The following is a 72089-nucleotide window of genomic DNA, read 5'->3' as shown; positions in this document are numbered from 1 at the left end:
TTTATCACTGTATTCAATATTGCTCAGTAAAACTAGTTCTCATGCAAAAGCAATGATAAATTATAGTCTTTATATCATAGTAGATCTATGGATGACAATGTTCTGCTAATTTTACAAGGGCTGCTTTTCTATCACTAGATAACAAGAGTACTTTAGATATTTTAGATGGTAGATTTCTTTGATCTGTCAAATGCCCCTTAACTAATAGATATTAGCCGTTATAATAATTATGTTTTTATTTCAGTAGTGTGGCTTTTCAGTAGTTTTGATCTCCATATTGAACTGTTTTAATTTTGCTAGTATGAAATGAATCACAATTTAGTTATTTTTTCTTCAGGTATTTCCGACATGCAGCTGGTTCACTTGTTATAATTTCAAAGAATTTGGCACAGTACATTAATATAAACAGGTTAGTTCTCAATATCGTGTGTATGCACTAGGAACCTTAGAAACTGAATTAGGAAGCTTTGATTCTGGTATGGGTTCCTTCATTCAGTATTTAGGCTGGCAATGCACGCTTCTGATACCCTTAAAGAGGAGGCTTTGGATGTTAAGTGATTGTAGTATAGAAGCATGCTCCTTGTCTGGTATTTTAGCTAAAGAAGCTACACTAGACACTAAAAAGTTCTATTGGCAAAGATGTACTATATATACTTATATTTTGAATTCCAATTTTTTGGCTGAATCCAAATACCAAATCTAGTTAATTATTTTTATCTTTGTTATGTTTAGCTGGTCTATTTTCAAAACTCTTGATAGATGTTCCTTCATTATGACCATTGAAAGTTAATCCAGATAATCCAGCTCCATACCTTTCCATCTATCAGCAAATATGAAGTTACTTCATATCTTCTGGTTACAGCAAAAATGAGGGCAGTTGAAACTTGACAGCTGAGTGCTAGTCTTTCCACCTTGCAAAGTTTGGCATAAAATTAATTTACAAGCTATTTTTTGTCCTATACCAAATAATACTGTAGATCTGTAACTTTTCCATCCCATTCCTTTTTCTGTTTTTCAGACTCACACAAGCACATCCTAAGACCTAGGTTGGGGGGTGAGACTCACCTACTGGGAAAAAAATGTCTCCATTTATATGTATGATGTTCTTTAGAAGGTCGATATGTTTGTGCAATTTTTGTAGCTTTCTTTCTGGGTTTTTCTTATACATGGTTTCTCCTCGAGGACGCTTACTATACATTTGTTTTTCTTTTTAATTTCAGCTATTATGTTTTCAGTAATAATTACACAAGGGCTACCTGGTTGTTACTTTTCACTTCATTTCCTGTTTTTTATGAATCTGTATCTGTATGTAATAATTACACAAGGGCCACCTGGTTGTTACTTTTCACTACATTTCCTATTTTTTATGAATTTGTATCTGTATATAATTGCAAAATCTTGTTTTTACCATTACCAGTACAAATACTTGAAAACTGAAGACAGTAAAAATAAGGTGTTTTTGTAATTATTCCAAAAGCAATATAAACCAATTTGGCCCATCTGATAAATATTCTTTGCTTTATCCAAAAAAAATGTAGTGCGTCTTTGAAGACCTATGCCTTTGATGATACATCTTTGGGATCATGGATGATGGGAATCCAAGCAACTTACATTGATGACAGTCGACTTTGCTGCAGTAGTATCAGACAAGGTGAAATCCCAGTTCTTGTGTTTTGTACTGGTTGTTTTCTTGCACTTAACTGTGGGAAAGGTTGGAGAAGTGGGTGTGTGTTTCCTTCAAGGTTTCTTAACTATGTTTTCTTTGAACTTGAATTTGTTGAAAACGAAAATATATTTGGACAAAATAAAATCTAGAAAAACGGGTGCTAGCAACACAGTTCTCTTAACACGATCTACTATTGACTAAAATTTGTTAAAAACAACAAAATCATGAGAGAATTATTAAATAATACCCGATATCCACAAATTTGTGATTTTCGAGAAATTTTAACCGATAAGATAAGGTGTGTTCCGTGTTGCTAGCATTCTCATTTAGAAAAAGAAAAATTGATGTATGTTTGATCAAACTAAAATCAAATTTATTTTTGTTTTTCACAATGTCAAATTAACGTGTCCATTTTCAGAGAAGGTATGCTCCTTGGCTTGATTGACCAATCACAAACACATCCCTTATGTGGGAACTCATACAATTTATCTGAAGAGGATCAGTGGCAGTTGAAGATTATGTTCATTCTTTTAGATGTTAGCGGCGAACTTGAAAGGATAACTTCAAATTAACAAAGTTCAGCCATTGGGTGCTGAATTGATAATTTCGGGAGTTCTTCTCTGTTATTGTTTATACAAAACAACTCTTGATGACCAAATATTGAAGAGAAAGACCTATATACGAAATATTGTTGTATTGAACTGCCCATGAACAAATTGTAGTCTCTGTTGCGTTGGAATTTTGCTGCAACTCTTGTTTTATTATACTTGTGCGTTTGATATTGTTTGCAAGGCTAGATTCTGTTCAGCAAACGGTTAAAATAAATAAAGAAATCTGGGCTAAGATTAATGATGCTCATGGAAGAATTACTGAGTTTTAAAGTGATAGTACTTATGTTATGGATTTGAGGTTGAAATAGTTTAAAAGCGTAGATTATTTGGCATTATCAAAGGAGCAATGTTAGAAAAATTACTACTTAAGAAAATTAATGAATGTTGACATAATATTTGTGAAATTCTATTTTTTTTTTTTCTGATCTCTTCGGTGGAGATACTAGAAACGTTTACGGAGTTTATAACTAACAATTAATCACTAGGGTTGCACTATGTATGGTTAAGTTGGAGACAACATCACATGTAGATCTATGTACTGCACGGCCATTATTTTTGCATCTGAACATATCCGCAAAGTTTTGGATACAATAAAGGTTAAAATAGAGACAAACGTTATCAAATCTCAACCTGCACCCGATCAAATATCTAAAGTATCAAAAATAATATTTATCAGTCTCAGCACAAGCAATTCCGTCGCCTAGCTTCACTACACCGCTCTCGTCGCCGGCGGTCTGCCACAAAGCTTCACCGCAATGCTCTCGTCGCCGCTTCACACTTTTGGGCATTGCACGTGCGATAGCCGCACCACCAATGTCCTGTTTTGGCAGGTGCTGTGGGTGGTAGGAAGGTGGGTCTTTGATTTCTTAATCTGGTAGTCGCCGCTGCTATAGACTACCGCTTGGCCCGGCTTCCTTCATTGGTTTTTGAAGGTCCTCTTCTCTTCTCGCACCAGGCAAAGTTTAGTATACATATAGCCTTCTAATTTTTATTTAATTTTAAAATATTTGTAGATTTATTGGTTGAAAGTTCTTTGTGAGGTCCAAGTGGTATTGTGGAGGGATATTTATTTTATCAAGAGGACACAGACCAAAAAATTAGGGTGGTGTTCGATGTTGGAGAAGTGACGTTAGGCGCTCAGTCCCTTAAACCCATTCAAAAGTGACGCTCGGTGATGACAAATCAATGGTCTAGTGCTCGATAACACTGTAATAACGTCTTAGTGACAGTGTATGAGAAACAATCATTTGAGAAAAATTGACCTTGTGAAATAGATTAATTATGCACCTTTCGTATACTACTTTTGATTTCAAATGGTTGGAGGAGTTCAAAACATATACTCAATCACTCAAAAATATATATTCAAATTTTCCTTATATTAAGACCGAATAAAAATTGAATATTAAACGGTTCAACATATAACTTATCAATTCAATACATTACATTACAATTAACTATTAAGATAAACAATTTACACTAAAATTCAACACTAAAATTCAACAGAAACCAAGTTTTTCTGTAAAAAACAGTCAAAATAACTCTTGGAATACCAAACTATTTAAAATCACACAAGATATTTTATTTATATATAAAAACATCATACAAACGATTAGGACTTACTGTAATGATCCAATTAGTTCGATTTGAATTATTCAGAGAATATCTTATCTATCTATATAGATAGATATAGATATTCTATCAAAAATAAAATGGACTAATTAAACCTATTTATCAATTCAATAGAAGCCCAAAGCGAATAAATCTCAATTCAAAGAAATCATATCTTCTACCAAGACATTCACCGAGGAAGCAGAAGTCCTTTCAAAGGACGCTATTAAAGAACAGATGGAACTCTTTTTATTCCAGGAACAAGTAGAACAAAATTGATGAATCATTAAATAATTTTGTAATTCAATTTTCCAATTTTTTTAATTAGTTGTATATATCTAGACTGACCATCACAAATTGCAAAAACTAATTTGTTAAGAATTAATCGAATTGAGGTTATAGCATCATTATTAGTTGGAATTGAAATATCAACGAGGTCCGGGTCACTATTTGTATCAATTAAACAAATTGTTGGAATTTTCAAAGTTATACATTCTCGAAGAGCCGTATATTCTTCTTGTTGATGGACGATTATTACAATATCTAGTAAGCCCTTCATATATTTAATGCCGCCAAGATATGTTTCCAATTAAGCTAATTGTCTCTTCAATACAGCGGCATCTTTTTTCGGAAAACTATGGAATCTCCCCATCTTTTGTTGCATTCTCAAGTCCCTGAACTTTTGAAGTCGTGTTTTCGTAGTATACCAATTTGTTAACATACCGCCGAGCCATTTTTTATTAACATAATGACACTGAGCTCTTATTGCAGCCCGCGCTACTGAATTAGCTGCTTTTTTTTGTACCAACAATTCGAGGTTTTTTTTTTCATTTTACTATGTATTTTTATAGTTTGAATAGGTTTTATGCATTTATGAAAAATAGGATTGATTCAATATTCACCATTCAATCGGTTCCTGGGCATCATTATATAGGAGAGATGGCCGAGTGGTTCATTGATCAACAAAGACTCATATAGAAAATTAAAAGAACATATGCAAGCAGAGAAGCCTCACATGTAAAAAAACTAGAAAAAGACCAAGAAAATATGGTTGGAACTGAACTTACACGAATTGAGGAACTGATCAGTTTAAATTGAAGAACTCATCGCAAAGATCACTCATAGAGTCTCAGATCTTCAATTAGGCAATCAAAAAACGAAAACTTCTAAAAAAAATCAGAAAACTCTATAAAAATTTCAATAATTTTAAAATAATAAAACTCATCTATAAAAAACTATTTATACCACAATCTTTTAATATTAAAATAATTAAGTTTTACTACTTTTAAAATTATCACTTCAAAAATATCATTTCTCATATAATTTTACATTTATGGATATAATTTTTTCTTACAACCGTGACTTTTATAAGTCTACTTACTATCTTCGACTTACGAGATCTTTTATTGTTTTTCCGAGTTTCTTATGATTCTAAAACTTGACAACACTCTTACTCATCAAATTGAATTTTTTAATAGTAATAAATATTATATTTAATCTAAAATAAAATAACATAATTAATTCATTAAATTGTATTAATGAATATTTGTATTACGAACATGATTTTAGAATTTTGAATTCAAACGTATGAGATTATAACTCATTAAACGTTATAACTACAATAAAAATGTTCTTTGTTGCGAAATCAACAATTTCTGACTTACCATGATGTGACGTGAATCTTCTGAACTTCTATACAGTTGACACGTATTCTTCAAAAAATTTATTGGCACGTCTTAGAGATAAAAGTTCATAAATTTGTATAAAATTTGTACAAGAGTTAAATATGTTTTTAATTTTCGTTTAAAAGTAAAATTTATTTTTATTCAAAATTTTAATATATTTTAATTTTTAAATTTTAAAAATAAATAGACACGGTCTTTTTAATTTAATTATGTTAATTTTTTATGAGATGTCAAATACATTTTTCAATAATATTGAATTGAGAATATGTCAAACGGTGTAAGCAATTCTAATACCGACATGAACACATTTAACAACACATAAAAAAAATTAAATATAATTGGGTTAAAAAGACTATATTAATTTATTTTTAAAGTTTATAAACAAAAATGAATCAAAATTTTAGACAGAGATGAATTCTAATTTTAAATCAAAATTCAGAAACTAAAAACGTACTTAACCTTATAATTAATGAATTGTACAACTATTTTATATCTTAAGTATAATATTCAGTTTATATATATATATATATATATATATATATATATATAAAATTTTATTTTAAATAATTGACTTTATAACTTTGGACGGTACAATTGTGATATTTTTTAGGAATTAAAAATGTAATAATATTTTTTAATTAGATTATGTAATTCAGTTATTTAGACTAAAAGAAATAAAAAAGAATCTAACTTAATTAATTTTTAGTATATTAAATTAAAAATTAGACTAAATTTTCTCTTCTTATCACATGTATCTTACACAAAATTCTTGCTACAGATATCTATGTTACCAACAAAAACTTTTATCATTGTTAATAAATTTTTAATAATATCATTTTTATTTCAACATTCTTTTTATCTAAATAATAATTGATGATAATCTATTTTTTTCTTCTTATAATAATAAAGTGTAATTATTTTTCTCTTCATAAAATAACTTACATTTGTATTTGCAATTGAGTATTGTATTAATATAATTAGGTGTACGCTCTTATTTAATTAGAGCCCGGTAGAAAAGTATGTTAATTTTGTTTACTTTTAAAAGTAAAGATATAATTAGTAAAATAGTAATTAATATAATCTTAAACTTTATAAACTATAGTTAGATACAGACAAGATTTGAATAATAGTCGAACAATTAAAAAGGAAATTAATATTAACTGTTAATTATAAGTTCAGTTCCATAAAAGTAATAATTATTATATATATATATATATATATATATATATATATATATATATATATATCACTACAAGAAAATATTTCATTAATAACCAATTTCAATGATCAAAAGTTGTTTGTCATTGACCAATTTAGATACCAATTTATAAAATAAAAAAATATTGATTACTAAAATAGTCATTACTATGAATAAAAGTTTATAATTAGTCGCTAAATTGATCACTAATTAATTAGAAAATAATTTAGAAACCAATTTCCTTAGTAGAAAAAACTTTAGTAATTAATGTTTAGTGACAAATTTTCTTTGATAGTTAAAGTTAGAAACCTATTTAAAGATCAACTATAATTTTCTATTAATAATAGTAACTATTTTAGTAACCATTAATTCTTTACTTTATAAATTGGTATCTCAATTGATCCAAACTAACAACTTTTATATATATATATATATATATATATATATATATATATATATATATATATATTAATGGAACCATTTAAAAGTTAGATATCTTCAAGCACAATAAATTTCCACCCTTGATTTTGGAGATTAAGAAAATGGTTTATACGTTTGAATAAATAGATTATGGATAATGGGTTGATGAAAAATTTGTATCAGTGGTATTCAAATATATTGGAACTAAGAGGCATTATTTTGGTTTATTTTCAATTGTATTTCTCAATTACTAATTGGGTGATAGGTATAATTAGTCTCTTTTGGAAGAAGTTCATCTATTATTTTAGTAATTCAAGAAACTATAAATGATCGTTTTATAACCTTTGTAGTTCCTACCCACATATAATTGTATAAGTATTTTAATTACCAATTAATGAAATACAAATAATTTCAATAGGAGAGAGAAAAGTTTAATATATATTATTAAATCATCATTTATCAGCATTTATTGTTTAACAATATTCTCACTAAATATCATATCAACTCTCCTACCTTTCCGACCTCTCTTTGTTGAAGATTACACGGTTAAGTATAATTTTAATTTGAAAAGGATCGTTTGTATAGTGTTATTATGATTCATGTGTTATCCCATTTCAATAAAAAAAAATCTATTACTTTCAGTAAAATCAATATTGAATTTTCCAAGTTAATCAATAATTTACTACATTAAATATACTTTAAACTTTATCTAAGATTTGATTTGTGATTATTTCTTTTTCTCCCTATAATTTTTCTCTCGTCTCCCCCATGTCACTCATGTCTATATACCTTTTTTTCATACGCCTAAAAAAGTCTTATACAAAGAATAATAATTTCATATTCTCTAATTTCATCCTTTATATAAATATTTCTACCATATTTTCTTACAAATTTTCTAAGTTAGTATACTTTGAATGATAAGTATTAAATGTTTTTTGTGGTTTCAAGATATATAAACTGTATTTATCTTCTATTTAATACTTTCTATATACTGGTAAAAATTTAATACTTTCTATATACACTGATAAAAAAAATTTAATAATTTTAATATAAAACATTAAAAAAATTGTTACAAAATTAATAGTATTGCATTAATTAAATTATAAATACCTTATCACTGATCATTACATCATACACACTTTGATATTGATGAGTGAAACACTTTGCGATATTGGAAAACATAGCAACATGTCTTTTGACCTCAACAGAGACCTTGCTCTATTGGTCTTAAAGTACTTTCATGACCAAAATTTTAAGGAAGCAGCACTCACGTATGTGTCTTTCTTTCTCTTACACCACACAAAATCAAGAATTTGTGTAGTTTTTAACGTTAAATTAATGTGTGTGTGATTGTTCTTTTGTCATGTTAATTTTCCTTGGATTTTTGTTTCATAGGCTTGGTTGTGAAAGTGGGTTGTTCTTTGACATGAAGTATTTTGAGGAGATGGTGCTTAAGGGCAAGTGGGATGAGGCTGAGAACTATCTTTTAGGGTTCACAAAAGTCAAAGACAACGACTACTCAATCAAAATATACTTTGAAATGAGGAAACAGAAATACTTTGAGGCATTGGACAAGTAAGCTTTTTAATTTTATGTTATTGAAAAATATGAAATTAATTTGTTGAAAATTCCACATCAACTAAATATAACGCATAATTATAGTGAAAATTCCACGTCGATTCGATTAAATATAACGCAAAATTATAGTATATAGATTAGATAGTTCTCATTTTAAAAATTTATTTTGTAAAGACAAGATAGACTTAAAGTCATTATCCTATTGACCCTCTTTGATGTTTTAGGTGAGGAAGTATGACGGTGATTTCACTGCAAAGTAGAAATAAAGAGTCGTAAATAATGGAGTAGGAAAATAATCTCTTTGAAACGTAAATTCATACACAATTAAGAGTAAAAATAACTATAAATTTTTATACAAAATTTTTCATACAAAATTTTTAACAAAAATTGTAAACTTATGATATCCAACTATAAATTCCTTATACATCCTACATCCAAGAGACTTATAAAGTTGTGATAATAAGTCTCAAGTCAACTCTTTATTTTTATAATATTGTTTTTACTTTATATTATTCAATATAGGATTTTGATGACCAATAATAAGTAGTGACAATTCTCATTTTACATGTCTCCACTAATTAACCTAATATTAAATCATAGATAAATTTTGAAAGGACATAACTTAGACGTAATACCCTTTGTTGTTTTCCAATCAAAAATCAATTATTTACTTCCACAATACATTTTTGTTTGATGTTTTTTGTCATATAGATTATCAAAATTTGATTGTGGAACTTCATACACGTTTGTTCACTTTTAAAGAGCTAAACTACTTAGTGATCCTCAAATTGGTGAGAGAAAAACAATTTTGGTGACCAAATTTGATGATTGGAGAATTGACAATGTTTCTTGAAGAACATGGCTGTGTGTATTTCATGTAAAAGTGTTAATTTCATTCTATTTTTGTAGTAACGATCGTTACAAGGCCTTAGACATCCTCTTGAAGGATCTCAAAATCTTTGCACATGGGAATGAAAAGTTGATCAAAGACCTTTGTCACCTTTTGGTAGTTGATAATATAAGGTCTGTGATTATTAAATCATACATTGTTTGATACGCTTAACCTTATTTTAAAACTAATTTGTTGGTCCTAATCAGGGAAATTAAACCAACATATCGAGATGCAATTTCTGCGAGGATGAATCTGATATATGAAATTAAGAAAATTATAATTCAGCATCCTCTTTTAGCTGGTAAGCTAAAACTTCCAGACATGGAAATTCACAGACTACGCCATCTTCTCAATCAAAGGTTTCACTCTACCATCCTACTTTGAAGTTTATATGCTTTCACATTTTCTTACTTCTTTGCAACATTGATTTCTGCATATGCATTTCACCAACACATCAAATTTATTTACTGTTCCATGTGTCTTAGCTTAAACTGGCAGAAGCATCAAAGGCCTGATCAAGAACCTGACCTTTTAAGGGATCATGACAGTAATTCCAAACCTTCTGCATCTGCTTTAACAAATTCAGGTAAGGGAACTAATTTCCTGCATGCCTATTTATTATAATGCACAGATAAGGAGATACGGATATGATAATTATATATGATATAACATGTATATGATACGTTGATATATGGGATATGATATTAATGTGATATGTTTATTTTAAATATAATAGAATATTATATATAATATATGCATATTAAAAAATATACTAAAATTCTTAAAAATATGATAAATATGATTGTTATGGTGTGAATTTAAATTAAAATTAAATTTATTAAACATTGTTTAAATAAAAATTTATAAATTATTGTTATCATGAAAGTAATACTTTTTCTGATTTCTATATTACATACTTTATTTATAATTCATTGATAAGTATTGATAAAATATACTACCGAATCTGATACATATATTTGTGACAGGTGCACCGTAGCTTATTTATTACATGTTGTCTCAATCCCAAGTTTTTGTTATAATTTTTTATTATTATAACTACTTGATTTCAGCTCCTTGTGATGTAGCCTTTTTTGTTCTTTAGGAGCAGCTATGGAGTGGAAACTTTTAACTGGTAGAAGACTAAGTATGGATTCTGAACAGGTTAATAGGAGAAACCTTTAGCCAATATTGTTTCGTTATAATTTTACTCTGCAACCAGAACCAACGTCTCATCATTTTCTTATTCAGGGAAACTGCAATGGAGTTTTGGGAGATGTGAAAAAGGTTTCAATTGAAGAATCCCTCAACAAATCAAAGAATTCATTAGATATTGGCACATCATCTCAGTGCCAGTTCTTGCAGCTCCCTAAGCATCCTGAAGTAAAAAGGGTATCTAACTTATATAGTTATTAAGATTATTTGTTTTCTAACAATGTTTGGACACAACACATGACATGATCCATTAATCCGTTAATCTGATGTTAAAAAAAAAAAAGGTTAAAAATGATATCAATTTCTTATATGAATCGAATTCAAGTCATGTGTATACAAAATCTCCCTGAACCTATCAGAAGAAAAACTCATAAGGTGAGTCTATCAGAATAGAATTGTGATTAACTAACTGTTGATGAAGCAGATTGTTAAACTGGCTTACAACAATACGGGGAATTCAATTCTGGCATTGGCATCGAATGGTATTCATCTGGTTTGGCTCTGGCCACGCACTGGCTTTAACTTGGATGGCAAGGTAATTCACTTTCTTGTATATCATTTTCTCTTTTCCTCTCTTGTGATTTGTTCTTGTTTTTTACCATAAAGTTTAACTTTTTAGCAATTGATTTTCTTCATAATGAGGCAATTATTTTGTAGGCTAGTGTTCAGGTTTGCCCTCAGTTGCAGCAACCAAAGGATGGGTTCCAAGTTATGATCAATGACCTTTCATCTGTCAAATGTGCAAACCCAGTTTCTTGTTTTGCATTATCAAAACAGGGTGGATATGTCATATCAACTTCAGGGGGCATGATCTCTTTGTTCAACATGGTCTCCTATAAGGTAATATAAAATTCTAGATTTAAACATTCATAAAACTAAACAGTAACATTACAGAAATCTCCTTTTACACATTTGTGACATGCAATGATGGTATTGGTATGATTTAACTTGATTTATGGCACACACTGCATAATTCAGACTCTGAGAACCATCATGTCTCCACCACCTATGGTAACATGTCTTGCTTTCTACCCTGAAGATAACAATATATTTGGTATTGGCTTTGATGACTCCACTTTAAGTATATACAATGTTCGTGATGATCAGGTATATATATCTCTTTCTCTCTTCTACAAAGATATGTTCCATTACATGTTTCAAAGAATATTGAAGCTGGTTTCTGTTTATATCAGGTTTTACAAAAGCTTGAGGGTCACTCTAAAAGAGTTACCACTCTTGCTTTCTCAAGCACTTCCAATATTCTTGTATCTGCTGATGCAAATGCTCAGGTTAGTATTTAATGTTCTTTCTATGAATCATGCCAAACCACAACACAACTACTTTTCAGAATTAGCTCCAACTATCGTTGAACATCCCACGTCGATCAAAGATAAAACAAATTTATAATATATAAGTGGGTGCAAACCTCACCTTACAAATCGGTTTTATGAGATTGAATTAAGTTTAAAGTCTACTTCTTGATTATTGTTATAGAATTGAGTATCATATAATATAAAAATTCATAAATTTCATTGTTTTAAAATTTTTGACCGAAGATAAGGTTAATAACTTATATGTGATGGACTCGTATCTTATTAATATATGATTTCTCTGACAGATCATTCTATGGGATACAAATGGGTGGAAAAAGCTGAAAGATGTAAAATTGCAAATACAAGAAAACCACATGCTAGAATCTGAAACACAAATTCAGTTTCATCCAGATCAAATAAAATTCCTTGTTGTATATTTTGGTCATGTTGCAATCTATGAAACAACAGAACTAAGATGTGTCAATGAGGTTCTTTCTTCTTCCCTTCACATATCATGAAAAGTCATTGTTTTCTTCTTGACTCAGTGAATTTGTTGTTTCATTCATGACAGTGGGTTCCAGAAATTCCACAGCTGATCTCTCAAGCAACCTTCTCATCAGATGGTCACATTTTGTATTCCATTTTGGTTGATGGGACAGTCACAATATTTGATGCAACAAATTTTGAAGTTCATTGTAGGATTTGTACCTCATCTTATCTTCCTCCAATTTCAAGGTATTTAATTTTAGACTTTAAATTTCTCACATTTTCATACTACAGATAAATTATTATTATTATTTGAAATAGACCATCAATTTCTCCATGGCATATGTGGCATTTCCATTGAATTTAAATTACATATTGTTGATTTGTTGCAGTTTGAGCATCTACCCAATTTCCATTGCTGCACATCCACATAAACCAAACCATTTTGTTGTGGGGCTCACAGATGGTAGTGTTTATGTGTTTGAGCCTCAGAAAGGAGGTGGTGATTGGATCAAGAAAAGTCATTGAGGCACCTTTGGGATTCAAATGCATTCAGTTAAATAGTTAAGACCAATGCATTGTTGATTGATGATGAAATGTTAGAGAACATTAACTTGTTATGTATGTTGTATCAGTAGAAATTGTTAGGAATGATTATCTTTGAAGATACTCTGTAGTATCTTCTAATTCTGATATAATCACCTCATATAGTTATGATTTCTTCTTCTTCTTCTAAGTCAAAAGTTCATTACTGATATAAATCTCTAATCAATGGATATTTCATTGGTAAAAATTTTACTTTTATGAACTTGTTTAATGGAAAATTTTCAATGTGATCAACACTTCAATTATAAAAGTGTAATTTGCAATAATAACTTATATAAAAAGTGAATGTTAGTCCATCCAACGATTAAATTATAATTTTACGTAATTATTTAGGTTAAATTTTGCTAAAATTAAACAATAATACTCATCAAATGATTTATACTTTTTCTATATTTTAAAAATAATATATTACATATATTTTGGTTCATATAAAAAATACATCAATTAATTTAATAAAGATGTATAAAATTTAGGCATAGTACATTTACTGCTCTATTAATGTAATTTCATCTGGATTTATACACACAATAATTATCTCCAATCAAATTAATAAATTAATAAATCATCAATTAATTGGTAGCAAAATATTTATCTAGAGAAACTGTGAATATTCACGCGACCATGTATTATTCTAAAATATTGCCCCATGCAAAGTGATTTTTAGCTATTAGAACTTTTTTAATTTTATTAAAAAAAATTTCCTACAAATTGTTTTAAAAAAATTTCTGGAAATTAACGAACACTTTAACACTGAACCAAAACGTGATATACTAAAACACTCACAATTTAGATTTAAAAATAAAATAATTGTTGAAATGTTTTGCATGAAAAACAGATTTTACCTTATAACAATTAAATCTTCTTGATTACATCTCAAATAAATGATTGTCGTGTCACTTTAATTATCTACACCAAGATATTCAGCAGACAGGTAACAATTCCCTTAACAAAACTGCTTATAAACTAACCAAAAATCACAAGACCTTTTGTATGAAAAACATTTTTTTCCCCTTCTTGTTTTGGTTGTTGGATGATCTCAAAATTTTCCTAAACTTCAACAATTTTGGGCCGAAAAAGGTTTTTTCTTTTTTCTTGTTAAGAAATTCATCAGCAGTGCAATTTAAGAATTTGACAGTTGCAACTAAAACATGATAAAGTGCATGTTCATAGTCACAACTGTCCAAGAATGTTAGCTAGGAGCACCAACTGAAAGTATAGAAGAATTTGATTATTTGACAAGTGAGAATGATCTATAAAAATGGAACATAATATCCAAATGTTGAAAGCTTAAATATAAATAGTCGATTTAAGGGAAATGACATTGCTGAGTGCCACATAAATGAAGACCTTCAACTGGAGCTTGATTCATCCATCAGTTTTTGCTGCTGCAGATGCATAACTAACACTACTATCCCTGTCACTTTTGCACTGGCTAGACTGCTCATAGCGAAGAAATTTTATTTTTATCTTTGTAGAGCTGTTCCTCAGCATCTGATCAAATTGCAAAACATTGAAGGTAAATAGAGGATCAGCAACGAACAGAAAAACTCATTCCATATTATAAGCTACCAAATATATGGATCAAGAGATACCATATAAAGACCAGATAGGCATCCTTCAATTTTATTACCAAGAAATGCTGGAAAACATAACACATAATTTTTTTAAACTAGGAGCAGAAGAAACTACTAAAATGCAAGTTAAGTGAAACTAGATTTTGCAATCTTATCTTTCAAGTTTCACAAAAAGATGATTCAAGCTAGTTCTCAAATTCACAAGTAGTACAATAGTGAAATCACAAGTAATGCTTCATGAAATCCCAAGATCAACAATAATAAAGACACTGACTTCAAACATTTACCTATTGATGGACTCAAAAATAATTCATTTAGGCTGGTGACATAAAAATAGGGAAAATTTAGAGAGCTAGATATATTATTTGGCCTCACAAATAAAACGAATGAAATTGAAAACCAACCTAGTTAGTAACCTCTATGAAAGCTATTTGGACAACAAGGAATAAGACCTTCTTTGTTAATCATACATTATATACTACGACAGAACTTAAAGCATCAAATATGTTGAGGTCAATTGGACCTAGAATTTTTGTACTGGTTGAATGATGCCCAACACCAAAGCTCATTATTCTTAAAAGTTTTGGAGTAGACATACATCCTATGAAGGTACATCCTATGTTCCTGTTTTTTTGGCTTCCTCAACCTTGACATAGTTTTAAATGTAAAACTGATGGGACAGCGGTTCTAACCTGGTGTATCTGGTGTGGGGATATTTCTAAAGATCATCATGCTTCCATTCAGATCTTGGTGTTCATAGTGCCTTTATATGTTGAGGTGATGCGTGTGAGTCTGGCTATGGAAGTTGTTACCTTCAAAAGTTGGACTAATCTTGACTGAGAGTGACTCAACTTGTTATTCAAGTTTAGTCCAACACTTCAATCATTCCTTGGGAACTTCAAAGTAGGTGGCTGAATTGTTTGGTATGAATTATTTGGTAATTAGTAATACTATTTATTCCTTTTGAGCATAATAGAGAGGTTAATCAATGTACTGATAAACTTGTTGAGTTTGGCACTAGATCTCAAGGCTATACTTGTGGGATAGTGTTTTGTAGGGATGAATGTGATTTGTCATTCTATAAGGTTAGGATTAGAGGATCAGGTTTGACATTGGTGTGATAAGAAAACAGGATTTATAATAACAACAACAATTATACAATATTATCATTGTGCTTACTTCAAGTTATATCAAGGTTCTCAAATTAGGCAAGAGATCCTTTCATAAGAGTATTGTTACAAGGAACTTACATGAAGAAAAACACTAATTGGATGTCTTCCACATATTGTATTTTCATACTCCAACAGATATTGTTTGAAGGAATCTGGATCTCCGGTTTCTATGATATCCATGCCCATCTTGTCTAGGGCCTCAATAGATTTGTATATAGGCCCGTGCTTCTTGTCATAGTGCATGTAATTGAATCTGAAACAAAATGTAATCAGAAGGTTATATCAACAAAAAAAGATCTTCAAATGCACAATATTCTACATCTGCTTCAAACTAATGAGACAAGAGATATCCATAACATACATAACCATGATCAATAAGCAGAAGCATAAAGCATTCAAAACACTGGAGTCTATTTGTTTGTTGGAAAGTCACCTTAATTGAAATCACCCATAACTTGCCTTAATTGTGGTCTCTCTGGAGAACCTTCATTGTGCAGAATGTGAGGGGTGTGTTGAGTGCTTTAGTTCTCACATCAACTAGGGATAAGGCCTAAGTAGTGCTTATAAAGTTTGGATAATTCTCACTAACAAACTAATTTTGTGAGATTGATTTAGGCTATAAAATCAAATGGTAAAAAGTCTATCCTAGACTCATTGGAGTTATATACCTTGCCTCCCTTAATTGCAACAACCTCATTTGACCACCTTCGCGCAAGGTGTGGTTAATCTCACACATCCACTAGAGATAAGGCTTAGGCAGTTCTCATAAAGCAAGAGTAACTTTACACTTTTAAGCTGGTTTTGTAGGATTGTACTAAGCTCCAAGCATATTATTTGAACAATGTAAATCATCTAACTAGTCAAACAAATGATTAAGGAAAACCATACTAGAGTGTTAATGTTTGTTTTTGGGTGCTCTTGTTAACACATCTCAAACTACTGTAGAGGAATATTTAATAGAAGGAAAGTCTTTAGTTCCTTAGGAATTAGAAGTAGGAATTTTGTTTCCCATAGTAAACATTTTGTTCCCTGATTTTTTTTTAGTTATGTTTCCCATAAAATTGTTCTCATGGAAAGCCCAAATTGTAAAAGGTTTTAATGCTGTAAAATCATTTAATGTGATAAATAATTAATATTACTGGGAAAATTCAACCAAAACCAATTGCGAAAATCTTTGATTCCAAAGAATATTAATGATTATCGAAATCTGTAATTCCTAAGCATAGAAATTTTCCCTTTGGGAGGGGATAGTGGAATGTGTAAAAACAGAGGTAGTTGAATGTGTACAAACAAATAGTACATACCGAGATCCCCAGTGACAAAAGTCTGATGAAATAGAGAAGAAGTTGCTGGGATTATCTACATATTTGGCAAGAATCTGTCCATACATAGCTTCATTTTCAGCACTAACAGCACCAACTAAAATGGGTACAATTTTCACCTGGTACCTGCATCAGTATTTGAATTTTAGTCCTTGTTGCATAGCTTCAAAACAGGAAGCTCTATATAACAAAACTTACCCTTCAAATACTTTAGCAAGATACGGCAGGTGCATTTCCATGCTATGTTCAGCTTCATCAACACGAATATCCATCAGTTCAAATTTCCCTGTAGCTTTAAGCTCCTCAATTACTGGCAAAACAAAAAGTTAGATGTGAGCAATGAGGAAGAAACCATTATCAAAGTCAAACAAAAATGGATCAGATCTTAGCAAATCAATTCAAATAATCTACCATCGTACAAACAAACCAGAACACATAAATTTGATTTTTTATATCAATATGATCTACTTATTTACTTTTTCTCAATTCATAGAATACCTCCTCATCAATATTACAAAAAGAACACTATATTCACACAAATAATCTCGCATTCAAATCCTTACTGAAAATATAAGCAAGAATGATCTCAATTTAATATCCTTAAATATTTCATACAGTTATAGAGGTACCTTCCAAATCTATAGGCAGGTCACCAATGGGAGTCTTGTAGACAGTTGCAGTTGAAAGTGCACACTTTGGAGTGTAATAGTGATGAGAAGGACCAAGAAGGAAGACACGTGTACTAGCACCACCATACAACATAAAGAAAAAAACAACAATAATCCATAAGTTAGCAGAAACTACTGAGGACACAAATGAACAAGCAAAAGAACAAGCAAGCTAATCCTGTTTCCACGAACAAGAAATAAGACAAAAATGTATGTGAGAACAATAAGAAAATCAAACAAGAAACAAACTCACATGTTTGATGGATCAATGTTTCCAAAGGCATAAGCAGCAGCTCTTCCTGAATAGGAATAACCTGCATGTCTAACATCATAACATTCCAGTTGCACCACAAGCACACATCAGAGTTCTTTCTTTATCTCAAAAACCAAAATCAACAAAAATAAAAAAGGCACTTCCACTTACGGTGCTATCACTCCCCGCACCTCAGGAGACTTAGCCAAACCACAGGATTGCAGCCACCCATCAAGTTCCTCTGAAAGCTGCTTAGCTGAAAATAACAATTAAAATTTTAAAATTAAAAAACAAGTAGAAGGGTGTAACTGATAACAGGTGAATGAACCAGAACAATGGAAAGTTGAAAACTTTAACTGTTCATGAAGTAGTTCAAAACAATCAAACGGGTTAATTCATGAACAAACTTCGACCCAATTGCATGTATAGAGAGAAACAGCGATTGAAAGAGTAAAAAAACGATATCTGAACCTGATCAGTGAAATTAAACTCAAAATTGATGAATCGTGAATGATAATTTGAGGGACTTACGGTTGTCGGTGTACCAAGAACCAGCATGGGAGGGTCTCCTGAGCTTGGTGCCCATGATTGAGGATTTGAGTGGAAAAGAAAAACAAAAAACCTAGAACTGAATGGAAGGGGCTGAAGGATTGAGTGAGAGTGGGTTTGACACGCTTCACGATTCGTTTCTTTTGTTCAAATAGTTTAACTTCGTAAGTGTCTCTGATTGCAATGTTCTAAGCTGTTTTATTCTTCTTTCTCTTTCCAACTACTGCTGCAAGTCTATAACTAGTTTTTTTGAGGAAAATTATGTATCCATGTTTTAAATCTGAGACCAACAGAAAGTTAGTAGCTTTTTTTTTTCTTCATAAAAAAGATTTGTTGGTTAGGATAAAGAAATATTAACATTATCTATTTTAACGAATTTTATTATATTAGTCAGTTAATACAAAATTTTAAAATTAACTTTATCATTTTTTTCTCCTATTGCTTTTAGTTATTATTATTATTATTATACTGTTGTTATATATCACTATTATACTGTTGTTATATATCACGTGATTATTTTCTCTCATTTTACTTTATTAGTGTTTCACTAATGTATTTGGTATTTTTTTTCTTATTGTTGTTTTGACTTAATTATTATTTTATTGACTTTTTTCTTATTTTCACTATATACTCACGATATTTATAACTTTTCAGGCTATAATTTTTTAATCCATATATTTATCATATACTATCATTGGATAAATGATTATGTGATAAACGAAATATCAAATAAAATATGCTTAATAATGGAAATCGAAAAAATAAAATATCATATTACAAAAACTAAAAAAAAAAAGAAGAAAATATGAGAATTAAAATAACGAAATATGTATATTATAACAATTATTTTTATATGATTAAGTTTTAAAAAAGTTGCATTATTGTGATTTCTATTTCTAATTATTGCCAAAGATTGTACTTATGAAAAAGACCTACAAATTATTTACTTGAATATGTACTCTAATTTTTCATATTATTATAAATTATAAAAATTTCAAACAATCCGTTTGTGTTTCTTCCAAGGAGTTATAGGGTTAAGAATTTCCTTTTTACAGTTAGAAATTAAGGACGGTAAATAAATTATTTTCGTGAGTATTTTTTTAATTTATCTTAATTTTATACGAATTATGAATATAATTAATATAAATTTTCTAAATTATAAATAAAAATAGTAATGAGTATCTATATATATTCGTACTATGTTCATCTCATTTATATTTCAAATTATTAAAATATTTCTAATTTATTATGTAGTAAAAAAGTTTATATTAATTTTTTTCTATTTTTTAACGTATTAATTTATTTATTATAATTATTTGATATTTATATAAATTATTTGATATTTATATAATTGTTATTTAATATTTTTATTTGATATTTATATCATGATAATTTATTATAATTTTTTATTGATATTTGACGTTGTACTTTTTGACATATAATACTAAATAATATCTTTTTTTTATGTAATTTTTTTTATTTAATTAATATTTAAAATGGTAAAAGAAAAGGTATAAGTGGAAATGAGGGGTATAAATCGTATTACAATAAATATGAAACGGGACGAAAATACAAATTTTATACTTATTAAATGAGAATAAAAATAAAATTTTACTTTGAAAATAAAGATCGATAATCAAATACGCAAGTCCAAAATTATCATGAAATAAAAACTTATAGAAATATACTAGAAATAATTATTCATATAAATTACTAACTTTTATTTTATTACTGAGAAGTACTCCTAAAAATATTTATATAAGCCTCTTAGAAATAAAAAGATATTGTACTATTTTTATCAAAATCTTTAATTTGTTATGATAATTAAACTAACATGGTATTTATCAGAAAATAAATTCTATCTTTTCTTGAGAAAATTAATTTCTCACCTCCCTTTAATTTTATTTTTTTTTTGAAAATTTGACTAAAAATCATTCCTGTCAGACCTGATTCCAACCAAGGAATGGTATTTTAAACGTGATAAACATATTTTAACAACTTCAAATTCTCAAGAAACTAAATTTTTCCTTAAGAGACGCATAAAGTAATTTTTTATAATGATTATACATATAAAAAGAACAATTTTAATTTTGAAAGATTAAAAATAAGTTCAACTTAAACATGAGATATTAAAAATAAGTTTTTTATAATTTTATTTTGTTTGATTTCATTTTTAATTGATAATAAAAAAAGCATGTTATTATATATACGCACACATATAAAATTTTAATTAATAAACTGGTTAAAATTGTATGATTTCTTATCTTTTGTAAATTTATCAGAAAAATGAATAAAACAAAGACGTATCTTTAAATAAATAGAAGAAGGTTATAAAGTATTTATTTCCAAAAATCTTTTCGTGGAGAAATAACATAATATTTTCTAAAAATCATAAAAATAATAAATTTATACCTTTAATAAATTAAGACTTAAATATATAAATAATCAATATAATATACTGTTTTGTCATTATAGTTTTCATAAATATTTTTTTTGTTTTTAAACCCCATACAATGTGACACTAATACAAAGATAAAATAATATAATTTTATATTACAAAATAAAACAAATTATAGAAATCAAAACAATAAGATAAATACATTACAAAAACAAACAAAAAAATATTTAAACCTAACTTTCATAATTTGTTAACTCCACTATTTCCACCACCTCTTAACATGTGCACCACCATTACTTTACCTTATATCTCATAGTTGTCATTGTGGTTACTTATCTTATCACAAACAAAACCTTCCTTTTAACAGCTTCATCCATGTAAATGAATTAATTGAATTAATTGTGCATTGATCCGAATCAATCCATATTAACCTAATTAACCTAGTTCATATTAACCTAATGAATCTTGGGACTTATTTTGGCTTTTTACTATTTTGTTGTATTGAAAACAATGTCATTTATCATGTTATGACCTTTAATTATTTAATTGATAATTTAGAATTTTTTTATAATGTGGTGATCATATTCTTATATTTTAATATTTATATGTAGTTATGTTGTTATCTGGGATGATATTGTAATTTTTTACTATTATTATATTATTATACAGTGTAAAATAGTAATATGTATTGATAGTTAAGAATGTAAATAATATATATAAATGTTAAATATATTTTCGATTCTTTTAACGTGAAATTGAAATTTGTTTATATTTCGATATATTTTAATTTTAAATTTAAAAAATTAATAAAATAAATATAAATATATATATATATATATATATATATATATATATATATATATATATATGAAAACAAATTACTTAAAAGAAAATTCTTACGCACAAAAAAAAATCATTTAAACATGTTATGCCTTTTGTTCACATATTAAGAATAATCATAGTCAGAACAAAAAGTTACATATAAAACATAAAAATGTAGGTTATCAAGAATGGTAAACTTGTACAAAGAATATTTGATCAAAGACCAGCATCAAACTTATTTTAAACATTTTTATTTACACACAAATGTCAATTTCATAAATCAATGTAAGTTCATTACACAAGTATATAATAATGATGAAACAACTTCCTCGATTTTTTGATCACCTTATGAATTATTATATGTGTGATTTAAATCATTAGTGAAATTATAAAGATATTTCTTTTTAATAATAAACTCACGTATTATTAGTTACAAAATAGATCAATATATCATGTCACTCCATCACATTCAAACATAACATTTAATGTCTATTATGAATATTGTGAGGCCCCTTTTTATTTCTGCTCTAAAGTTAGTGGACTGCCCTTGTAACTGGGCCTAAGGTCGGTCCAATAGATAAAGTCACTAGGTCTGCCCTAAACATCGCACTTCTTCGCATTTTTAGGAAATTGTTATCCTTGCATTAGAACCCGTTTCCCTTCTTACGTAAGTGCTTCTTCTGTTTGTGTCTGTTTCCCCCACTGTTACCCTAAGTAACTAATGTTTCCGCTGTTGGTCATGGTTTCCAGCTCTTGGAGTCGCCTCTTGAGGATTGCGTTCCGCTGTTTAGGGTCAAGCTTGTGTCGGGTCTTTTGCTAGCTTATTCCCAGGTAAGGGAAGCTAGAACCCTATTGTTCGGTACAAAAATGATTGCTTTGATGTTATTTCATGATTTTCGTGCTTATATGTGACTGTGAGTGTATGGTGTGAGTTGATTTGTTGTTTGGGTATGAAACTGTGCTGATGGCAGAGAGGAACAGTGGCAGAGTCTGATAGACTCGCCCAGGCAAACCTGTCTTGCCTAGGCGAGAGTTACACGGGCTCGCCTAAGTATTTCCTCGCGAAGGGTTGCCCAGGCGACCCACTATACGTTTTGGGCGAGCGAACGTCTCGCTTAGGCGAGGAGGGTCTCGCCTAAGCGAGAACGCGCGCAGGGTTCTCATGCTGGAAGTCGAGCTCTCGACTAGGCGAAGGGACCTCGCCTTAGCGAGGGTCCTCCTCGCTTGGGCGAGACCTTTCTGCCTGAGCGAGATGCTGGGCGAGAAATGGGTTGGTCTGGATGTTTCTTGGATTTTAAAAAGTGAACAACATGCTTGTATGAGTTTTATCTTTAAATTTATGAACTGGATGGCCTGTATAAATGGTGTGGTGTATGAGTTGTGAGTTATGAGTTTTGACGTGACGGGAACATGATAATTGTATGAGATGATTCATGAAAATTGGAGTGACAAGTTTGGTATGAGTAACAATAAATCTTGATGGTTGGTAAACTAGTGGCATGGTTATTTATGTGGAGAAACGCCTTACTCATGACTGGGAATAACGAGTTGGTAATGATTCAACATATGAGAAATAGAATCTTGTTATGGGTTTTGGTTTGAAATCTCATGTGCAACGCATGTATAAATTCTTGGTTGTTTATGTATGTTGGTCCGTGTCAGTGCACAATTCCTTGGGGTCTCTAGGTGGGACTTTCAAGGTCGCGCTTCAGTGGTCGGGATGTAATTCCATGGCCCCTATTAGTGGGTGTTCATGGTGGTGCCCCATCTGTATAACTAGGTAAGGATTCAAGTTAAGGTTGCATCCTGACACTCTAAGGAGCCAGTTAGTCTCACTTAGAGCGGACTGACTCCTGTAGTGAGAGTAGCAGGAGGCCTGAAATTCATTAAGGGCTAACCTTGTGGTGAGGGAAAATTGATTCATCGTAACACTTGTAACACATAGCTCGGGGTTGAGCAGAGGTATCCACCACAAGTGCAAGCATCCGCTGAATCCGACCAAGTTATACGTATCTGGATGAGTCGAGTCGAGTCGTAGTGTATTGATTGAGAGTCATAACATGCTTGGTTGATGTTTGGATATTGAATGGTGAGAAATATATTTTGACTGTATGATAAAAATGTTGTTGTCTCTAGCTTACCCTGTTTATTGTATGGTGGTCTTGTATGTGGTTCTTCTTTCTTGTGATGATCGTCAATTTAATTGATGGGAGCAGATGGGCGAGGTTCCAGAGGTCAGCAAGGAAATGGAGATTCTGCTGCATAGTCCGCATGGACTAGTTTATATTTTCTGTATGAGTTCATCTAGGGCTGGGACCCACGAAATAGATGGTTTTAGATTTATATACTTTTAGTTAACTCTTCATCCCGTTTTCCTTTGGTATCGTGGTGTGCCTGGTTTGGTAAGGGTTGTGTTAAGAACCCCAGGATTACGCTACAATGCTATTGTAGCTATCTCTGTGTAACGTTTCCTTTGATTTTGCGCATTAAATTAAATGAGGTGTTACAAATATTCAAATTTAAGCTCAAAAGTATTAAATATTACAATATCAACTATTTACACCCAAGTCTCTGTGAATGTACACCGTATCACTATTGGAAGAATTTTAGAAAATAATTTATTGGAAGAGACAAATTATATTTTAAAAATCTCTACTTTTGAAAATGTAGTCTATAAATGTTTGACCGAGAGAAATTGTTGATAAAAGTGTCATTTTTTAGTCAATACATTATATATTCACATGTGATTTAATCGAAAAGTAATAACCTTAATTTATTATATATATATATATATATATATATATATATATATATTAAACGATATGTTTTTGGAAAAATTTATTCGACTGTATTATTATTGCTTGAATGACATATAAGTCATGTGAGTGACAACACCTATAACTTACGCAACAAGAATAACATTTAAGTGATATAACACTTTTGTCACATTAAAAGATTCATCAAACCCTAGTTATTGCTTGAACGATTACTTTAGTTTCTTAAATAATAAAACTATAAATAAAAAATAAATTATGTGACACATCTCAAACTTAAAACCATAACTTAAAAAAAGAATGCTAAGAGTTGAATATGAATTGATTGTTCAAATGATATTACTTTGTACTTAAGCTATGACTCCAACCTAAAAACTTAACAGAAAGAATGTTAACACTTGAATGTGAATTGATTGTACAAGTGATACTACTTTGTACTTAAGCTAATGTCATCGTTTGTGTTTTTCTCATGCAACAACTTTCACTTCACAAAATTGATTTTCAACTCAAATCTAATTATTATATCTATTGTAATGAGTTTGGACTGATAATATTATTTAATATTTTAAAGTATATAAATAAAAATTTAGTTTGTGGAGAGTTTTATGTCTATTAACTAGCTATAAGTACTTTATATATGCGTATTAAAGTAATGATTACAAGATTAAACAATATATATATATATATATATATATATATATATATATATATATATAACCATAAATACAACTAAATGACAGTGTCAAAAGAAATTTACGCTGGCAATATATTTTAATTAAATTAAATCCTATAGTTTCATCTATTCAAATTTGACCTTTATAAATTGTTAGCTATTCTATCTAATTTTGCAGTGTCTAAAATTTTGATCCTCAACTATCAATATCTTAATAGTTTGAAATTTAAGAATTAAATGGTTATGAAAATAAAAAATGAATATCTTCATGTGTAAGAAAAAAAGAGAGAATTCCTAATAAATGAAAAGTGCAAGGGTAATTGCCTAAATAGTAGATAATAAACTTATTAAAAAAAGTTCATAAAATATAAAATATGAGAAATCAAAGTTTAGATTGAACAAAATTGTAGGAAAGCACATGGGTAAGGGTATTTTAAAATTTTAAAAATACTAAATTAGAAGTGGAGAATGGAATTTGATGTGCCAACCACCACATCCTAAAAATATAGATAATTTAACTTATGAATGTACTTTTAGACATTGATTTGACCCCTAATTGATGTCTAATTTACAAGATGAGAGACTAAATTAAGATTTAGAATATGGCACCTTGATGCTCTGTATCTTCAAAGGACTACTTTGAATAATTATTCTATATATCCTAATGAAAATACCTGTTTCCATTTTTATGAAAATAAAATATAAAAATTAAAATTGAAAAGTTTGAAATAACTATTATTATAATAAATAGTTATCAAATTATAAAATGTAAAATTATAATGAATATATGTAAAAGAAGAATTACAAAATAATCTACTTTTTAGTCATTGTTATAATTATACAATAAAAATTGGTTAACAAAAATAATGGTATGAATGAAAGGTTAAAAGAAACTATACACAAAAACTAATCTCTTTAATTGTCATATATATAACTGCAAAGGGGAGATTATCTCAGTTTTAAATAAATACAACAATAAATATCTATTCAAGAAAATAGTATAATAGATATTGCTTAGATTTCAGCTTATTTGTGTTTTCTATTCGTCCTGGGAAGTTAATGTAAAACTAAATCCAAGAAATCTTAATCAATAAAATGAAACCTGATGTAAAACATGAGAACCAAGATGTGAATGACTGATGATTCAAACAGTGCGTATTACTCACTCAGGAGAATGTGATTAAAAAAATGCATAATGTACAATACAACACTTGTATACTGTTACAGATGGCAATTTGACAACTAAAATATCATCAAACCCCAGAGCTAATAAATAAAATCAAATCGCTCACTAACTCGATCAAACAAATGCAATCATATATTGATACATCACAACTGTAAAGAATGACACACTCACCACACATCCCCTCTAAAAGATGACAAATCATATATAACTAGGCTTTTCCTAGTCTAAACATCTCAACCTTGTACAAAACTGCAATGCAAAAGAATAATCCAATCGTAGCACCAATCAACAAGTTAACAGTGTGAAGAAAGAATACCTGCAACCAAAAGCCAAATAATTCCGTCAGGGCAATCATATAGATGTCATCATTCGACAAAAACTTCATTAAAAAGCAGAACCAAAAAAAGTAGACCATTTAGAAGTTGAAGATGTAAATATTGATCATGCTCAAGGAAAAGATGAAGGAGAAATTTGTTCTCTAAAGTCACTAATTAGTTCACACTTATCGCATTAATCCGACAATATTACAAATGCAAAATGGGAACAGTTTCTTCCGGGGAGGGGATAAACTGGTCTAGAACCCATTCATCCAGAAGAACCAGAGGCTATCATCACCATGTATCATACCAATAATAGAAATTCAAATCATATAATTTCATCGATCCCATTAAAAATTCAAAAGCCTTATCAAATAAATCAGTAGTTCTTTTTTTTTCTCTGTTGTATACACTTTGTGCATGTGATTGAGAGTCTATTTTTATCTCATGGGGACAGCATAGCAAAGGCCATTCATTCCCCAAAATACTTTGACCAGGGATGACTGCTACATATCCCATGAGGCCAGAGGCCTTTTATTGTAAATTGTAATATGTTTACACAAGGCCTATCTCTCACACAATCTCACCATAAAATCAATGCAGAATTTCACATGATAATCCATTTCCAATACATATAACAGACTACATTAGAAACCTCACTAGTCTATAGCCTTATAATAACTTGTTGCGTCAAACACGTCACAGAACCATCTCAGAAAGTACTAAAGACATGAGCATCTAGTTGTGATTCCATGAAGCATATAATTTGTAAATTATAGTATTTCTACGATATAGCCCAGGCATATGCACCTATAGTTGTATAATTTGTACAAATAAAAGTTTTCTGAAATCTACCCTCTCTAGACCCATGGTGTTGGAGTCTAGTGCATTTGGTTGCCCTTCAATCCCCCTATTAGTTGTATAACTTGTACAAATTTTGAACAATAGAAAACACTAGACACAGCATTCCATTGCTCACAGAAACACAATTTCAGTCAAAGGGATAAGCAGTACAATTTTATTATTCTACCAAATCTCCCTAAATTCTCTACACAGTTTGAAACATTTTAAACAGGTACATGCAAACGAAACTGCTGTACAAGCATGGTCTTGCTTACCTGTCTTAGAATGGAAAGAAGAAGCCCTCAAAAACTTATAAAGAAAATAGAAGCAATAATATTGCCTCTATAAAGAATAACAAACACAAGAGGAAAACTCAAAATTGCTCCAGGATGTAGTGGAGTTTTGGAACCCGCCGGCGGAACAGTGGTTCAAGTCGAAATGATGGAACATCAAACTGCCAACCATCATACATCTCATTCCAAGCTTGCACTATCTCATCAATTTTGAACCCTGCCATTAATAGAATAGGATTGTCAGTTCCCTGAAACATTTGAAACTGAAGGAAATTTGAGAAATACACACTATGGACCATTTCATACCTTCCATTGCCGTTTCATTAGAACAATGGTTCTTTATCATGACCCCAATATCAGTTGTAGAAGCTCCAGCCAATTCAAATTTTTCAACTGCAACCTCTACACATTCTTCCCATGTTGGCAGGCCTAGCTTAAACTCCACAACAGAACGCTCATACAACAAAGTGCCCCATAAAAGATATATTTGCAACCTCATCCTTGCAGCCTGTTCATCAGCTTCATCAGCAGAAACATCCCTGAAAAGACCATGCAACCCCATTTTCTCTAGCTGCTCCTTATACTTATCCGTTTTGGACAGTCCATTCAATCGCCGCTCCTCCATCTCTTCCCACATCATCATGCCTTTCTCCATGTTGTCCTCAGCCTTGTTAAAGAGCTGCAGAACCTCATCCGAATGGCTGACTTCTAAATCCTTCTCGGTCGCAGTCAAATAACACCAGCACAGCCTTGCTTGCTCAAATTGCTGATGCCCTAGAGCAAGAAGCCCTTCATAAAAATCCGGTTTGATCCTAACAGCCTCTCCAAATCTCTTCTCTGCATTTATATACTCCTTCTGTGCCCATTCATAAGCAACTTGAATACACTCAAACGAAGAATCCCTCGATCCATCCTCCGGAAAAGTCACCCTCCTCCTAGCCCTTGACATATGCACACTCCCCCAATTGAACAAAGCCAAAGCCGCCATCTCCTGAAACCTATCCCCAGCAATCTCAAACAGCTCCTGAGCAGCCTCACTTGTCACTGTATCCTCCATGGCCTCCGAATACAACTTCATCCCAATCCCATGAATATCCAAATACGCATCTGAATCAAACCCAACATGATTCTTAAACAATCTAGCAAACTGGACAAGCCAATCCTCCACAGTACTACTCCTCCCCTTCCCCACAACTCCATTCCCATTCTCAACCACCTTCACCTTTCCACTATCCGCCACAACCCCATCATCATAAAATGGCTCCTCTTCCGGCTCAACCTTGGTCACATAAAGCCGAATCGATCCAAGAACATGACAAGTCTCAGCCAGCCTCAATTCAGAAGTATTAGTTATAGTAACCAAATCACCCTCCCTGTCCTTATACTTCACAAGAACACCCTTCACCCCCGGAAACTTATCCCTTATCACATCCCTCACCAACCTAATTCCACAATTCACAGGCAATTGCGCCCATCTAATATCCTCTCCATATATCAACTTCACAGTCCTAGTAACACCACCTTTTTCTTCTTTCCCGAATTTCTCTCTTTCTTCCTTCCCCAAATTCTCTTTCTCTTCCTTCCCCAATTTCCCTTTCTCTTCCTTCGCCAATTTCCCTTTATCTTCCTTGCCCAATTTCCCCTTTTCCAGTTTCCCCGATTTCTCTTTATCCTTTTTCCTAACATTATCAGCCTTAACCTTCTCTTCAACGATAATCTTCTTCGCCTTCCCCTCATCCTCCCCCTTGTTTTCCTTCCTATTCTTCTTGATCTTCTCCCTCACCACCTTCCTCAGCCGCGCCGACGGCGGCTCCGGATGCTGCTGCAGCGCCGCCAGGGCTATCTCCGTCTCGTCAATCACAATCCCCTTCTCCTCCATCGTCTCCCTCAAGCTATCCAAAACCTCCAGCGCCGTCGAGTTATTGGGCTCCAAATTCAGCACCACGCGCACGTCCCGCATCGCCAGGTCCAACCGGTTCAGCGCCTCGTAGCACTTGGCCCGCTTCAGCAGCGCCTTGGTGTAACGCGGCGACACCTGCAGCGCCATGTTGCACTCGCTGATGGCGCGCGGGTACTCGCCTAGCCCCAGCTGCATGTAGCATATGGCCATGCTGGTGTGGAGGTGCGCCACGTCGATGTGGTTCCGCGGCAAAAGCTTCAGCGCCTTTTCGTACTTCAACATCGCTCCCTCGTTGTCCTTCCTTTGAAACAACCTATTCCCTTCCTCTCGTAGCTCCTGCGACATGTTTATGAACATCGCCGTGTCCTCGTCCAGCGCCTTCGACGACGACGACGACACAACCGCCGCCGCCACTCCTCGTTTCTCCTCCCATGATTTTGACGGGTGGTGACCGTTCGCCCTCGTCGCGGGAGCGGGAACCTCATGATCTTTCTTTTTTCCCGCCGGCTTCCCCATGTAACTGAATCATCGATTGTCGTGAAAACAGAAATTAAATTTAAATATAAAAATTATAACAATAAATGAAATTGGATCTCAAATATTAAAAATAAATAGAAAAAGTGAAAGAGAGAGATATGTTAGGTTACTTGTTTATATGGTTATGGCTATGAAGATTGTTATTCCTCCTTTCCCTTTTTTTGGCTTAGGGTTTCTTTTGCCTCAAGTCAAAGATGGGAGAAGGAAGAAAATGAATGAATGAGCGAATTGTGAAATGAAAGGAAGAAAGAAAAGGGTGGGAGTTTTATTATTATTAGAAAATAAATAATCAAAAACACAGCGCAAAAGGCATGTGGAGTGAGACAAGGTGGGGTTGGCGTGATTCAAAATGTGCACCTAAAATAGGAGTGAAGCGACGTCGTTCAGACAAGGTTTTCTATGTTCACAAAAATGTGTGTTTCATTTAATTTTCACGTGTGGACCTTTTCCTTCGCAGTGTTTGTAATTTGTTTTGGTCCCTCCTTTACTTGCTAATTTTTTCTTTATCGTTTCAGCCATTGACGACTTCTTAATCAGACCGCGCAGAATCAGAACCAGACTTTTCTCAAAACTTTTGCTTCTCATTTTTCTATCTATCACTTTTCTCCTCTCTTCAATTTAAAAAATAAAAAATAAATACAGGTTCTAAAAAGATGGGAAAAAGAAAGCTTGTTCCTAGAACATAAATTGAAATAATCGAGTTCAACTAAATCTATTTTGACTCTATCAAGTTGAAATATACATTACTTAAATTCAACTCGTTTATTTAACAAACTCAACTTTCAAGTCAAGGTCAACTCATTGGATTTATGAAATAATTTCAACAAATTAATTATCAAATCTTAATTTTGAACTTGTTTGGAAACTTTTAGGTAGATAAAAAAACGTGATTGAGAGAAAATTTCGTTAAAATTAGTTAGGCAAATTATTTAAGGGAGGGTAGTTATCATCAAAGTAAAAATATGATTCAGAATATGGTCATAGAGATTAGTTATTAATGATCAATAAGCTCATGGAATAATTCACAACAATAACATGGTTATAAAAGAAATAGGTAGTACAATTTACACAATTTTAAACTATTTAACGAATATTTATTTATAAGGACTGCATATATATAAAAAAGAACGAATCAAGGTTATTATTGTTCTACTAAATCATATGTGAATCTATAATGTATTAATGACATGACTCAGTTTCTTATCAACCACATCTCCCGGTCAAAACATTCATAGACTACATTCTCAAAATAGATGAATAAAATTCATTCACTATAACATATACATATCAATTATACAATAATATTATGGTAGAAGAATGCATTAATAATTTAAAAAAAAAAATCTTAGTTATAGCTATTCAAAGTGTTCACATAGCCTAAACCACACCGTCTTATCAAATACTTAATCACGAATTTTGAAGAGTGGAATGGGTAAAAAGGTAGGAAAAATAACATCAAAATCCATTATGCAGATGGTTTTAGTAGGAAGAGAGAATTGAACAAGAATATTTGAGTACAAACATAAACCAATTCAATATTTCATAATATAATATGCATGGCATCAAAACATGAGGAAAGAAAGAAGTACATCGTAGTGTATATATTTAATACATTGTAACTTTGTTCCATCACTTTTCTCAAGGCTATAGCATATAGCTGTCTGCACTCTGTAATGTACATTATTAGGGCTTGTAAGTGTCATATGATACCCATATAGGGTTAGGTATTACATTACATCAAAATACACTGCAGAAAGAACAATTGTAGGCATTCGAAAACAGTAAATTTACTACTACCTCAGGCATTCATAGTGAATGCTGAGCGCAGATTACAAAGCTGGATGGGTACATACATGGCAAAATAGTTCCAAGTGCTCAGGGGTTGACCACCTTAGTAAAGGGCACACATTGATTTTGCAGTTGCAGCATAGTTGTTGCATATGTCTGAGCTATCAGAAGTATAATATTTCTATGACCACCTTTTCCTTTAGGGTACTCGCAAAGTGAGATTATATCAGGGAGACCTGTATTTGACACATGAATTTCACGGGAAACTTCAAGTCCCAGACCAAAACCACTGCCCGTCTTTTCCTTTATTTCTGCTTCAATATTTACTTCCCCCAACGGTTCCAATCCCTTCTGTTTTGTCTGTACTTGAAATGTGAGTGAATAACTTTTCTACATCAGGGAAACAACCCAGAAGACGAGAAGCTGTTATTACTACCATGCCAGAAGCGTGATAACAAACCCATGATTCCTGTCTCCACGGGTTGTGCAATGTCCCTTTCTCGCTGGTGTAGCACCCTCACAAACTCATCAAAACTTAGGTTTCCGTCCCGGTTTGTGTCAAACAAATGGAAAACAATTTCAACCACATTGTCCGAGAGAGATATGCCGCATACCTGAAATTATAACAATTAAACAAATTAAGAATTTGCTGTCCTAGCTATATAATATACGAAATGAAAGGGGGAAAAAAATTAGAAAAGCACCAACTTTGATACTCTAAAAGCAAACACCCGGATCATATGACTCAAGAGGTTGATAACAGAAAAGAATTGCAACATTGATTCGATAAAAGAAGAATCGAATCCTCCGTTAAAATGTCCATTCATCGTAACCATCAATGCACACGTACTATGTTGAGCAAAATATTAGATAAAATGACATACCTGTGATGCTGCCCTCTGAAAATCGTCTCTTGTCAACAGACCGTTTACTTCTCCAAAACTAAAAAGAGCCAATGAAAATGGCACTAATTTCTTTCGTAGCTCTGCAAAGTTTTTGAATTCCTCGAAAGTGATACGTGCATCCTTGAGGCATGGATCATCATTCAACATAGCAACCCGTTTAAGCAACCTGCTTAGATGACTCATGTCTGCAGAAGCAACCATGGAGAGTGCAAAGTCCTTTGCTGATATGGTTTCTTGTGATTTGTAGTCATAATGAGCAAACTCCAGTCTCAGAATCTACGTAAATTATTGAAACTAACGGTCATACGTAATCACTTCTGAGGTCAACATAGAAAACATTCTACACATACGAAACTTTTACAGAAAATGGAAGAGATCAATCTCGTACATAAAATTTATGGCGGGAATTCAAAACATACACAATTGTTCACGTAGAAGCACAAGAATCAAGTTATCTCATTAAATCACCATTCCATACGTCAAATACTGTTAGATAAGCCCCATTAATTAGTAGTTAGTAACTAACAATAGGTTAATTATTTAGCATTTCTTAGTTTATAGGAGATAGTTTGAATAAGCCCTCTCTGACTATAAATAATAGTCAGGGTTGAGAAAGAGGGATTAGGGATCTTAGCAAGTTGGGAAGGTTTGAACTCTTGGAGTGGAAAGATATCAGCGTCTCTTGAGTACCCTGAGCACCATTGTAACTATCTCTGGCTCTGTTACAACTAGTCTGCATCCTTCCTAAAGTGTCTAACATAACTAAGAAACTTAAATTTGCACACACTAAAATTTAATAAATCTACCTCAGATTACACATAAAGGCAAATAAAGTTTTGGTGGTTCTTAATGCCATCATCACAAGTCACAACTACCTCCACCACGTTAATGATAAAGAAAACATAAAAAGTATAAAGATAAATTTTTCCACGTGCATATATCTATGCAATATATTATAAATGGTCAGATAACTAATAATGATTTTCCAAAAACATGTGGAGAAGAAGTGAGCATATATCGCTATCCTTCAAACCCCATGAAGACACTATGATTGAAGCAACTAGCAATTTACCTCATCATGCAAGTCTCTCAAAAATTTAACAAATTTATCATGCTGGAGGCATCCATTTCCATCTTTATCAAAAAAATATTCCACCAGCCCTCCATCTTCAACAGAATCGTTCACCTTTAGGCCAGTTCGCAGTCCATCCCTGTGGTGAACACCCTGTCGATGACGAGATCGCATCAATGCCATCACTTTCTTGAACTCTTCCTTATTTATCTCCCTGTAAAGTTGAAAATGGGAAAAGCAAACTAATGTCATCAGAAGAGAGATATAATACTGGAAAACCAAGCACCCACAAGGCTACAAATTGAATTTAATTCAAATGTAGCTACAATTTCAACAGAACATTTTGTGTAGCCTTGAAATTGATGTCATTGCAAGTTTGCAACAATCTAATAGCAATATCATCAAAAGATGACTGATTAATATAATAAGTGAGTAAAGATTAGAATACACTGTAAAACATCGAATCACAATTTACAACATATTAATATATTAGACTGTATATACATTCACTGTCAAAGGAGTAGCACGAACACTCACCCATTATTGTTGACATCAAACATTTTAAATGCCACTGTAAAACTTGATTCCGGGATGCTGAGTAGTGTTACAAAGAAGATATACCTGCTCCAGAGAAAAAGAACAGAAGTTGGACACACAAACAAACATAGAACATGAGTAGATACATGAAAAGAAAGTACAAACCAGAAGAAAAAATTAGCCAAATAACCTTAGTTAAAGTGGCAGCAAGCCCCTTTGAGGACTGCTTCATCCTCAATTGAATTCATTCATAGGCTGCTTTGCTTCCACTTTACCCTATCCCCCTTCCCATAACAGGTCTTAGACATCCTTTGTAACTAAAAAGGAAAGAGAAGAAAACAAAGGATATTTAGTTTGACAAAACATTTTCTCTTTTCGTTTCATATTTTCACTAAAAATTACAAAATCATCACCTCATTTTTACTTTGTTTCATGTTTTGAAAAATCTGCACAAAAAACCATGAAAATTACACTTTGTGTGAAACCAAACATGCCCAGCTTGCATATAATAGATGGAGATATACCCAATTTCCCCGATCAAAACACTCAACAAAGAAGAAAACATTAACGGAGGAGACGACTCACTCTTTAAAAGATATAAGCCCATCATTGTTTACATCAAAAAGCATAAAAAACTCAGAAGGAGGGCACCGTAAATGACCCGGACTCCTTTCTCCTCCCAAGTATCCATCTCTAACAAGGTTGGATTCAGATGGAGGGAAAACAGGAACCACCGCCCGCATCAGGTCTGCTGGTTTCATCAATACTTCTCCTTTTGGACTGCGATCAGATGCAAAGTACCCAAAAACCTTAATCAAAACAATAGTAGACATTGTCAGTGCAGTGATCATTTGAAAACATTTACATAACATTAACTTTGCAATGCTATATTCTCTTATCATTCCTCCTAATTCTCTACAAGATAAAAAAAATTAACCATGGGTTTAGATAGAGAATTTTACAATTCCCAAGAGATTCTATTATGCTGAATTTGAATAGCTCTTATGTTAAATTAATTCATTTTGTAAACGTTTTGTTAGGATAAAATAATAAAAAATTTGTTGAGTTTTACTTTCCTATGTGAGTATTTAAATTATCACCAAATATAAAAATTTATTTAATAGTTAAAAAATATCAGTTCATAATATTTTTCAGTTCAAGTTGGTTGGGATGACTTTTTGGCCAAAATCCACAAGATTTTTAAGGTGATGTCAACAAGAGTTATTTTCAATTGACATTAGCTGAAGTTATTTTAAGCTAAGGTCGACCACAATTATTTTGGCTAATATTAATTTTCAAAAATATTGATAAAGGTCATCTTTGCTGACTTCAAAAGAATTCCATCAACTGTCATTAGCCAAAAGAATACTAGCCAAGGTTGGTTGAAAGTTTCCCATTCGACACTATAAATAAGTCCTAACCAATTTTGGACAAAAACATTGGCAATGTTAATCGAAAATAATTTCTGCACACATGGACTAAAAGAATTTACAAAAGGCGTCGACTATACAAATCTAGTTGACATGAGCTAAAAAATAACTCCATAAATAATCCGAACAAAGTCTAACGGACAACACATCAACAGAGCTGAGGAAAGATTGAGAAGAAAAAAGACAGAGATGTAAGAGAAGACGAAGTACGAAAAATGTCAATTTCTTATATTTTAAGTAAAATTTAAAATTTTCTAATTTTAACTAATTAAATTACTCATAAACTTTTAGAATTTCAACTTTTGTTTTTTAAATTCTCTACCCAAACAACTATTTTGTCATAAAACATTTTAAAAATAAATTACCTTCTACAAATATTTCATCCAAACCCACTGAAGGACAAACACATAATAAAGGAAAAGACAAAGTTATCTATGTAAAAAAAATAAGAGGCATTTAATATTTTCTGCATTCTATACGTAGGAGGACTGCTATATGGGGTTAGAATTACTTTTTCAAGTAGAATTTAGGCCAACTTTCTTTGGACTTTTCTTCTCCTTTAAAGGAAGAGGAGAAGCCAAACGCATTCTCTATGCAGTTTAACTTTTATAAAAGTAAAGGAAAAAATTACATTCCTAAAAGGTGGAGCGCAAGAGGTTCTTTTAAAAAATTAAAAAAATATAAATAGACATTCATTCTCTCTTAATGTTTAACTTCCTTAACCATCATATCACTTATAACATTTATCATCTTTCTCCTCCTCATTCATTTTCCATTTCTCACCTCCCTTTCTTTCAAGCCACTTCTTAAGGAAAAACCATCATACGATCCAGGGTCACCTTGTGTGCAGTGGCGGAGGACCTACATGTCATGTATGCATGCACATCCCTTGGTTATGTTAAAATTATTATCAAATATATGAAAAAAAAAATTATTTTGCCTCTTATATTTTTTACCTCCCTAATTTTAATTTTATGTAATTTTTTACTTTTACTTTAAAAGGTTATTGAATTGAAACTCAAATAATTTCTAATTATTCTGGCTTACTTGGATCGATCCGCCACGAAACTTAAGTCTGAGATCGTCTCTGCTCGTGTGTATGATCCACAACAAAACTGAGATCCGTTTGAATTTACAACAGTGTTAATAAAATAAAATTCTATTATGTATTAGATTTGAACTAGACTCAAAACCAGAGTAGTTCGGAACATATAATAATCTATCCCATTTTAAGGTAAAGAAATGAAATTCGTCACACAATATTTACTCTATTTCCAAAGTTCCGGGAACTAACTTAAACTTTCAAGTGTAAAAAAAAAAAAAAGAATAACCAACATGAATTAAACTCTATGGACGTAGAAAAAGATTATTGTTACAATTTATTTGGCTAAATAAGAACAGCAAGTGATAAATGTGCACCTTCTCCGGAGGACTTCGCAACCGCATGCGCTTCTCATAGTTGAAAAAAATATTTCTCCTGAACTCATCTGCACCACAAAAAATCAAATGGCATTATTCTTACTATTTTTATTATCAATAAAAATAACATTATTATTATAATTAGTAACAAAAACCAAAATCACCAATCAGCTTTAAAAAACTAATTAATAAAAAAATTCGAGGAAGCGAGAGAAACTTGCCTCCAAGTAGCAAGCCAGAACTTTCAGGAAGTGAAAATTTGGGAAAGAAGGTGCGACGTGGTGGTTTTTGATCTTCGGAATTCGATGTTGACCGGTCAACTAGAGAAGCGATGGATTCAAAATTTGCAGTAGGCGAAAAAGAGTAGAAGCCGTACAGAAGAAGCCCTAGGACACCAGAGCCGGCCAGGGCGGTCGAAAGTGCAGTTCGACCGAAACCGGTTCGAACAGGGTCGCCGGAGTTGAGGTGCGAGGAGGCGGAGGGAGAGGTGGAGGAGTGACGGATCTGGAACCGATGGATCGAGAAGCTTTGGGCGATGAACGGTGAGGATCGGGTTCTGAAGGAGGAAAAGGAAGACATGGTAACGGTGTGTTTGTTTGTTAGTAAAGGCTCAGACGCGGTTAAGTAACGAAGGCACAGATAAACTGGGTGCTGAATCCTGGTGCGGAATCTAGGTGCCGAAACAGAGAAGCTTATGGAAAAACTTTTGGAAATTTATTGTTACCGGCTTCTTGGGCTACAATCCTGGCCCATTAACCGAAATGGATTTACCAGGAAGATTCTATTATCCTAAAATCAAGATTTTCAAATTAAAAAAAATATTACTTTGGTCCTTCTAATTTCAAAATATGTTCTTAATCTATAACTATATATAAAGGGGATTCCCTCTTTTGTGTCCACATTTCATAATTCCAATTTTACCCTTTACAATTTAATTATTTATTAAATTTTTAAAAATTAACGGTTAATTTTACAAGTTTTTATAAAACTATTTATTTATCTCCTTTTTCTTTTTTCTCATATTATTCATCAACAATTATTTTTTTCATATTTTCTCCATACATTTCACTTTAATTTTTATAAATATACTTTTATTTTGTTCATTAACTTAATAACATTACAATATCATCAATTATAAATATAATTCGAAAAATGCGTACACGCAGGCGCGATAGCGCCTGTGTTTACACTAGTTCCAAATAATATATATTACTAATATATATTCTGAGAAGTGAAGATTGGTGACAAAAACTTGCTTGGGTTTTGGGTCCGCCACTAGTCAAGGTGAATTAGGGTTTTAGTTTGTTACCCTTTTTAGTTTATTTTATAAATATTGTCATTGGAATGGGTAAGAACTAGTGTGGGGTGGGTTGATTTACCATAGTGTTTAATTAATATTTTATTGGAATTAAATAAGGAGATGTTTTGATTTAGTTTATGTTGTGTGTTTGATGTACAGGTCGAATGTCTACTCAATTAATTTTCAAGTTAGGTCGAATGTCTATTTAATTAATTTTCAAGTTATTCAAGTTAATTGTTTTGTTGTTTGTTCGGTGTGCTTGCAATTGGAATGTACATGTTAAAAAGTTTGGATGCAAAGTCAATTTAGGTTATTCGATTAAAACAATAAATGTTATAATTAATGCGAGATAAAAGTTTCAACAACCATACATTTTACTTCTATTTATAGTTTTTCTCATGGGCCCTTGATTAAGGTCGACCTAATTGCAACCCAATTACCTTTTAAACCTGATTACTAACTTGTTAACGTTACTAAAGTTGCTAATTGAATCTTAATTGTGTCGCTTGACTGGCCACATGGCGTGACACATAAATTGTATAAAGGACTAGGAATGAATCTTGTGGACAGTCCAACTAATGACAATTGAAAGAGGTCTTAAGCGACATGCAGTTCATCGTTTGACACATTGAGCCACATAATTTATGTAAAGAACTCAGGTGGAATCCGCAGGTAGTCCAACTGTTGGCAGCTAGGAGAGACTTCATGTGACATGCGGTCAACCGCTCGGCTCTCGCTTGCCTCTACCAACCGACCTTATAAGGTCGTCTAGCTCATACAATACACAAGCCCCCAAGCATTAGGTGAGGTTTCATGCATAAGCAAATGGGGTTTTATTACCGCTTGAGGTGATCCTCAATGGGTATTAGTCAAGTATTCAAAAAATTAGCACGAAGACGCTTTGACTTCCGTGCCTGTTAGAGAATTCAAAACGTCAGGTGTCGAGGATCATTGGATGCAACGAGATTCAATAGTTGAGATAAAATAACAGTTGGGCCCCCAATTACTATAAATAGGGGTGGGGTTACCCTTTCATTTTCACTCTTATCTCATACTTTGCCTCATCTAGCCGCTCGGTTCAACAACTAATGTAATAATGTCAATTGTTCGTCTTTCTTCGTCTTAGGAGTCTTCTGGTCAGGACGCTCGGGGGTATGCTGATGACGTGTCATCTTCGTATTCTACTTTTGCGTCAGATGGTCTAAGATCAATCTAGCAGGAAACAAATTTGATTGGCAATACTAATGTAAATAGTGATAATAAAGGCGCAACTTCGTAGGAAACAATTTTGGAAGTGGCGTTTCCAAGGGAAGCGGTGCAAGGAGAAGCGACCCTAAATGATGTTGTAACCGAGGTAAATATTAATATGTCAGACCAAAGTGATAAGTTGAATTTACCCGCCATTCCTAGTTACGATTGGGTATGCTACAATGTGATGGAGTATGCCACTCGGTTCTGTTGGGGAGCTCAGTTTTGCAATTAGGCTGAACGGTCATATGTATTGGATATTGGAGTGGATGACCAACCGTTGGAATTCTTGTATGCAAGGGAAACAATTGAGTTTGCCATGGTAGAGAAGGATACCGCTCGAATTTCTTTTACATGTATGCTTACCTCTTTAATGAGCTAACAATGAGATTTGTTCAATGATTTCCAAATGGGTGTGCTTTGTGCGTTAAATGTTCCCTCCATGCAACTTCATCCCAACAGTTGGGCATACATCCAAGCCTTTAAAATTTTATGTGTGGCCTTGGATTTGGCTTCTACGTCTTCCATGTCTCTCCATCACTTTTACACTCGCCCAATTAAGATCAAGCCATGGGTATCACTAATTGTCGAGCCAGATAAATGGCTCTTCACCTTGTACGCCGCCTCCTTCAAAGGGTTCAAGACTGGATTCTTTAAGGTTGTCATCAAGTAAAATGGTCTGTTGTAGTTTTACAATGTCGACGACCAACCGAAATTTCCTTTCTTTTTGATGCCCGATCTAGAGAAGAGAACTTCTTGGTATCCTTCACTAATGACCCTAGAGGAATCAGCAACGCTCGAGTTAACCAACTCCTCTGCAAGCTCCCGACCAGGAAGCTCCTTAGATGTTACAGATCTCCAACATTGTATGATGATGTTTTTGATGAGTAGATTTCCTTATTTTAATGTTTATTCGTCATTAACTTAGCTAAATTTTTTGTTATTTTTAAACGTGATAGTTGACGGTAACCCAAAGAAAAATAATTAGTTCAAAGCGTTTGCTGCCAAGATACCAGATGGCAGGTCATCTGGTGTTGTTGGTGCTAGTTCCTCCAATCCTCCTCACGCGTCGCCCCCTCATGTTATTGATGTCGAGCAAGGGTCGTCAATTACCGAGATCGTCCCTATAACAATTGTTTTCCCATAGGCCAAGAAGACGCCAAGGATAAAGGGAAGAAAAGGAATCACCGTCAAGGTGAGAAGTCTTCTATAAGACCCGAGAAAATAATTATATTTCTAAGATATAATTGGACATGAAGAATATTAATTAAAGTGATACATAATTACTTAGATATAAGTGAAGTGTAGCACAATTGGTTAGAGCCTTCTTTGGGCTAATGGTCATGGGTTCAATTCCAAATTTGGAGTGTTTATATTTTAAATATTGGTTTATAATTGTTTTGAAAGTATTTATGTGTGTATATTTTATAATTAGTTATAATTTATTTGACATGTTTTGTGTGTGGATATTATTGTAATGTTGTTGTGCGTGTTGAATCTGGCCACAAGCACATGGAATAATTTATCTTTAATGTAAATTAAGAAAAAAAAAACAAACATTCCTTCTATTGTGTGATTCTATGTAGTTGAATGGTAAAAACTCGTTTTTTGGTGGTACTTTGAAGATGATAATTTATTTAATGGATAAATCCATGGAGAAAGTGGAAAAATACATTTTGTTAGAGATTAAGTTTCTGGTGTATTAGAAGTTAACCATAATTTCTTCTCAAATTTTGTGTGGTATGATGATCGTGTAGGAGACTTTATTTTTTTTCGATAGTGCAGAGTTTATTTGATCGTTTTGAAGTCATTGCTTTGTGTGGTCTTTTGTTTCCTAATGGTACTGGAATGCTTAAGAATGCTAGGGTTTAATTATTTCTTTTTGATTGATTTCAATGGTTAAAATTTCTTGTGTATTAGGAAATAGTTTTATTAGGCAAATGATTTCATTTTTTTTCTCGTGGGTGATTGTTTTGGAACCATAATGGAAGTAACGAGCTTTTTGGGGTTGGAATTTGTTTTTAATTATAACTAGTATACTGATTCGTGCATATGCACAAAGCGTATTTGTTTTATTTTGTATATTAAAATAATAAAGTAGTGAAAATATTATGTAATGAAATATTATGAAAATTAAGTTATATTGTTATAAATGTTCTTATTAAAGTAATGAAATAGTAAATCTAAGTGATGCAATGATAATTTCAGTTTTAAATATAATAAATAGAATTGATATCAAAATATAATACAATTAATTGATTTTACGAAATAATTATAATATAGCCTATGATCCGTGCGAACATTTTTTTTATTTTAAATTTTTTTAGAATAATAATATAATTGTTATTATATTTATTTAGTAATTAAAAATACTAATAATCTATAACAATATATAAAGAAGATTCTCTCTTTTGTGTCCACATTTCAAAATATCAATTTTACCCTTTAAAATATAATTATTTATAAAATTTTTGAAAATTGACCGTTATTTTTCCAAACTTTTTTATAAAATCGTCTATCTCTGCTCTTTTCTTTTTCTCTATTTATCAACAATTATTCTCTCGTCTTTTCTTACATATTTCACTTTATTTTTTAATAAATATAATTTTATTTTATATATTTAACTTAATAACATTACATTATCATCACCTACTAATATAATATTACGTATATTTAAAAAATGTGTACACACAAGTGCGACAGCGCCTGTGTGTACGCGCTAGTAATATTAATATAAATTATAAATTATAAAAATTTTGAAACATTAAAACTCTATTTAACAAAAGTATTTAGTATAACAACGTGTTTTATACTTAAAAAAAGTACACTTATAATAATAATAATATCATTATGAATTGTAATAATAACAATAAAAATAATAATTATACCAATAATAATAATAATAATATTTATGCTATAAATATTAATATTAATGCTAACACTAAGGGTAATGTCAACTATAATAATCTATAATTATATATAAAGATATATATTAATAACAACAAAACAAATAAAAAAGACAAGTAATTGAAATACGATCTCGTAGTAAATTAATTTAAGATGTGTGTCTAACTATAATAATAATAATAGTAATAATAATAATATCATTATAATAATATCTTATAGTGATAAAAATAATAATAATAATAATACAATAACTACATAAATAAAAAGATATACATTTGTTGTGTCCTCTTTTATTTATACAATTTTATCCTCTTAATTATGATTTGTTAAATTAAAATAATTATTCATAATAAAAATTATTTGTCCATTTTATCATTTTAATAATTTTAGTAACTATTTTTTTAATTCAAATAATTACACAAATATAAAAATAAAATGAACAACAAAATAAATAAAAAGTACAAGTAATTGAGATATAATCTTGTAGTAAATAAATGTAAAATATGTGTTTAACTATAACAATAATAATAATAATAATAATAATAATAATAATATTATTATTATTATTAATACTAAAATAATATCACATAAAGATAAAAATAAAAATAATAATAATATAACTACATATATAAAGAAATAAACATCTTTGGTGTCATTTTTTGTTTTTTTCAATTTTACCCTCTTAATTGTTATATTTTAAACTTAAATAATTATTTAAAATAAAAAAATTATTTTTCAATTTTATTATTTTACTAATTTTAGTAACTATTTTTTTTGAATTGAAATAATTATTCAAATGTAAAGATAAATAAACAACAAAACAAATAAAATGGTAAAGTAATTGAAACATGATTCATAAATAGTAAGTAAAAGTAAAATGTGTATGTAACCATAATAATAATAATAACTATTATAATAATTATAGTTCTAATTAATAATAATAGTAGTAATAATAATAATAGTAATATAATAATAAAAATAATTGTAGTTAATAATGATAATAATAATGCTTATAGTTGGTAGTAATATTGATCATAATAATTATAGTTGATAACAATAATTATAGTTAATAATAATAATTATTATTATTAGAGCTCATAATAATAATAATAATAATAATAATAATAATAATAATAATAACATTAATTAGAGTTATAATTGATAATAATAACAATAATATAAAAATAAAATAATAAATATCATGAAATGAAATGAAGTTGTAAATTCACTTTTAAATATAATAAATAAAATTAATATCACAGCATGGTGCAATTATAATTGATTTTATGTCATTTTTTGTTTTTACAATTTTATCCTCTTAATTATTATTTATTAAATTTAAAAAATTATTCATAATAAAAAATTATTTGTCAGTTGTATCATTCTACTAATTTTAGTAACTATTGTTTTTCAATTAAAAAAATACCAAGATATAGAGATAAAATGAATAACAAAACAAATACAAAGAGCAAGTAATTGAAATATGATCCTATAGTAAATCAAAGTAAAATATGTGTCTAACTATAATAATAATAATAATAATAATAATAATAATAATAATAATACCTCTATAATAATATTGCGTAATGATAAAAGAAAATAATATTAATACTACTACTACTAATAATATTAATATTAATACAACTACATATATAAAGAGATAAACATCTTTGGTGTTCTTTTTATTTTATCAATTTTATCCTCTTAATTATTATATTTTAAATTTAAATAATTATTTATAATAAAAAAATCATTTTTCAGTTTTATTATTTTACTAATTTTAGTAACTATTTTTTTAAATTGAAATAATTGTTCAAATGGAAAGATAAATGAACAAAAAAACAAATAAAAATGACAAGTAATTGAAACATAATTCCTACATAATAAGTAAAAGTAAAATGTGTATCTAACAATAATAATAAAAACAACAATAATAATAATAATAATAACTATAATAATAATAATAATAACTATTATAATAATTATAGTTCTTAATAATAATAATAATAGTAATATAATAATATTAGTAATATAATAATAGAAATAATTATAATTAATAATAATGATAATTATATTTATAATTGATAGTAATAATGATTATTAATTATAGTTGATAATAATAACCCCTGATAGATCTTGACCAATAATTTCTGGAGGAGCCAAAATAATTTATAGTAAACAATTTTGAACTCATCAATAATTTATTCGGAATAAAAATCTCCAGTTATTCATTTTTGAATGTAAATAACCATATTGTGTTCAAGAAATTCATCTTTCATCTTATTCTGAATTTTGTTTTTTCGTTATAGACAATGAAACATTAAAAGTTAAATAAAATGAATTAGACAATCAATCAAGTAAAATATATTTAATTTGTTTGTTTTTGTTAAAGATTGACATAATTCAATAATAATCGATAAATCTTTCAAATTTGAATGGGTATGAACATCAACAATGATATGTTGGAGTGAAATTTTAAACTAATCATATATTTATCAATATACCTATTTTTTTTAACTTTAAGACAAAAAAAAATTATCATATAATCTAATAAAAATTGAGACGTAATTACTAACAAAAATATATAATAATAATAATATTATATATTACAAATAAGAGTAATAACTTTACAACTAATAATATTAATAATACTAATAGTAATAATATATAATAGTAACATAATATAATAATAATAACAATTATTGTTATTATTATAATAATACTAATATTTGTTATAATTTTACTATTATCACTATAAATAACTAGTGTAAACACAGGCGCTATCGCGCCTGCGTGTACGCATTTTACGAATTATATTTATAATTGATGATATTGTAATGTTATTAAGTTAATGAACAAAATAAAAGTATATTTATAAAAATTAAAGTGAAATGTATGGAGAAAATATGAAAAAAATAATTGTTGATGAATAATATGAGAAAAAAGAAAAAGGAGATAAATAAATAGTTTTATAAAAACTTGTAAAATTAACCGTTAATTTTTAAAAATTTAATAAATAATTAAATTATAAAGGGTAAAATTGGAATTATGAAATGTGGACACAAAAGAGGGAATCCCCTTTATATATAGTTATAGATATTTATAATAATAATATTAATAATAATTAGAAATACTAATACTTATAAAAGTATTACAAATAATAATAGTATTTATAATTAATGTTATAGTTGAAATCATAAATAAATGAAAAAACAAAAACAAATTGATTTTGTAGGATTTGAACCCAGGTCCTTTTATAGTATAGTTTTAAAATAACAAAAAAACTAATTTTTATGACACATGTCAATAAAAGAAAATGAGTAATGTAGTAATTTTGGTAGTATTTTTTTTTAATATGTAATAGATATGTTAGAGGAAAAAGGAAATTTTGGTATTATGATCTTTCATATGTAATTATATTTATATAGATTTCTTTTTTCGTGACAGCCTTGTTCTTCTTTATTCATGATATACCAAAATAAGAAAAAAATTGGTTTCATTTAAGAACGTGGAATCATAGTTTTAATATTCATTGGGTTGGTGATATATATATATATATATATATATATATATATATATATATATATATATATATATATATATATATATGGGTTAAGTATGTTTTTAGTCTCTGAACTTTGATCCAAAATTGGAATTCGTCCCTGGTCGAAACTTTGATAAATTTTGGTCCCTAAACTTTAAAAATGAATGAATATAGTCCTTTTAATCAAATTTTGTAAACTTTTTTTTAGGTTTCAAATACATTTTTCAGTAAATATTGAGCCGAGAATATGTCAAACGGCGTAAACAACCCTAATATTTACTGAGAAATGCGTTCGAAACCTAAAAAAAAGTTAACAAAATTGGGTTAAAAGGACTATATTCATTCATTTTTAAAGTTTAGGGACCGAAATTTATCAAAGTTTCGACCAGGGACGAATTCCAATTTTGGAGCAAAGTTCAGGAACTAAAAACATACTTAACCCTTATGAATAATAAACATTTCACACGTATATGTAGTGATAATATACATTATATAACAGAATAATGGTACGTAGTGATGTTTGAATACTACTTTATGGAGATAATAAACATTTATAAATTTGGATACTAAATTTGTTTGCGGGAGGTTAATAATTAATGTGGACTGATATATATATATCTATAATGTTAAAATATCTTTTTGGTCCCAATTTTCGTCAAATTTTTTCAAATAAATCTTAATTTTGGTTTTGTGTTCAAATAGGTCACAATTTTCGTCAATTTTGTTCAATTGGGTCCTTTTTTGTTAACACCGTTTAAATCATTAACGGCCATGAACAGTGACTGCCACGTGTCACTTCGTGGTTTTTTTGAATTTTTTATTTTATTTTTTTTTGAATTTTTTTGAATTTTTTTTAAATATCCACATGTCAACCCAGTAGTGTGCCACATGTCAAAGTCAATATTCTATATTCAATTTGGTCCCTATATTTGTTATTTTTGTTCAATTAGGTCCCAATTTTTGTTAACATTAACCAATTTGGTCCCTATCGAAGATGTGACCAAATTTAATTTTTATATCAAAGTTATAATGATGTGAATTTTAATATATTATATAAAAATATTTAATAAAAATGTGAAATTTAATATAAAAATTAAATTTGGTTTTAATTTGGAGAGGGACCAAATTGGTTAATGTTAACAAAAATTGGGACCTAATTGAGCAAAAATAACAAATATATGGACTAAATTGAATTTAAAACATTGACTTTGACACGTGGTATGCTACTGGATTGACACGTGGACATTTAAAAAAAAAATTTAAAAATTCAAAAAAAATCAAAAAAACCATGAAGTGACACGTGGCACATTCCTAGGTTGACACATGTACATTTTAAAAAAATTCAAAAAAAATTCAAAAAAATAAAAATAAAAAAAATTCAAAAAAACCACGAAGTGACACGTTACTGTTCATGGCCGTTAATGATTTAAACGGTGTTAGCAAAAAAGGACTCAATTGAACAAAATTGACGAAAATTGGGACCTATTTGACAACAAAACCAAAATTAGGACTTATTTGAAAAAACTTACGAAAATTGGGACCAAAAAGGTATTTTAACCTATCTATAATAACAATATATAAAGGGATTCCCCTTTTTGTGTTTACATTTCAAAATATTAATTTTACCCTTTAAATATAATAATTTATTAAATTTTTAAAAATTGACTGTTACTTTTATAAGTTTTTTATAAAATCTTCTAATATATTTCATTTTATTTTTAATAAATATAAGTTTAGTTTATATATTAACTTAATAACATTACAATATTATCACCTACTAATATAATATCACGTATATTTAAAAAATCATATGCACAAGCGCGCCATATATAAAATCATAGTGTAAATTAATTGCTATCTTTTTCGGATAATTTTGATGGTTAAGCCTTTTGTGAGATTGTTTTTTTTGGTACTAGGCGTTGGAATTTTAATTGGTGCATAGATAAAATGGTTGGTACAACGTGGGGTGCATAATAAAGCATGAAAATGGTTATATTTTATATTTCATGAAATTGAAAAATTTGTATTAAATAGTATATATGTTTTATATATATTATGTTATATATGTGTTAAGCATGATAGATGAAAAAATATTTGAAAGATGATTTTTGATATAATAATAAGATATATATTGGTGTATAGGTTCTTTTATTGTTAAAAAAAAAATGTGTTGTTTGAATTCAATTTTTTTTGTTTTGCTATTTAAGTTTAGTTTTATTGTGGTCGTTTCAAAACTAGAATGTCAATGTTGTTTTAAATTTAACTTGTTGTTGTTATTGTTGTTTTAAGACTAGAATGTTGTTGTTGTTTCAATTTAGTTTTGTTGTTGATATTTACATTTTAGTTTTGCTGCTATTGTTTTTTTATGTTGTTGCCGCTGGTGTTTTTTTATGTTGTTGCCGCTGATTTTTTTATATGTTGTTGTTGTTGTTATTTTAATGTTGCTCCTGTTGTATTTTGTATATGCTGTTGCTTTTTTTTTATGTTGTTGCTGCTATTTTTTTATGTTGTTGTTTTCTTTTATGCTGATGTGTTTTTTCTTTATGTTGTTGTTGTTGTTTATTTGCTGTCGCGGTTGTTTTTCTTTTGCTACTGTGGTTGTTGTTTGTAATTGCAATGTTATTGTCTGTATTATTTGGTGTAGAATTTGTGGGAGTTATATGTTAAAATCTTTAGGTGTAAGGAAATAATACTTAGGTTATGATATGATGTAATTATATGATGAGTTGAGGTATGATTGACCTTGCGATGAGATGATATGTATATGTGTACATACGTGATGTGGCAGTATGAAGTCTTTGATAACTGTAAAGTCAGAATGGTTCTCTTACCCAAAGGACTTTGTTGAGTCAGGGTAAAAGGGTTTCTTTCAACCATGAGTCTTTGGCATGAGCTTAGCAAGAGTGCTCTTACCGAAGGCTTTGTTGAGCGAGTAGTGTTGTTGTTTGTAAGTCTATGGAAAGTAGGGGAATGGACCTTTTCAAGAGGTGTTGTTGCGCAAAAAAGGTAGAGTGGTTTGTTATGAGAGAATAACATACCGTGGATATTACTTGTTGGTAATACGTCGATGAGTACATGTTTTAGTTTTGGGAACATGTGACGGGTTGTTATCTTTGGTGAGATTTACGTGGGGAATACACTATTATATGATGTTTTTTTGTTAGCTCACCCTTGCTTTTATGTGTGTTTGTTTTTGTACGATGATTGTATAATGTGTTATACGAGAACAGATGTTGATGCAGATACTAATGGAGAGACATAGTTGTGAGGAGCCAGGGGAAGGCTTCTTGGGAAGTTTTATGAAAAGATTTTGGAAGTGGTTAATTTTGAATAAGTCAATTGTAATAGTTTGACTAGTTTTGAGTTTTTAAACTTGTAATAAGCTTTGGTTTGGACAACTTAAACCAGTTTGGTTGCTTCCATTAATGCTTTACTTGATAATAAATTTTCATTCGAATGAACATTTTGGAAAGTTGCTTTCAAATAAAAAAAATGTGAAGTATTCCTATTTAATACGATGATATCAAAATTTAATTTTTGAATTTTGGCAATTATAAATTTACACGTGGCATCTCGAAAGAGGGGTTACATCTTCTTCTAGCCACTTGTGGCATCTTTCGGACTAACTTGCACTAGGGTTCCAAATTGTCATTCAATCTGAGCGGCCAGGAGAAGGACCTTGTCAAAGGTCTTTCGGAGCAAGAATTGGTTGACGCCCTATTCGAGCTCAATCTTTGAGCGACGTTGTTGAGCACCAGGGTTAAGGTAATGCTCAAATTAGTTCGGATTCTACTTGCTATAGCAACATACTATGATTATGAAATATGGAAAATGGATGTAAAAACAACTTTTCCTAATATAGAGTTGAGTGTACATGACACAACCTGAAGGTTCCATACCTGCTTCTGATCATAATAAAGTTTGCAAGTTGCAAAGATCCATTTATGGATTAAAGCAAGCTTCTAGAAGTTGGAGCATTCGTTTCAACAACACGATCAAAATGTTTGATTTTGTTAGATGTGAAGAAGAGCCTTATGTATACAAAAAGGACAATGGGAGCATGGTTGTATTTCTGTTACTGTATGTTAATTACATGTTTCTTATCGGAAATGATATATATATATATATATATATATATATATATATATATATGTATGTATGTATGTATGTATATATCGGATTTGCAATGCTATGTAAACAATTCTCCATGAAGGATATGAGAGAAACAACATATATTCTAGGAATAAAGATCTATCAAGATAAATCCAAAAGGCTACTTGGACTCTCCCAATCTATGTACATTGATACCATCCTAAAGAGATATAACATGGATAACTCCAAGAGAGGTTATTTGCCTATAGGAAATGGAGTCACTCTTAGTAGGAAGGATTGTCCTAAGACTACTTAAGAGAGAGAATTCATGAATAGAGTACCATATGCTAGTTTAGTGGGAGCAATCATGTATACTATGACTTGTACACTACCTGATGTTGCTTATGGTGAAATAAGTTGGAAAAGTTCCAAGCAAGCTAATATTGTTGATTCAACTACTGAAGCAGAATACGTTACATCAAGTGAAGTTGTTAAGGAAGTAGTTTGGATCAAAAATTTCTTAACTAAACTTGGTGTAGTTCCTTCGATGAGCAAGCCAGTTACGTTGTTGTGTGACAATAACGGGGCAATCGTTCAAGCACAAGAGCCTATATCGCATCAAAAGACAAAGCATTATTGCAGAAAATATTACATTCTTAGAGAATTTTTTGAACGTGGAGACATTAAGCTATAAAAGGTAGAAAGCAAAATGAATGTTGCATATCCATTCACCAAAGCACTTGGCATAAAAGAGTTTGATGAGCACAAGTAGGAGTTAGGAATGAGATTCATGACTGATTGGCTCTAGTCCAAGTGGAAGATTGTTGGGTTTGAGGTATGCCCTAGATCAAATATGTCATGTTAGTAATAATAAAACTATGTTTATTATTATTCACTTCATTGCCATATTTATTGACTTTATATGATAATGTCCTTAATTAAAATTAAAGACTATTATTATAATAGATGATAGTAATGAGAAATAAGTCTTATATAATTTTAATTTAAATTTTTCTTAACCATAGGATTATTGAGGATAAAACATCATTAACCTGGATAGATCAATATGTGTGTAGTGGTATTTATAAGATAAAGATTAAAATATCTCATTTTTTAAAATTACACATATAAAGGGTACACAGAGAAATATGACCATTGAATTGTCTCAAAGGAGAATTCCTAACGGTTAATATTACCTTTTAATTATCAATGAGAAATTCTTTTGAAGAAATAAATAATTTCCTTAGACTTGAGATTATCATAGAAATTAACAAGTTATTTATTATACTTTAATATTAATCAAGCAAGAATCCATCAACTCTTGGTAATGAGTGTGAGCTCTATATAAATAAAAACCTTGGCCAAGGTATTATGAATGAAAGAAGAAAAGGGTTTCTTAAGTTATTCACATGTATTAATTTATTGGAATTTGACAGTTATATCATATTCTAAAGTTAACATAGAGTTGTAAAAATGCAATGAAATATTATATATATTGATCCTCTGATGGTTCTTAAGTAAACGATACTTCATATTATCCGATCGTTAAGGAGTGTTGCTAGACGTCAAACTTAAATTAGTGAGTTAATTTACTACCAATTTAGTAATGAACCTATGAGGTCACACAATAACAAGTGTTATGATCTTTGTTGGACAAGAAAAATATTATTGATTAAATTATAGGGTTTAATTTTAATTAATTAACATTTTTTAGCGAAATATTATTATATTTTTTCTAGCACCAAAAGTATAATTAATATAAAATCTGAAAATTTATAAATTGATTGGGTAAGACTTGGTCAATAAGATTAATAAGCAAATAAATACTTTTTTTAATATGATTAATAAAAATATCTGATTTGTTACTAAAAGCAACAAATCTAGGGAAAGGTTTAAAAAAAGACATTAAGTGGATGGATTTTCTATTTTGATGAGATGAGATTAAAACCTACGTGTATATGAGACTCTTGTAACGTAAAGAGAATGCACGTTGGCTCTCCTTTAGAAAGAAAAAGGAGGAGTTTCAAAATCTATCTCTCTTGGAAAGAGTTGTTTTGATCATATTACTGAGGTTTCAGTTTTTCACAAATCAAAAGGTTGACACAACAAAGGTCAATCTCGGTATGGATACATGTGTAGGGCTTTCTCAAAACCTAATTAATGTATTTTTTTTTCTTAATTTTTATTTCCTTGGTATCTAGTATGCATGTTTTAGCCAAAAATAGATCCAACAATTTTTGCCATGCATGTTAAGAATTCGATTTATAACCTTAAGTTTGTTATTGGTGAACTGATCCTTAACTAAGCAAATTGCACTCAAGCTATAAAGAAATATGTTAAAATACTCTATGGATCAACGTTTTTGTACCAAAATCTCAAATATGTCCTCGAATTCTTTTTAGTCTCAATTATGTCCATATTTTTGAAAATGCCTAACAATTAGGTTCATTCCGTTAGTACGATGTTAAGGACAGTGGCATAACTTCAACAAAAATTTTAGGGGGGGCAAATTATATTTGTTATATATAAATTATTTTTTCTAGTTAAAAAGAGTTTTCATTTTCTCACATCATTTTCTCTATTCAAAACAAGTACTCATAACGATAGAATCCAAAAAATATGACAATAATATATATAAAAGAGTAGCATAAAGTTTATCATCAACAATAATATATTAAAAAAAAGCAAAAGCATTTCCAAATTCATTATATATAACTTTAAGAACCTTGTAGAGTTGTTTTTCATTTTCTTCAATTTTTGGATTCTCATCAAGTTTCTCAAGTTTATATGACATAGATATACTTTTTTCATCTTCATCACAAGCCTTCTACTTGAAAAAAAGTCAATTATTTTACTCTTTACCATAATTTTTTTAATATAAATTTGTCACCTCTCACTTATTTAGAAAAATATTAAATTATGAATATCCTAAATATTAAATTATGAATATCCTAAATTACTTTAGAGATTCTTAATCTTGTTCTTCCCTTACATAACTTCAAAACCTAAAATAGTTCTATCTACACAAAGAAGAGTTTGATCAACAATTAGAGTATGATTTTATGATCTCTAATAGATAGAGATATGCCTAGAGCGTAAAAAAGGCACATATTGCTTCAAAAAAGAAAAGAGTAAAAAATGAATTTACTCGAAAGAAGAAACTGTTTCGTCCAAAATGTTTCTTAACTCCTCAATTTTTGCCTGGTGCAATTTGATTTTAAAAATAATAAGAAATTGATGATGAAAATTGAGATGAAAATAAAAGAAGAGAAAAAGATGGAGACACGAAAAAAAGAAAAACCAAATAAAGAAATAAAAGAAATTATAATAAAGAGGAAAAATATGATTTTTAAATTTAAAAAAGGTTTTTTTAAACTAAATTAATATAAATAAAATAATCATATATAAAATATTTTTAAAAATATATAGAAAATTAGAAAAAGAAGGTGTTGGGGGAGTCATGGCTCCCCTATGTCAACACTATGTTCCGCCTCTAGTTAAGAATGTGTCACGTGTCAACTCCTTATTTTTTTGAATTTTTTTATTTTGTTATTATTATTTATTTATGCCACATGTCACATTAGTATTGTGGCATGTGTCAATTCAGTATGGTGAGACGTGTTAAGTCATTGTCTGAATCTCAATTTGGTTCATATATTTGTTATTTTGATTCCATTTTAGTCCATAATTTTTAAAAAATTTTCCAATTCCATCCCCTCCAAATTAAGACCAAATTTAACTTTTATATAAATATTATAATAATATTTTTATTAAAATTTATATTTTTATTAAATATTTTAACAATATTAAGTTTATTTAAATTTATATTTTATATTAAACTTTAATTATATATATATATATATATATATATATATATATATATATATATATATATATATATATATATATATATATATATATATATATAAAATAGCCTTCTTCTATCAAAATATCATATGAACGATGAGACTCTTTAGCCAAATTCCTTCCTTCGTTGCCTTGCAATAGTCATATATTCTACATCAAAGATTACTATACATGAGAAAATTTTATTAAAGTTCCCTCCTCTCTGAATATGCCCTTTAGGCACTATAGATAAAGAACAATTAACAAAGAATGGTTCACCATTTAACATTAGTTATTCAAGTGTACCATATTTTACTATTGTGAATGGTTGTTGAGCAGATGTTGCAGTAGTTGGGTCATCAAATCCTTAGCATAAAACACTTTGCAGTTAGGCCACCTAATTGGTTGGTCGTAAAACACTTTTTGTTTCCATCATTTGTTTGCAAACTACCATATGTTATTTTCTTGGTTCTCATCATAACTATCTTTCAGATAACGTTTACAAAAGTTTAAAACCAAGCAAATATCTAATTTCTCAACGGGGAAGACTTTAATTTTAACAAATATTAGGAAGAAGAAAAAAAATGAAGATAAAAGATTTTGAACTAGGAGAGAACTCTACACAAAAAATCATAAATGTCAAACCTATCATGCCAACCTTAAAACCTTCCGATTACTCATATCAGACGAACAAAATATAGGTGACATTGGTTCGATTGTAAGTTTGTGGATACACTCATTTTACAAAATAGTAACTATATTTTTTTTAAAAATAAAATCATATTACTTTTTTGTAATATTTTCACGCTTATATATAATATATAAAATCATATATAGTAAAGAGAGACGACAATATTTTTTGTTTTGTCATCTCGTGGATCATACTTTGTTATAATTAAAGTATATCCTTTGGAATATGTAATTTTTATGTTTAAATTAAGATGATATATGTTCTTGCCACACTGATTCCGATGTTACACCGAGAATAATACAGCAAGAGCCACTCGAGAAAAAAGTATATATCTCTCTCTCTTCTTTCGTCCCCTCTTATACCGCCTTGCCTTCGTGTACCAAAGAATATTCCCACTATCCGAGTTGGTTCTGCGTCATCGGGATCGCCTATCGTGATGGTACTCTCCCCGAGCTTCCCGGGGTCATGCTGTCATGGTTTGACTACTGGAATGTACAAGAAATGGATCGTTTGATATCCTCAATTGGGCCGATTGACTTGGGCCCATAGGTCGGGTAGGACTCGGGTGCGCCTAGCCATTACACTAACCCTCCGAGCTTTTGGACAATTTATTGGGCAAGAAGGTCGCAACACTCTCCCTGCGCGCGTGAGTCGCTGTCTTTTCCATTTATTTACTCCAGAGCTAATAAATGAGTGCCACGTGGTCCATGTTCTAGAAGTTTTCAACTGCTAGAAGAAACTTCAAGCTTTTCCCTCTCAAACGACAACATTTTACGACCGCGTCCCTTCATTTTCTCTTCTCCCTTTCTTACGCTCTTCCTCTTCCACTTCTTCTGTTGCCGCTCGCGCTGCCACGCCCCTCTTTATCAGTATAGTGTTTGCTCTGTTTTCTTCAAGGTATTTTATTTTCCTTCTTATTTCTTGCATTTTCACTTGTATTGGGTTTGTCTGTTTGTAAAAAGTCTGATCTTCGAGGTTTTACCATGACAATCCCTGACTGAGGTTTTGAATGAGTAATGTCGAGTCAATCTAAAATGCTTACTTTAACTATAAAGCCGTTTAGTTTTAAGCCGCATTTTGGTAGTTTCCAAAGGTTATTTGCCCTAGTGGGTGGTTTTCCAGTTTTGACTTTCTGAGCGGTTTTTCTGAGTAGTTTTCCGGTTGTTTCTGGCTGTGCGAGGGGATCCCTAGGTTGGAGTGCTTGATTAGAGTTTGGGTGAGCTGATGACGACTTATGACGAGTTATGTTCTTGGGTGTCTTTAGAACTCCATCGAGAGGTGTCAGGCTTTAACTCTGATCAAGTGATAGATCGGTTCCGTCAAGGGCAAAGATTATGTCAGAGTAATGACGTAGACGTTACTGTGGTTCGCTGTGGATTAGATGAGCCCGTATGTGCCGATATTGAGGCTGATTCGGCTTCAGGGCACTTCTGTTTTTTCTACTCTACCTTATTCTCTAAAGTTGGTCTAAGGTTACCCTTGAATTCTTTTGAGAAAACCCTGCTAACCGAGTTGAACGTAGCCCCTGCACAACTCCATCCTAACAGTTGGGCTTTCATCCGAGCTTTCCACATCCTTTGTACACATTTTGGGGTGGTTCCGAGCGTAAATGTATTTCTTTACTTTTTTGAGATGAAGAAGTCAACAAAAAAGGTGTGGTCCTCTGTGAGTGGTGTGGAGGGTAGAGGTCTCCTAACTCTGTTTCAATCATCCTATAAAAACTTTAAAGGTTCCTTTCTGAAAACTCAAGCATCACCCCAAAAACCCGACTTGCTTGAAGGTTTTCCCTTATACTGGACTCAGCATCCGAACCTTGTCGGGGCGAGACAACTCGGAGATCTCGAACCGCAAGAGCGGGAGCATTGCTTGTTGTTGGAGCAGTTGAAAACCATATTTGAAACTAAACAAGTACTGAGCTATGAATACTAGCCAGCTAACCTCAAGCTTTACATCGGTTTGTTTTCGGAAAATTGATTTCTTTGTTTGTTTGTCATTGCACTCCCTAACTTTTGTTATACTCTTGTAGAGTCGAGAATAGGCATGTCCAAACAGGATCTGGCGAGGCGTCTGAAGAGTATCCGTGCACCCCTTCTTCCCCGACCAGCTGTTGGCGAGGTTTCTACTCGAGTGACCGAAACTCTGCGGATTCCTTCAGATGAAGAGGAGACTGTATCTAAATCAGGGTTAAAACGCCGCAGGAGAGGGTCGGTAACCCGAGTTCCCACCGAAGCAATAGCGACGTCATCCCAATCCTGACCTGAGCAGGCAACCTCGTCCATTGGACCACTACACCTCGAGGGATCAAGTAGTGGTGGCCAAAGTTTTTGGGACTCGTCCTATCAACAAGTGTCGCATTCTTTAGCGCATAATGTGTTTGAAGGTGACCTGCAGTGCCTGCTGAATCAAGATCTCTCCTCAGTTCAAGAAGACATTTGTGCCTTTCTTCATAAGGCTGAGGTGTCCACCATCGCTTTGTGCAAAAAATTGAACCAGATGAGTGTAACTGAAGAGAAGAAAACCAAATAGATTTCTGCTGCAAAAATGGAGATAGCTAGGCTAAATGCCGAGCTTGTTGAGTATGAGAGTTTGAAGAGAAAACTAAAAGAGGAAGAGGCGAGGTCGGCGGAGCTCGGAGTTGCACTGAAAGAGGCAGTGAGGAAATCTGATGAAATTTAGGCTCGACTTCGTCAACTAGGAGTGGACGCTGAAGAGAAAGAGAAGTCCTGGCGGGAGCAAGAGGAGAAGATGGCGAATGAGGCTGCTACCACATATGGGATAGGATTTGAAGCCGCTTTGGAGCAGGTTCAGCTTTTGTGCCCTACCGCCGACCTCTCTGGTGTGAATGCCGAGAAAATCGTGATTGATGGAAACTTGGTGGATGGTTGAAGGACTTCGACCTATATTTAATGGAGAAACGAAAAGTGAACTTTTCATATAATGACATTTTACCTATTTTGATGAACATCTGTTGCTTTGCTACTTGCTGAGATTCATTTGCTTATTGCATTTTTGTTCCTGATTCTCGACTATGTTCTGATAGCGTAACCCCCAAGTCGAGAGAGATTTTTTGCTCTTCCTGAGGCCGATCTTAGGTAGTCGTTGCCTTAGCAGTTTTCTATTGGCCCTAAGCTGAGCTTAGGTAGTCGCTTTAAGCGGCTCTTCACCGCCCCTAAGCCGAGCTTAGGTAGTCGCTTTAAGCGGCTCTTCACCGCCCCTAAGCCGAGCTTAGCAGAGCTTAGGTAGTTGTTTTAAGCGGCTCTTCACCGCCCCTAAGCCGATTTAAGCGGCTCTTCACCGTCCCTAAGCCGAGCTTAGGTAGTCGCTTTAAGCGGCTCTTCACCGCCCCTAAGCCGAGCTTAGGTTGTCGCTTTAAGCGGCTCTTCAACGCCCCTAAGCCGAGCTTAGGTAGTCGCTTTAAGCGGCTCTTCACCGCCCCTAAGCCGAGCTTAGGTAGTTGCTTTAAGCGGCTCTTCACCGCCCTAAGCCGAGCTTAGGTATTTTAATGAATATAGATAAATAAACCAATAGTCAGGAACAAAATTTAATTTTTATTTAAGGGATGTCCTGACCTCGTTAAAAAACCCTCATGTTCCTTAAGAGGGAAAAAGAGTGCCAGGGGTACATAAATGACTAGTTAAAGTAAAAACGAAGATTCACCACATTCCATGTTTGGGGGATTTCCAGTCCATCCAATGTTTCCAGTGTGTAGGCGCCATTCGCGAGCACCTGCTTAATGCAAAAAGGTCCCGTCCATTTTGGAGAGAGCTTATCCTCGATTTGCAGGGTATGTGCCCTTCTCAAGACGAGATCGGATTTTATGAAGGAGCGAGGAACTACCTTGGTTTTGAATCTGGACTCTACTCGCATCTTTATCGCCTCACTGGTGACTTTTGCTGCCTCTTTGACCTCATCTATCATGTCCAGGTTTGCTCTTGTGCCTTCCTCAGTGAGGGCGGTGGAGAAAGTCCTAACCCGGAAGGAAGGTTGTTCGATCTCCAAAGGAAGAACTGCGTCCGTACCATAAACCAAGCTGAAAGGAGTTTCACGCGTTGTAGACTACGGAGTGGTATGGTAGGCTAGTAAAATCCCGGGTAATTCTTCTGGCCAGTCGGATTTTACTGTTGTTATGCGGTGACGTAGTGCCCTCAAAATCACCCGATTCGCAACTTCGGCCTGGCCTTTAGTTTGTGGATGTTCCACTGAGGTAAATACCTGACGCACTCCCCAACCTTTGCAGGCAGCTCAGACATTCGACGCGGTGAATTGCATCCCATTATTAGAGATTAATCGGTGTGAGACCCCGAATCGGCAGATGATTCTTTTCTATAAAAAGGCCTTTATCGTATTTGCCGAGATGGTTGCTACTGGTTCGGCCTCGATCCACTTTGTGAAATATTCGATAGCTACTATCAAGAACTTCCGTTGTCTGGTAGCCATTGAAAATGGGCCTAAGATGTCAATGCCCCAAGTGTGAAAAGGCCATGGAGTGCTTATAGACTGTAGCTCTTCTGGTGGGGTGCGATGGACATCGGTGTGTAACTGGCATTGGGACCATTTTTTAACGTGCTCTTGACAATCATTTTTAAGAGTTGGCCAGTAATATCCTGCGCAAGACTCTGAGGGACAGCACCCTGCCGCCTACATGGCTTCCACATATACCTTCATGAAGCTCGGACATCAACTGTCTGCCGACCTCGGGCGTTACACAGATGAGCAAAGGTCGGCTGAACCCTCTTCGGAAGAGCTTTCCGTCTATTAAGGTGTATCTAGCAGCGTTCCTTCTTATTATCTGAGTCGCCGCCTGATCGTTGGGAAGATGCCCATCTGCTAAATATGTGATATAAGGAGTCAACCAAGAGCTTGATTGCTCATGTCCTATTGTTATGACGCTAAGTGTGCAGACTTTCACATCAGATCCTACATCGGATACTCTGGGTGTCACCAATGTCTCGCGTATCACTGATCTTTGTCTGCCTGGGCGTGAAAAATTGGCTAATTTGGATAGAAGGTCCGCGCGCGAATTCTGCTCTCGTGGCACATGCATCAACTTGAAGGAGTAGAAGTGATCAGCCAATGCTCGGACAAACTCTAGATACCGAGCTAACAATGGGTCTTTTGCCTGATACTCTCCTGACACTTGTCCTGTGACCAACAAGGAGTCACTTTTTGCCAAAAGGTTCTGAATTCCGAGCTCCTATGCGAGCAGCATTCCAGCTATGAGGGCCTCATATTCTGCTTGATTGTTGCTAGCTCGGAAGGCGAAATGAAGTGACTGCTCGATTAAGGCCCCCTGTGGGTCTTCCAAGATGATTCCTGCCCCACTTCCTTTTGAGTTCGTCGCTCCGTCGACCGATAATATCCATCTTGTGGCTACCTCCTCTTTCTCCATCGGTGATGGTGTCAACTCGGCCAAAACATCCGATAGGACCTGGGCCTTGATCGGGCCACAAGGTTCAAACGAAATGTCATACTCGGAGAGCTCAATGGCCCATTTCGCGAGTCAACCTAAGACTTCGATCTTCTGAAGGATCTGTTTTATGGGCTGATCAGTCATTACCGAGACTAAATGTGCCTGAAAATAGTGGCGTAATCTGCGTGTTGAAAAGATCACAGCCAGCGCAACCTTTTCAATCTTCTGATATCTGACTTCGGCTCCTCGGAGTGTCTTGCTGACAAAATAAATTGGTTTCTGATCCTCCTTTTGATCTTGCATTAGAGCGACGCTTATGGCTCGGTTAGTGACAGTTACGTATAACTTTAGTGGCTTCCCATGGATGGGCCAACATAAAATCGGTGGGCAGCTCAAATGCTCTTTGCGTTGTTGAAACGCCATTTGACACTCATCCGTCCACTGGAAACCTTTTCCCTTGCGGAGACACTCGAAGTAGGGATGCCCATGATCTCCGGATCGTGGTAGGAAACGAGACAGGGCTGCGATTCTTCCTGTCAGCCTCTGTACTTCCTTCACATTGGTAGGACTTCTCATGTTCATGATTGTTGAACACTTATCTGGATTGGCTTCGATTCCCCTTTCGGTAAGCAGAAAACCTAAGAATTTTCCTGCCTTCACTCCGAAAACGCATTTGTCTGGGTTGAGCTTCAGACCATACTTATTGACAGTTGCAAGAAGCTCCTCCAAGTCGGCCGCGTGTGTATCGGTCGTACTAGATGCGACCACCATGTCATCCACATATGCTTGAACCTTTTGCTTGGATAATGGCTTGACAATCCGATCCATCAAGCGCTGGTAGGTGGCTCCAGCGTTCTTAAGGCCAAAAGGCATGACCCTATAGCAATAAGTAGCTGCTTCACCCATGAATGCTATTTTTTCTTCGTCCTCCGGGTGCATGCCGATTTGATTATATCCCGAGTAGGCATCCATAAAGCTAAGGAGACCACAACCCGAGACATTGTCGACCAACATGTCGATGTTGGGCAAGGGATAGGAATCCTTTGGGCAAGCACTGTTCAAATCAGAAAAATCAACGGACATCCGCCACTTTCCATTTGACTTGCGCACCATGACCACATTCGCCAACCATTCTGGGTACTAGATCTCCCGTATATGTCCCGCTGAGAGGAGCTTTGTGGTTTCCTCCCTAACTGCTGCCAATTTTTCCGGCGCCATCTTTCTTCTGCGCTGCACTCGGGCTTTAGCGTTTGGATCAACGTTGAGCCGATGGGTGATCACACTGGGGTCTATGCCCACCATATCTCGTGCACACCATGCAAAAGAGCTACTGTTTTTCTGAAGGACTCCAATAAGCTCAGCTCGGACCGATGTACCCAGACCTCCCCCGATCTTGACCTTCTTGTCGTCGCCCAAGCTAACTTCTTCCACTTCTCCCACTGGCTGGGGTCTTTTGTCCTCCACACCTACTCGGGGGTCGAAATTTGCAAAACTCTTTTCTTGTGAGCCATATAAGGAGAGAACATACATGGACCTTCTGACCTTCAGACTATTTTCATAGCATTTTCTCGCTACTGTCTGGTCAATCCTCAATGTGGCAACTCGCCCTGTATCTGTTGGGAACTTCACCTTTAGGTGAGAAGTCAACACAACCGCTTCAAATCGGTTCAGGGACGGTCGTCCGAGGAGAATGTTGTATGACGAAGGTGCCCTCACGACTATATATCGTACAGTTATCGTCTTCGCGGCCTCTCCATCCAAGAAGGTCGTTCGTAAATCTGTATATCCTCTGACTTCAACAGTGTCTCCCGCAAATCCGACCAGAACTCCGTCGAATGGTCGAAGCTGGTCTAGTGGCACTCCTAATCCGATGAACGCGTCCCAAAATAATACATCTGCCGAACTCCCCCTGATCCACCAGGACCCGGTGGACCCATCGCCCCATGGCGATGACAAAAACTACCACTAGATCATCTTCATGTGCGACAACGTCACTCCGATCTTCTTCACTAAACGAGATAGCGGTTGCGGACCTACGTGGTTAAATGGCTGAAGTCATCACCACGCTTCGTGCGTATCTTTTTCTGCTCGCGGAGGTTACCCCTCCTCCTGAAAATCCGCCCGCTATGGTGTTCAAGTCTGCGAAAACGGGCGACACGTGCTCGTACTTTTATTTAGATTGACTCCCTTCTCGCGTCTGTTTTCCTCCGAGGGATTCTCCTCTCAACCTTTGTAACTGGTTGGCCAAAGTGACACACTGCTCGATATGAGGCCCATATGTCCAATGGAACTCACACCATTCTTTGATGTCTCTACCGAGGATCTTGCTGGTTGGATCCGGCCATTTAAGGGCTTTTGAAATGTCCTTATTCGCCAGAGCTTCTGTCTGAGCCCCGACTCTCGTAGGATTCTGCTTAGATCCCGCTCCCCGATCGAATTTGGAGAGTGAAGCACTAGCGACATAAGGCGAGTACCTTTTGTCTGTTCTTTTGAGAAAATGGGCATCGTTGGTGCGCCGAACATCACGCGTCTTGACATCACCATTCGCACGTTTTTCCTGACGACGTTTCTGCCTCATTACGTCCTCGGCTTCTATGTGTGTGGTGGCTCGAGATCGGATTTCCGACAAAGACAAAGCTGGGATCCTGACAAGGGACTCGCTAAATGTGTTAGCACGCAAACCCTTCACGAATGCATCCACTAAAATTTCCTCGTTTGGACTCGAGATGCTGGTACACGCATCACAAAAATGGTTCAAGTATTCCTTCAGCGTCTCATCAGGATTCTGCCTTAGGTCAAAAAGGTCAGCCATTTTAGGCAATTTGCTTCTGTTGGCGGCAAATCTCTCCACAAATGTTCGGGCGAACACAGTGAAGGATGAAATTGAGGAGCGAGGCAAACTGCCAAACCATTTTAAAGTCGTGCCTGCTAATGTTTCCACAAACACTTTACATCGCATCGCGTCATTACCTCCTGAGACCAACATCTGTGCATTGAACACCTTAAAGTGTGCTTCAGGGTCCGAGTTCCCTGTGAAAGAGGGAATCTTTGGGATGATGAAATGTTGAGGGACAATCTCGGCCATGATGGTGGCGGAGAGTGGGTAGCCTTCCTCCGGCATAACGAGCTCTGTCCGCCTGCCTCTTTCTTGCTCCTCCCTTGTCTGCATGCGCCTCAAGAGGTCGCCATTCACACGCTGGAAAGCATCCTGTCCTCGTATTGTCTCATCCATCTGCCTTCTGGTTTTTGCCACTTCCCGGCGTGCTGCTAGATTGTCAGCATTAGCCTCCTCTGCACGTCGATGAGCATCCTCGGCTCTTTGTCGGATGAGTTCGTTTTCCCGTCTTAATTCCATTATTTGCTGTAAGAGCTCCCTGGCGGTTGGCTCTGAAGGGGCATCTTGCGCATGATTTGTCTGATAGTCAGACCCTTGTTCCGGACTTTGGACCATCGTATCTTAGATCGTTCTTTGGGGTCGGGGGAATCTCTTTTACATGACCCCACGGTGGACGCCAAAATGTTCTTGCCGCACTGATTCCGATGTGACACCGAGAATAATACAGCAAGAGCCACTCCAGAAAAAAGTATATATCTCTCTCCCTTCTTTCGTCCCCCCTTATACCGCCTTGCCTTCGTGTACCAAAGAATATGCCCACTATCCGAGTTGGTTCCGCATCATGGGGGATCACCTATCGTGATGGTACTCTCCCCAAGCTTCCCGGGGTCATGCTGTCATGGTTTGACTACTGGAATGTACAGGAAATGGATCGTTTGATATCCTCAATTGGGCCGATTCACTTGGGCCCATAGGTCGGGTAGGACTCGGGTGCGCCTGGCCATTACAATATCTTTAATTTTTGTCTTATATTAATTGTTTATTTTTGTATTTGAGGATTATTTGATCCTACTTAAAATTTGATATATTTATTTTAGAGTATGTATTTATTTTTATTTAACTGTGATAAAAAAATTATATCCATATGATAAGGATATATTTTCATTTATCTATTAATATGTGTATTGTTATATTTTTAATTAGTCTATAAGATAAGTTTTATTCTAAATACATCAAGGTCCTACTTATTATTTTTGAAAAAAATAGATTTTACACCGAATTAGTATACCGGTTCTAATCCATCAGATATAATAAATGGTGCGATGGTAGATTCATAAATATGAGAAGTTTTTCTATACGGTTGTAGATAGACCATAATTATTTTCTATACTTGTTGGAGCCTAAATCGTTGAAAATTTAATTTTTAAATTCAAAATGAATTTTTCTATACCTTTCAGAGCTTTTCTCTTTTGTTTGTCTTCATTCTTGTTCTCTCTCATGCTCTCACATTCTCCTCCTTACTATCGCCTTCATTCTCGTTCTCTCTCATGCTCTCACATTCTCCTCCTTACTCTTTTGAAAGACATTGTTGTTCTTGGCATTTAAGTCATGTTTTAGGCAATATAAAAAGTTGTTTTTAGTTGCAACCTTTTCTTTTGGAAGAATGTAAATGATGAAAACGTATACATCTTTGTATGCTTGTTGGGCAGCAAATATTATAATATCTTGTCAAATAGTTTTACACTATTATTTGGAATGTTACAAAATATCTCTTTTAACATTTTTTTATAGGTAGAGTTAATTTATTTTTACCTTAGTTGTAATACTATTTACATGTTAGTGAAACTTTATGCAAAAACTTAAATAATGTGTCAACCAAAAAAGTATTAGGGATTTGATGAAAAGTTTGTTATATATGAGACTTATTGACCTTTCCATGAATTTTGTTCACATTTTTTTAACTTAATTATTCTATACAATATTTATATCATTGAATCCAAGAGTGTCATCTATAAGTTTAACATGTTTACGTAGAAACTTGGTTAAATTACTCTTTTGGTCTTTTTATTTATCAAGTAGTGTCAAATTGGTTCTCTAGCTTTTCTTTTCTCAATTTGGTCTTTATTTTTTGGTTTAATTATGCCTTTGGTCCCTATTTTGGAGTCAAAATCTCAAAATGGTACCCAAATTTTTGAAAGTCTCGAAATGGTCCCCTTTTTTGTTGAAACGTCTCACGTTTGCCCTTTCCGTTAAGTCAAGGTTGACGTCGTTAGAGGGAGTGCCACGTGTCAGTTTCTCGATTTTTTAACTTTTTTTATTAATTTTTTTTTGAATTTTTATTTTATTTTTTATTTTTTATTTTTGAATTTTTTAAAAAAAATAAAAAAATTGTCACGTGTCAAGCTGTCATCGTGCCACGTGGCTGTGACAGTGACATGTGACATATTACGCCACGTGTCATTTTCTTAGTCTCAATTTGGTCCCTTTATTTTAATTTGTCTCAATTTAGTCTCAATTTTTGAAAAAATAAGCAATTTTGTCCCTCTTCAAATTGAAACAAAATTTAATTTTATATAAATGTTATACAAATATTTTTATTAAATTTGATATTTTTATTATACATTTTTAACATAGCTAAGTTTATTTAAAATTATGTTTGACATTCAACTTTACTTAAAAAAAATTTCAAATTTTAAATTTATATGTATTTTATTGTAACATGAACTGGTTAATTTATGATTTTTTTTCTATTAACATTATTTTCTATTAACAACTTTTACACCATTTTAAATAAAGTTCAATGTAAAATATTAATTAAATGAACATAATTTGGTTAAAAATATTTACTTGAAATATCAATTTTTATGGAAATATTTGTGTACATTTATATAGAAATTAAATTTGATTTCAATTTGGAGAGAGACAAAATTGCTAAGTTTTACAAAATTTGGAACTAAATTGAGACAAATTAAAATAAAGGGACCAAATTAAGACTAAGAAAATGACACATGGCATAATATGACACGTGTCACTGCCACGTGGCACGATGACAACTTGACACGTGGCAATTTTTTGATTTTTTAAAAAAATTCAAAAATAAAATAAAAAATAAAATAAAAATTCAAAAAAAATAATAATAAAAAAAGTCATAAAATCGAGGAACTGACACGTGGCACTCCCTTTAACGGCGTCAACCTTGACTTAACGGAAAGGGCAAACGTGAGACGTTTCAACAAAAAAGGGGACCATTTTGAGACTTTTAAAAACTTGGGTACCATTTTGAGATTTTGACTCCAAAATGGGGACCAAAGGCATAATTAAACCTTATTTTTTTAAAAAATGATTCAATTTGGTCATTGCCATCAATATTGACCAAACAGTGTTAAAGTCAACGCTACGTGTCAATTCATGATTTTTTAATTTTTTTTTTTGTTTTTTAAACATGTCACTTCACAGTTTGCCATGGTAGCTTATTTAGTTTGAGTTTTGAGATGATGAAAGAAAATATTTGATTTATGTTATGCTGCTAAGGATTTCTATGTGTTACTTTTGAATGTGTAGTTACTATAAGTGATATATGTTTGGTGAGATAAGTAAATTGTTGAGAATTAGTGCAATAGAAAATGTATGATGATTGAGAAATGTAGGAGTGATTGTTTTGAGTGCTGAAATATTATATTTGCATTGTTTTTTTTTTCTATGATCTGGATTTGGCATTTGGCAACCCTTCTACGCACTGGGTAAAAATGTTTACAATTGTTGGCAGAGAGCTCTAGTGAAGCTTACATTGGGCGGTGCCTAGATGGCACCATAATGTTGACAGTGAGTCACCGACATTGTCTCAATCATGCTAGGGGAAAAGCCTTACAGAAAGTTATCTGTTTTGGAACGTTGGGCGGTGGGACTTTTCGCTAGGTGGCAATCCTAACTTAATTTTTTTTTAAAATAAGTAATCTTAGAACCTTGCCAGAAGTAGTAATGTAATGTTGAGTTTCATTAACTATTTTCATAGGAAAATACTACCGTGTAGGGTGCTAAAGTGTATTGAATAGTACTTTGAGGTGATACTATCTTGACTCAAATACTATTTCACTCATATGATATTTAGGTGGTGTGAGTCGAAGGATATTCCACATAACAAATAATACAGTATAAAAGAGTATCACAATTTATATAATAATTTAGTTTAAGTCCAAAACATGAATCCAAAATTCTAAACACTAAACCAAAAAAAATAAAAAATGTCAATAATAATATTTTTTAGGCTTAAATACCTTTTTGGTCCTCATTTTCGTAGTGTTTGTTGCGGATGGTCCTCATTTTGACAGAATGTTTAAAATGGTCTTCATTTTTACCGAATGTTTAAAATGGTCCTCATATTTACCGAATGTTTAAAATGGTCCTTATTTTCGCAATTCGTGTTTTATTTGGTCATTTTCTGTAACGCCGTTTAAATGATTAACGGAACATTGTACAAATGGCATGTATTAGGGTGTGTTACGTGTACTGTACAGGTGTGGTAATTAGATATTTGGGGTTAAATAAGTGAGCTAGGGTTTTGGTAAGGAATGTTTGGATAGTTGGTGAGTTTTGGCAATATTGTTCCTTCATTCTCAATTGGTGTTGCTACAATCTTCTTCTTCCTGCAATCTCATTATATAGGTATGTTACGATCCCAATCTTCTTCCTTTACCTCTAGTTGTAATTGTTGGAGACAACCGTGTTGTATCACTTCGTGCATTGTTGGTAGTTCGAGAAATGGTTGAAACGGCGTGCCATATGTACAGTACACGTAACACACCCTAATACAAACTGTGCCACTCTGTTAATGATTTAAACGGCGTTATAGAAAAGGACCAAATAAAACACGAATTGCGAAAATGAGGACCATTTTAAACATTCAGTACAAATGAGGACCATTTTAAACATTTTGTCAAAATGAGAATCATCCGCAAAAAACACTACGAAAATGAGGACAAAAAATGTATTTAAACCTATTTTTTAAAAGAAATAACTTATTTTTATTTTTATTCTATTTATCACCTTTTTCACTTAATTAGCTTTCTCATTTTATTTCTCTCAACTAATCTTATTATAATAGTTTAAATATATAAATCTATTATGCTAGTTTTCAAATTGCAGGTAAAGTGTCATCTTCTCCTTCTACCACCTCATTTTCTTTGCTTTCTAGAATCTAGTAATATTGTAGTACTTTTCGTGTGAGAACTGTCACGTTATTTTTCCCTACCATTCAATTACATCGTACCTTTTCATGTGAACTGAACAAACATATGCAAAAAAGTAAAAAAAAGTGTTTATTCAATAAAAGCATGAAATTACAATGGAGCGTACTTAAAAGAATAGGAAATGAGTAGGTCTTAAAAAAAACTTTACTTTTACTTCCAAAGTTTAAAAATAAAATAAATATAATTAAGAAATTATTATTTAGAATTGTGAAGTAGATACTTTTAAGAATAAGGATATTTTCAATTTAAATTTTGTTAACTTTTTCTTATAATTTTGGATGACATCTTTTTTAAAATAAAAATAAATAAAAAAATGAAAAAGTAATTTAGGATGACATCTTCTTTAAAATAAATAAAAATAAAAAGAATAAAAGAATGAAAACATTTAAAAGATGTCATTTTTATTTCGATTTTTATTTCGAAAGAAAAGGTTGTCAAATTTAAATAATGCCATTTTTTTCATATAATTATTTGATAATTATAATATTCAATTTAACTAGTTTCCTCTGTCTCACAAAAGATTATTGTAACATTAAATCAATATATGTATGTTTATTGGTTAATTACTCACATAAATAGTTAGATTTTCTTTTTCTTCTTTCCACTTTTCAGATTCTTGTTAAAATATTTTTTAAATATCCGCTTTTAAAATGTTGAATGTAGCTCCACCATCAAAGCCCCTGCACCAAACAGCTGCACAACTAAACTTGCAATTAAATAAATATTGCAAATAATAAAAAATTAAAAATAAAAATATACCTTGCACCAAACACAAAGCAACTGGACAAAGATAACGGAGAGTCAACGGAAACAGCAGCGGCCACGAAACCACCACACAGATGACACGAAAACTCCACACAGAACATTAATGGTATCCATGGCACCCACAAGCATAACAAACTCGTCAATTCCATTTGTTAATTCGAATTCTGAAAATTGAAATTTTGCAAATCAGAGTCTGTGAATAGAGGTTATTAGCCTTTATTTTTTTTAGTGTAAATTTGGTTGCGTTTTAATTGAAAATAAAATTGTCCAAAATTCTCCTTCCATAGCAAATGTTATGTACAATAACCAATTCTTCGAGTCCAACTTCTTAGATCTATGCAAAAAAGGGCGACGCAGCCGGTGAATCCTCCTAGTGCGGCGATGAATCCTCCTAGTGCGGCGGCGATTCAAAACCTGTAATGAGAGAGATAAGAAATTTACAGATCCTCTTCCGATTTGGACATGATCGAGAGACGACTCGGTCTCGGTTCGAACGCGGATCTTCTCCTCTGTTGATGCGAGGAAGGACGAATCAACGCGGTGAGAGCGCGTTTCACCCACTCACCTTCGACGCCTCCGATTCTGACGAGCGAGTTCTTCATAGCGGAACGACGCATGTTGAGCCGGTTTGAGGGAAACGAACCGGCGGATGTGTGGTTGTGACTGTTCTTGTGGAGGCTGCAGCGGAACGAACCGGGATGATTGGTAGGGGAACACATACACGTTTTCTTCTGAACCGTAACGTGGCGGTGGTGCTTCTTGACGATTACGTGGCTCGACACGGTCCGGCTCGGGGAGATGGATCGGTCGAGGGCAAACCGGACGGAGGGAGATGGCGCCGTGCTGATTACGTTAACACGCGTCGGGGAAGTTGAACGGTGCGGCATGTGCGAGTGAGAATTGTCGAAGAAGCTTGAAGAAGACGAGCGAAACGGTGCGTTTGACGTTGAATAAGAACAGAATTTGGTAGAATGTGAGAGAGAAGAACGAAGCACTGGTCCACTAGATTTTGTTGTTCTGGAAGAACTCGCCATTCATAAGCAACAAAAGAAAACAGAGAGAAAAAAGGCAAAAAGGACTTTTCGTATTCTTCTTCTTCTAAGTCCCCTTTGAGGAGTTGGTTCGGCAAACCTAGCGACTCTCAGAGGCTTCTCTTATAGTCTTTAACGCACGGTTCGCACTCGTCATTAACTTCTCTTTTGGAGGCTTTTTCGTAATTGACCAACTTAACCATGGTTAAATGAGTTTAGGTAACGATGTGAAACTGGAACCGTTGATCTTTACTAGGAGGTTTCCTCGAGTGCCACGTGGACCATAACAACTAAGGTTAATGCCGTGATGATGGGTTAATGAAGAGTTAACTAACCGCAGTCAACCATTTCCCTACCATTTTTGAATAATCTTCCACACGATGAAGAGGCGTTTATACTTGACCATGTTGTTACGACGCATAATTAATGGCCTAACTACTTTCGCTCTAATTTTTTAACAACAAAATACAAATATACGTATACGGTACTAGTGGAATACAGTTATTTTTTTTATTGAATTTGATTGGCAGCATTATATAATTCAGACTTTTAATAAGGTTTTGGAATATGTATGGCGTGACATATCTTCTAAATTGCATAATTAATTGACCCAATGATTAATTATTTTAGCCTAAAAATATTATTTTGGTACATCTACCTAATATAAAGATTAAGTTTAAGAGGAATGTAAATTAAATTTTCAAAGACTTTTCCAAATGGATATAGTATCTCTTTTGAATCAAATATTGCTTTCGCAAGAAATGAGTTTAATTATCATGAAGTCCAATAATAATGTTCTTGAAAGTTTTAAATGTTCAAAAGTAAATTTCAATCAATTATGCTAGAGTAAGAATATTTGAGTTCAGTTTGATTTTCATTACGTAGTCACTCAAACCAAACATAAAAATCAAATGTAATTCGGTATTTTTTTAATTTAAATTTAATATAAAATTCAAAAATCAAATTGAAATCAAATGCAGTCCAATTTGATTTAGTTTTTACGATTTATGTAGGAAAGCAAGAGTATAACCTCAGTATTTATTAAGGAAATGAACTAATTGATATTTAGGTAGGAAAGAAACTACCAACAAAATATTACTTTTTTTACTTTTTACTTTCTAACTGAGAATAAGAATTTTAATTTTTTCTTTCATCAAATTTTTATTTCATTTATATAAACCGTTCTATTCAAATCAGTTAATATAATTTAATTTCATATTCTGTTAAATCATATTTGAGAAAAAAATATATATAATTCAATCCTCATATTAATTATTTTATCTTCACATGATTTATACATATGACTATTTTATTTTACAATGTTACATGTTACTTAAAATTATATTTTTATTAAAGTTTTATTACTTGTTATATTTAAAATAATAATTAATAATTTTAGTATACGATACTCAATCTACTTTATGATTATAAAATAATAATTAGAAATTTATACACTTTATATTAAA

General features: G+C 32.3%; 7 protein-coding genes across 9 annotated transcripts in view; 3 read left to right on the top strand and 4 right to left on the bottom strand.

Annotated features, from left to right (window-relative positions):
• LOC114194650 (hydroxyproline O-galactosyltransferase HPGT2) overlaps nt 1-2445 on the top strand; it is a 6572-nt gene extending 4127 nt beyond the window's left edge. For 2 of the 3 annotated variants that reach the window (XM_028084998.1, XM_028085000.1), the window contains exons 10-12: nt 338-409; nt 1539-1651; nt 2085-2445. In XM_028084998.1, the coding sequence (XP_027940799.1) occupies nt 338-409; nt 1539-1651; nt 2085-2107 (208 nt within the window). In that variant the 3' untranslated portion in view covers nt 2108-2445. Of the gene's footprint in view, nt 1-337; nt 410-795; nt 1397-1538; nt 1652-2084 lie in introns of those variants that run through there. The other variant, XM_028085001.1, reaches the window with a different exon arrangement.
• Nucleotides 2446-8376: 5931 nt separating this feature from the next.
• On the top strand, nt 8377-10655 carry LOC114194782 (topless-related protein 2-like). The gene is made up of 6 exons (XM_028085198.1): nt 8377-8459; nt 8584-8763; nt 9676-9789; nt 9865-10017; nt 10144-10244; nt 10645-10655. Exons 1-6 carry the CDS (start codon nt 8377-8379, stop codon nt 10653-10655), a joined length of 642 nt encoding a protein of 213 aa, XP_027940999.1.
• A 93-nt stretch (nt 10656-10748) lies between these two features.
• On the top strand, nt 10749-13395 carry LOC114195532 (topless-related protein 1-like). The gene is made up of 9 exons (XM_028086036.1): nt 10749-10819; nt 10907-11047; nt 11295-11405; nt 11528-11710; nt 11849-11977; nt 12064-12159; nt 12489-12671; nt 12755-12918; nt 13062-13395. The coding sequence occupies exons 1-9, from the start codon at nt 10769-10771 to the stop codon at nt 13195-13197; spliced, it is 1194 nt and encodes a 397-aa protein (XP_027941837.1). The 5' UTR covers nt 10749-10768; the 3' UTR covers nt 13198-13395.
• Nucleotides 13396-14482: 1087 nt separating this feature from the next.
• On the bottom strand, nt 14483-19067 carry LOC114193321 (protein MEMO1). The gene is made up of 8 exons (XM_028083060.1): nt 18796-19067; nt 18436-18520; nt 18265-18333; nt 17973-18085; nt 17542-17653; nt 17326-17469; nt 16100-16274; nt 14483-14766 (listed from the first exon to the last, which is right to left on the bottom strand). Exons 1-8 carry the CDS (start codon nt 18848-18850, stop codon nt 14641-14643), a joined length of 879 nt encoding a protein of 292 aa, XP_027938861.1. The 5' UTR covers nt 18851-19067; the 3' UTR covers nt 14483-14640.
• Nucleotides 19068-26613: 7546 nt separating this feature from the next.
• LOC114194349 (protein PHOX1-like) lies at nt 26614-30810 on the bottom strand. Its single transcript, XM_028084511.1, has 4 exons — nt 30667-30810; nt 28426-30539; nt 28102-28336; nt 26614-26982 (listed from the first exon to the last, which is right to left on the bottom strand). The coding sequence occupies exons 2-3, from the start codon at nt 30533-30535 to the stop codon at nt 28200-28202; spliced, it is 2247 nt and encodes a 748-aa protein (XP_027940312.1). The 5' UTR covers nt 30536-30539; nt 30667-30810; the 3' UTR covers nt 26614-26982; nt 28102-28199.
• A 1316-nt stretch (nt 30811-32126) lies between these two features.
• Nucleotides 32127-38401, bottom strand: LOC114194385 (calcium uptake protein, mitochondrial). The gene is made up of 7 exons (XM_028084568.1): nt 37929-38401; nt 37708-37775; nt 35444-35667; nt 34859-34942; nt 34322-34535; nt 33229-33525; nt 32127-32958 (listed from the first exon to the last, which is right to left on the bottom strand). Exons 1-7 carry the CDS (start codon nt 38284-38286, stop codon nt 32740-32742), a joined length of 1464 nt encoding a protein of 487 aa, XP_027940369.1. The 5' UTR covers nt 38287-38401; the 3' UTR covers nt 32127-32739.
• Nucleotides 38402-69425: 31024 nt separating this feature from the next.
• LOC114193386 lies at nt 69426-70715 on the bottom strand. Its single transcript, XM_028083151.1, has one exon. The coding sequence runs from the start codon at nt 70624-70626 to the stop codon at nt 70030-70032; it is 597 nt and encodes a 198-aa protein (XP_027938952.1). The 5' UTR covers nt 70627-70715; the 3' UTR covers nt 69426-70029.
• Between the last annotated feature and the right edge of the window lie 1374 nt (nt 70716-72089).

The sequence above is a fragment of the Vigna unguiculata genome, chromosome 8 (genome assembly GCF_004118075.2).
Source record: "Vigna unguiculata cultivar IT97K-499-35 chromosome 8, ASM411807v1, whole genome shotgun sequence".
Taxonomy (NCBI): Eukaryota; Viridiplantae; Streptophyta; class Magnoliopsida; order Fabales; family Fabaceae; genus Vigna; species Vigna unguiculata.
The sequence above is the reverse complement of the archived record's forward strand: the minus strand, read 5'-3'. Positions and strand labels throughout refer to the sequence as shown.

Bases quoted from the DNA above. Each gene is read 5' to 3' on its own strand.
- LOC114194385 (XM_028084568.1), bottom strand. From the start codon at position 38,286: ATGTCTTCCTTTTCCTCCTTCAGAACCCGATCCTCACCGTTCATCGCC. The intron at 37,776-37,928 runs GCAAGTTTCTCT...TTTGTGGTGCAG, and splicing joins TTCTGGCTTGCTACTTGGAG to ATGAGTTCAGGAGAAATATT. The intron at 35,668-37,707 runs GTGCACATTTAT...GTTTTGATTAAG, and splicing joins TGCGAAGTCCTCCGGAGAAG to GTTTTTGGGTACTTTGCATC.
- LOC114194349 (XM_028084511.1), bottom strand. From the start codon at position 30,535: ATGGGGAAGCCGGCGGGAAAAAAGAAAGATCATGAGGTTCCCGCTCCC. The intron at 28,337-28,425 runs GTATGAAATGGT...TATTAATGGCAG, and splicing joins TAATGAAACGGCAATGGAAG to GGTTCAAAATTGATGAGATA.
- LOC114195532 (XM_028086036.1), top strand. From the start codon at position 10,769: ATGGAGTGGAAACTTTTAACTGGTAGAAGACTAAGTATGGATTCTGAA. The intron at 11,406-11,527 runs GTAATTCACTTT...ATTATTTTGTAG, and splicing joins GCTTTAACTTGGATGGCAAG to GCTAGTGTTCAGGTTTGCCC. The intron at 12,160-12,488 runs GTTAGTATTTAA...TTTCTCTGACAG, and splicing joins CTGCTGATGCAAATGCTCAG to ATCATTCTATGGGATACAAA.
- LOC114193386 (XM_028083151.1), bottom strand. From the start codon at position 70,626: ATGGCGAGTTCTTCCAGAACAACAAAATCTAGTGGACCAGTGCTTCGT.
- LOC114194782 (XM_028085198.1), top strand. From the start codon at position 8,377: ATGTCTTTTGACCTCAACAGAGACCTTGCTCTATTGGTCTTAAAGTAC. The intron at 8,460-8,583 runs GTATGTGTCTTT...TTTGTTTCATAG, and splicing joins TTTAAGGAAGCAGCACTCAC to GCTTGGTTGTGAAAGTGGGT. The intron at 9,790-9,864 runs GTCTGTGATTAT...GGTCCTAATCAG, and splicing joins TTGGTAGTTGATAATATAAG to GGAAATTAAACCAACATATC.
- LOC114193321 (XM_028083060.1), bottom strand. From the start codon at position 18,850: ATGGGCACCAAGCTCAGGAGACCCTCCCATGCTGGTTCTTGGTACACC. The intron at 18,334-18,435 runs GTAAGTGGAAGT...TTATGATGTTAG, and splicing joins GTGCGGGGAGTGATAGCACC to ACATGCAGGTTATTCCTATT. The intron at 14,767-16,099 runs GTAAGTTCCTTG...CAATTTGATCAG, and splicing joins CAATTAGTGTTTTTCTTCAT to ATGCTGAGGAACAGCTCTAC.